The sequence below is a fragment of the Cannabis sativa genome, chromosome 4, assembly GCF_029168945.1.
Source record: "Cannabis sativa cultivar Pink pepper isolate KNU-18-1 chromosome 4, ASM2916894v1, whole genome shotgun sequence".
Classification (NCBI taxonomy): Eukaryota; Viridiplantae; Streptophyta; class Magnoliopsida; order Rosales; family Cannabaceae; genus Cannabis; species Cannabis sativa.
Window position 1 is genome coordinate 72,631,681 of NC_083604.1, and position 70,910 is coordinate 72,702,590.

The window sequence follows — 70,910 nt, forward strand, 5'->3', positions numbered from 1 at the left end:
AACTGTTCAACTTTTCTTAATTTAATATTTTCCCTGATATGTAGATTAATGAACTACGGTTGAGCAACCAGGGTGCAGTGTCAGATGAGTTGTATGCTATCGCTAACCCAGCGAATACAGCAATTTATTTTTATCCAGGGTGCATAGTGAACGGTATTAAATTTTTGGTCAAGGAGAGGGATGATAACCGCAAAACACAGAATAGCGGTGTCATGGTCCCCGGTGAAGATGGCCAAAATTTTTACGGCACACTTGAAAAAATTATGGAGTTCACTTATTTGAAAGATTGCAGTGTTCTCTTATTTTTTTGTAAGTGGTTTGACACTAATGGGAGTAGAATGGATAGTGACGGTGTTATTACTAGCATCTGCGTCAACCGACAGTGGTACCAAAATGAACCGTTCATACTTGCATCTCAAGCAAAATTGATCTACTACATTCCTGATTTAAAGAACGGTAAAGACTGGCTGATTGTAAATGAGTACATACCGCGCAATGTTTGGGACTTCCCGGACACGGATGGGGAGACACCCTTTGTACAGGAAAACAATTCAGCTGAAACCAAGTTCGTTGTTCAACTTCCACAGTTGGATGATGTTGACTATGTTCGCCATGATGTCGACCCAACTGAAGTTGCAAACATCCATCGTGTGAATTCACAGCCTCAACAATTAGATGATTTCATTGTCGATGATGACAACGAGGGTCTAAATACCGAAGAAGACAACTCCTTAGAATTAGAGAGTGACAGTGATGATAATGCTGTATATGTAACTGATGATGAGGATGATGAATTGTAATTGACATAGTGTTTTAAATAAAATAAAAATTACAACCCTTCTTCTTTAATATGTTTGCAATATGTTAGTTTATTTTAAATAAACAATATGTGTTGTATATGTAGTATGTCTACACCAGGTGGCAGCAGTTCGAAAAAGAAAGGCGTCAGAGGTAAATACAAGGGCAAGAATGTTGAGGAGGAGCTCTCCAAAACACAATCTGCCAAGTTACCGATTGAGGTGCACGCAGAGACTGGCACCCCCGTAGGCAAGAACGGAAAAAAATTCAACAATATTGCCAAATGGATGACTCGGATGTCTATCCCCATTAATAAATTCAAATGGGAAGATGTCAGTAGAGCTGACATCAACGCACTGTGGGATAGACTTGAGGTATGCCTTACTAATTTTTTTAATTTCTAAATTACTATACTCTTATTAAATTGTAATTAATGTATTAATGTGTAACTTTTTGCAGACCAAGTTTATCCTCCCACGAGATAACCCTACATTCGTAGACTACGGTGAGTACGAGATGTCAAAGGGTTTACGTGACTGGAGGGCAGACTGCAAGAAGAAGTGGATACAAAACATTGAGGAGCTTGGACAGGAGAGGGCCGACATGTCACCTCCTGAGGGAGTAACTCAAGAGGTGTGGAGTGACTGCATCGCTTATTGGAGCACAGACAAACAAAAGGTACATTTTTTAAAATTTTAAATTTTGGTAATGTTTAATTTATATAGTCAATAATAAATAATTAATTGTTAGAAAAATTATTAATTTCAGGCGAGAGCAGCGAAAAATAAAGAAAGTCGGGGTAAGATGAAATTTTTAGGAGAATTTTGGGGCTCCAAGCCCATTGTTTCACATGTTGTCGAAGGGGTAAGTTTATATTTAACTATCATTCATTTAACTTTTTCTATTAAAATAACAGTACTAATATATTTTCTCTTGAAAATAGGCTAACCCCGACACAGGAGAACTGCCAACTGCGGTGGAAACTTTTCAAAAGTTTCACCATAAAGGCAACGATTGGCGCAACGAGTTCGCGCAACAAGCTTACGTAAGTTTACGTTTTAATTCAATTTTTATTTATTTCTTTCAATTTATTTTGTGTTAAAATTAACCATTTAACTTACTTGTTTAATTGTTTTAGGAGCAAATGGTTGAAATAGCGGCAACTCAACCAGCGCCCACTGCAGATGAGCCGAAGAGCTGCTCGTCGATCCTACACAGTACCCCCGAGACTTACCTGTTATGACGCAAGTACTCGGGGAACGATCTCGGCATCTTAGAGGCTTTGGTCATCTCCCCGGGCCGAAGGGAGTTGGGGCCAAAAGAGCACCTGCCACGCATCCTTCAGCCCAACCGACTGTTACAATGGAACAGTACGAGGCTTTACAGAAAAAAGTGGAGGAAGCGGAGCAGACAACTCAACATACGAGGCAGCAGTATGAGACACAACAACTCTACCTCAGACGATTCCAAGATCAGTTTGAGTATCTTTCTCGAGCTGTGCCGGGTTTCAACTTGCCTCCCATGGATCTTCCACCATTGCCCACTCCTGGTGCTGGATCATCGGCCGTCGTCGGCGGGCCGGATCGTCATCGCAGCCTCCCGAGACTCAGAGAAACAACGATGACGACATTACCCGCCTATAGAACTGTACTTTTTTTATTATCCAGTTCGAACATTTAACATTTTGTTTATATACTGATTTTAGTAGTAATTAATGTTGGTTTATCTTGTAATGTAAATTATGTTGGTTTATTTTGTTAATATAATATTATAATTATTTAAAAAAATATAATTAATTATATTTAATTAATTAATATTAAAATTAATTAAATATAATTAATTAAATTTTTTTAAAAATAAAATTTAATACTTTTTATGACACGTGATGAGTGCGCCGGTAAAAAGTGGCAAAAACAATTGGCGCCAACGGTCAGATTGGCGCCAATAGTTTTGCCGGCGCACTATTGCGCCGGCAAAACCTAATCATAGCAGGTTCAAGGCGGATAAGGGCATTTTTTAACACCGGCGCTTATTTTTTGCCGGCGTTATTCCTCGCCGGTAAAAGGACGTTTTACCGGCGCAGTTAATGTACGCGCCGGTAAAAAGTCCTTTACCGACCAAGCTTCCCAGATAAGCTTTGCCGGCGCACAACTGCGCCGGCAAAGCTTTACCGGCGCAGTCAGTGTACTTTTGCCGGCGCAACAATGCGCCGGTAAAAGCTGGATTTCTTGTAGTGAATTGGTGGTTGAGGCAGCTATATGTGTAGTTCCAAGAACAGGGATTGAAGCCAAGCTAACTCAAGAACAACATTTGCAAGACTTCTGTATTCAACTTCTGTGCTTGAGCGAGAAATGGTGTGCTGTTTTTGAGACTTCCAGGCAATTAGATTCGAGCTAAAAAAATATTGCAAAGCCAGAGGTAGACCTTCGATCATATATATAAATATATCAGTGGTCCAATCAACATTACAGAATGCCTCTAATTACTTCAAAACTGAGAGACTTAGTGAGATGTAAGCCACAGTGGACAGTTCCAGCAACATATCGAAGGATCCTTTTACTGTGACAGTCAGTAGTCCCGTGATCCGTAAGGGGAAATACCGGGTAAGCTGTGCAATCCCACACCGCCTGGAGAAGGTCAAGTGGGATGATTCTGAGACTGTGTAGGTATGTGATTGCACAGTTGAAGAGAGCTTAAATGGATTGATTTGTACTACCTATAGCAACAAGGTGCATCTTGTTTTTCGGTAGCCCATCACGATAGAACTCCACGGTTAAGCGTGCTTGGCCTGGGGCAATTTTAGGATGGGTGACATCCTAGGAAGTTTTCCCAAGAAGCGTGTGAGTGAGGACAAAGCATGTTGGAAACACTCGTATTGGTCTGTAGGGCCAGTCATCAATCCACGAAGCAGCCAGAGTGGCGTACTCGTGTATAAGAGCCATTATTTCGTGGGTGTAAGGGCCCAATGGAGGCTTGAAGTGGGGACGTTACATTTACTGCAAGCCAATTAATTTGAAGAGGTTTTTGCATGTTATGACATACCTTATTGGCACTGTATGTCATCTCAGGTCTTATGATTGTAAGGTATTGTAGTGCCCCCACTATGGACCTATACGTTTGAGGATTGTCAAAGACTTCACTACCATATGTAGAGAGCTTTTGACCACTGACCATGGGAGTGCTGATTGGCTTTGCATCCTACATATGAGCTCGAGAGAGTAAATCTTGAGCATATTTACTTTGGGACAGTAGCAGACCATTGGTTGTGGAAGTGACTTCAATGCCAAGGGAATATTTGAGGGTACCAAGGTGTTTGATGTAGGGATTTGATTAGAGATGACACAGCTTAAGGATCACTGCCTGTAATCAAAATATCATCAACATACACTAAAACAAGAGTAATAGATGTTGTAGTGTGATGAACAAATAGTGAGTGATCAGACTTGGATGAATAAAAGTGACCTTAAAGAATCATTTCAAGAGAAAAATACACAATAGTAATATTTTATATACACTTTATGCTAGAAATGTGGGGGTGAGCCACAAATTTAATCAAAGTATGTTGAGATATTGTTGATTCATTTATTTGATTTTGAATTAACATTCTAAATCAAGTTTGGCTATGTGCATATGTGAAAATTTTGATGAAGAATAATTTCAAGGAGGTTAAATTTTAGAAAAATTATAGAGACAAAGTGGCCTTCTATATTTTAAAATCAAGATATTGTCTTGATAATGAAATGTGAAGTTGTGGGGTTAATACCCTAACGTGAAAAGTTTAAGACATGTTGGGTGTCTTAAATCGTCTTAAAATAAAGTGTCATTTAGACATGTTTTTGGTGTCTAAATTAGTGTATAATTTTGATATGCTTGGTATCAAAATTATTGAGAATTTGAGTTGTGTGAAAATTAATCATTTATGATTGAATTTTCAAAGCTTAAGTATTTAAGGAAAAAAGTTGTCACAAAGTGATGAACACTATATTTTTGGCATGCATGATTCACATGGAATCAATAGTGAGAGGTTATAACAAATCGCTTAATCTCCGTACAAGATTAAAACATGAATTTTTTAGGGATAGGACCTAAACTCCCTTAGTATATTTCTCATTGATGGTAACCTATCTTAACACTAGTAGAAATCTAGTCTTAAGTTCAATAGGTAATAACAAGTCAATAGAGTGAATGTGGTACTCAATTGTCCCATCTATGGATGAGTACATATGTGGTGAAATTTGAGGGTTAAAACTGAAAAGTTTTTTAATGGAACTTAAGCTTAAGAAGTGTTTAAAGAGTGGTGAGACACTAAAACTCCACCTATATGGACTAGAGGTGGTGCTGCCATTGGAATTTTGTACATGGCCATTAACGATATGCAAGAACGAGGAATGCGGTCTCAAGTGAGCATTAGCAAGGATGTGTGTGTTATCACCGGTTTGTACTAAAAGAATAGCGGTTCAATGTTACGACAACTAAAATTTTATCAAACTTTGTAGTAACTACACTAAGGTAAAGTCGACAAACATTTTACCTAATGCACCTAAGCAAGACTTTTTGAAAGTGTGTATTAATTTATTCAATCACAGTACGAGAATATTATATTTTGATATAATATTTTGATTGATTAAATAAATATTACAAGTGTGTCACACATTTTAATCTAGTGGAGGATTGTTATATTATTTATAAATATAATAATATTTAGATTAAAATGTGGTAATATGTGTTATTATGTGAATAATATATATTAAGTGTTTGGTAAATAAATTGTGTAACATATGATTTATTTAACCTAAAATTGTAATCTACACTTTGTAACATGGAGAAGAGTTACAAAATTAATTGCTTTTGTAACTTTTTTGGCTGATCATATTTTTGTGTAATAAAAGAGATGTTACACAAAATTAATTATAGGATTCAAATATTATGAAATATAGTTGTTACAATTATATTAATGCTCATTCCATGAGAGAAATGAGATGATGTGTTTGAATATTTCTAAGTGTAATCACCTAAACACTATATAAAAGAGTCTAATGTGCTCATTTGGGAGATCAAATTTTATATCAAGAAAGCACTTTGTTAGAAAATCTTAAAAGGCTTGATAATTTTCAAAACTATTTTCATTCCCTTAGTGCTTAGAGATGGGGAGAAATAAACTTTTGGGTATATGTGTAATACCTTGTTCAAGTCATGATGATCCCTACTATTCTACAACTTAAAGTTATGAGTGGTTTTATACATATATATTTATATATATTTTCTTCTACTTTTTTATATATAATATATATAAGTGTATATATATATTGTATATTATATTTATTGTAATATTCATTTAATCTCTTTGTTTATTTTTGTATTATATTGTAATATAATTGTATATAATATTTTAATTTTCTTCTATTGTAATAATATCTCAGACATGCATGTGAGTGGAGAGTTGCATATTATTATTGACTTAGTTATCATGTGAAATTGTAACCCCTTTCTTTTTAGGAGAAATTAATGAAGATATATATTATTAGAAGAATTTTTTTAAAAAAAGAAAGTCTTGGGTCTTCTTTTTCTTGGATTGTTTTGTAAGGATCGATCCTCTTTTTTCTAATAGCAATGCTTTTTTCTAATTCGTAGGTAGAAATAAAACAAATAAAATAGAATGATAGTCAAAAGAATCCTTTTGTTCTCCCATTTATTATTGGTGCGAATAGCATATAGCTCTCCCCACCTGTCCTTCTTAATTGATAATAACATTATAACAACGACTCACTCTCTGTGTGTGCTCCAATTCCAAAAATTATGCTTGAAAGTGCAATATTTATGAGTACAACAAGTACACATATAAATTTGAATAGTATTGATTAATTAGGTTAGATTTAATTGTGTTTTTTTTTTTTGAAAGGAAATTTAATTGATATTACATAAGTGATGAACCTACTAGTTGAATATATTTAATTTTCACACTCAATAAATATACAATTGTGCTCGAAATATTTGATTCCACATTTAAACGTGTAACATTAACTCCTTCAGGAAGAAAAAAAAATTAACCATGTAACATTATTGAAAGCTGAGAACACACAACAACTACTTAAAAGAATACATATTACACACCAATATTATACTATTCTATTATTTGTTATAAAATATTATTAATGAATGTCTTAATCACCAAATTAATTATCATAATAAATATTTAATTATATTTTTCTTTATTTTATTGATTTAGTTTCTCATTATTCTAGTCATATTTTTGTATAAATAGAAGTTCAACCTATTGGAATAAACTACTAAGAAAAATCTCATTCACTCTCTCATTCTGTTTTTCTCTTTGTGTCACTATAAAAAATAACTACCTTTAGTTAGGGGTGTTCATTGTATCACATTCAATGGATTTAGATCCAACCGATTTAATCTAATTATTTATTGGATATTAAATTTTGTCATCCAATCCAATCGAATTTGAGTCACCCGATCCGATCCTATCCAATGGATAAATTAGATTGGATCGGTTCCAACCATTAGATGCATTAACTGGTTTTTTATTAGATTGAATTGGATCCATCCAATTCATTTTAGTTACCATTTAAGTTGATTTCATTAAAGAGAAAAATATATATATATATATATATATAATAAAACTTATTAAATACGCATTAACAATTTTATTAATGTTTAAGAAGATGAGAATTAATATTTTAGATCTAAATTTTTTTTTCTTTAATCTCATGTGTTAAATGTATATTAAATCAATTAATATATATTTTTTAAATTTAATATATTAAATATATAAAATTATAAATGTATTTGAAAAATGTATAAATATAATTGGATGACCATTGGATGATAATTGGATCGGTTTGGTCGGTTATCCATTAGATGAAAGTGTAGATAATCTGACATTGTAGGATGAGGATGCACATGGCATCATTGATTCGAATTCATCAATGATATTGACTTATATACCACCAATGGATCTCTATTTTTCATCAACACCATTCCCACCATATTATATCCTCTACGAGCTACGACATGCTTCTTCCTAAGCTCATCATCCAAAGTCTTGTGTTGTTAGCGCTGCTTTTGGTTCAAACTCGTCGCATGCCAAGCTTATTATGGGTATCAATCGCTTGTTGATGTGGCGCTCAGGTAAGTTCCCATTTCTTTCTTTTTAGTGTCACATTAGGGACAATGTGTCACTTTATTAGTTTGGGGGTGAACTTAAATATTTAATTTTAATTGGTTTTTAAATTTTTAGTTTTTGGTTGTTTCTTTGTTTTGAGTCAATTTACTAAATGTGAGTCAATTTGAAAGTAAGTAGATAACATGATTTGAAAATTTCATTTATTTTTCAAAAAATTCGTGTGCTTTGTGATATTACATTCTTGAGCTAGTTTTAATTTTGTGCTTTAAAAGAACACGGAATCATAATAAGTAAATTTTCTAGCAATTGAATTGGTTTATGTATGCTAATTGTGAAATGTGAAAAGTTATTTAAAAAATTCTAGAACTTACTTGCTTGCTTACTATTTGAGTCGAAATAATAAGTTATGCATGACTAAGAAAGTAATTTAGACATTCTTTGGATCGATTGTGCCTTTCAAGTCATCCCTATAATTTTATCCTAGTTACCTTTTTGAGCCTTAACCTATTCTTTGTTTCTACACATTTTGAGCCTAAATAAGATAAACCCATTAATATTGAGCCTAAATAAGATAAACCCATTAATATTGAGCCTAAATAAGATAAACCCATTAATATCAAAAATTTAACCATAATTATACCATATGGGAATCTTTAATTTGAGGAAATTTGGATAGAAAGTTTGTTATATGTATGTGGAAAAAGGTAAAAATTGAGAGAATATGAAAAAAAAAATTGATTGGCAACAACTTGAAATAGAAAAAAAAAATCTGACAATAAGTGTCAAATTTGAAGAAAAAAATTCATAGAAAAAAAAAGAGGAAAAAAATAAATAAAAATCAAGTTGTTGTAATATTGTTAAAAAAAAATCTCATGTAATTAGAAAAAAAAGGGATACCGGGTGCATTTGTGAAAGTTATGGGGTGAATTGATTGGATTATGGTATATGTGAGCCTAAATGACCATTCTGTCTACACGTACCTAAGCCTAGAAAGACCTTTTGACACTTGGTTGTGCATTAATTTATATTAGCGGAGAATAGTAAGTATTGCAAGCTTATAAAATATTTTGGCTTAGTGGATTGATGGTTGTAATTGACATGCATAAATTGTTTCAACTATTAGTTAAGTGTTAATAATGGTTTCATGAACTGAATAAAAGATTGAGGTGGATCAAGAGTGTGATTGAAATGAAATTCTAGATTATTATAGGTAAAATTTTTGTTCATAACCATGTTATTTATCTTACTCGAAAATTGCTCATATTTCAGTTGTTTCATTTAGGTTGTGTTATTTTTAGTTGTTAGTTACTCGAGGGCGAGTAAGGATTTAGTTTTAGGGAATTTTTTAGGATATTTTTAGCCTATTATTTATGTTATTTTTAGAGTTAACTTTCTTCTTTATTATCACTTTTTGGAATAGAATTGCGCTTTCGTTAATTTCAGGTTTCGACACTTGGAATGGATAAATTGGTCAAATCTCACAAAAAGATGATCTAAAAAATAGAGAAAATTGTGCAAGGAAATAAAGCTAAAACTTCAAGCCTGAATTAAACTATTTTTTGATCAGATTTTAGAATAAGTCAAAACATAAAACTTTTAGATCTCTCTTTTATCTTTCCGGAACATCTTGAATCGTCTAATTTTGAGCAATATCGAGAGAGTTATGGCCAAAATACTATCAGTTGATGCAATAGAAAACTCACTGCCCAAATAAAGGGGGTCATGCCTAGGCATGGAAATCCCATACTGCGGCCTGCCCCTCCTAATCTTGGAAAAAAATAATTTTTCAGCGTCTTTTATTTTTTTTATCATTTTTTGGCTATAAAAGAAGTGGACTTTAATAGTTTTTAATAGGCAATCAAGGAGTACGAATTTTGGAGAGCAAAATTGATATTGAAGGCTTTCTCGTGAGAGTATTCAACATTCTTTTCTTTTCTATTTTTTTTGTTCTATTCTAAATTAATATGTGTGAAATTACTACGATGAGCATGAGTAGCTAAACAGCTCATTAGGCCGGGTTTAGATGGATATTGTTTTACATTGATTTTTGGTTTTAATATGATTTAATTTCCCCTCAATTTCTATATGTTCAATTTCATTCGTACTTAATTTGTTTTAATTGTCTCACCATCAATTAATTATTTATGATTTTGATACAAAATCTGATAAGTGAGTGTCAATTATTCTTTAGTTAAATAGAACCAAATTTTGATATAGGACGAGAGTACCTATATGATTTGGATAGCTTATAAGATTTTTATGTTTAATGCCTTTTACATGTTTAATTTATCACGAAATTAGAAATTTTGCATGTAATTGAGCTTTATATATTTAAGAAGACTATAAATTACCTTAGTAAACCTACTATTGCATAGAATTTGGTAATAGGAATATAATCATATTAAACCATAATCAATATATACAATCGAAATTGAAAGTCCTAACTTTTATTCATCGTTAATTTTCTTATTAATTTACCTGCTTCTTATTTTTACTGTTTTTATTATTTTCTAGTTTTAATTTTCTCTTAAAATTTTATATAATCAAATAGAAGTAAATGTTTAATTTTAAAGTACTTAACTACAATCCTTGTGGGATCGACCTCACTCTTTGTGAGTCTATAACTTGTTAATGATATGTATACTTGCGTGTTGAAAATACCACAGCACGTACCTATAAAATGGACACACTTATAGTCAAGGTAAAATTATATTTGACTATTGAATAGAATATTGTGAATTGTACACATATTTTAATTGTAAATTTATTGTATATTTAGAATATTCAAATATCATTTCCTGAAGAGAATGAATAGACATGAAATTCTATTTCAAAAAATATAGATTTTACATATATTAGTAATATCATAAGAAAATTTTATTATTTCTTGAAATTTATAATTTTAAACTATTGTTGGTATAAGATATGTATATATATTTACTATTATAATTTTTATATATATACAAAAGTATTGATTATTTTTTATTTTTTAAATGACTAATTAATTATACTATCGAGTGTATGTGTAGTTGGCTAAAATATTTTACATAAAATTTCTCATTTGGTTGTTCTTGAGAGTTTGAGTTCCCATGGTAACATTTATCTTGGACCTTAAAAATTGTGCTATTTTAGTAATAAGAAATGTGATGTTGATTGTTGTTGTGTTGCTGACTATGTTCATACACAAAGAATAACTTGTGAAGTAAGGTTCTTTTAATTTTAGTTGTATTTAGAAGAATAAGCTTGGATCGTCATTTATCCTTAACGATTTGTGTCCTTCTTTCACTTGGTATTTCAATTACAGTTGAGTACTTGTTTTAGTTGCATTCCAACACCTATTTCAGCATGTGTACTAGTTCTTCATATTTACACTCTATTGAAATGTATTGGCCAGTAGCTTCATAATTTACATAATTTATTCCTTGATCAAACTATCCATTGCCAAATATGAGAAAGGGAATTGTGTCTTTTTCTTGACAGTATAAAAATTTAAGCAATGTAAGTCAACTATGAGATAACTGTTATGAAATTGTAATGCAACAGTTATATTTACTGTGAGACAACTAATATTAAATCTTAAAACAGCTAATAATAATGCCCCCATGTAATACAAACAAAATTTACCACAATTGAGTTTTCTCTAGAACGAGTCATGTATTGCCAATTTTGAGCCCTCACTACTACAATGTTAGCCTTTAGAGGCAGTTTTTTCAACCCCATTTATAAAAAGGGAAGCTAAAGGGTGTGAAAATACCCGGTATGTTCGAAATTGACATTTAGAGGCGGTTTTTTGATAAAAACCGTAGGTATAAAATTGCATTATACCATTTAGAGGCGGTTGGAAATTAATTTTTATTTTTTTTTTCTGAAATACCCTATGCCGTCGGTTCCTTCATAGGAACCGACGGCATAGGGTACACGAAAACCTGACACGTGTACCCTATGCCGTCGGTTCCTATGAAGGAACCGACGCCATAGGGTCGATCAGGGTATATCCCTTTGCTCGACCTTCCTTCTTCCTCCCCACTTCACTCATCAACCCAGAAAAACCAGAGACCCTATTTCTCAGCCAAAACCCTCGCCTCCACCACCTTCTCCCCACCCTATCTCCCTCATTTCTCAACCATTTCAGCCCATTTTTTTTTAAAATCCTCCATTTTCGATACTTAATAACATACACCTAAAAAGTTCTGATTTTTTAGCCTCTAAAAGCTTCATCCGAACCCAAATAGTAAATTTTGGGTGTGAAATCCGGCCACCCATTTTTGTTGAGAAATTGTTCAATCTCAACCTCGTTTAAGGTATAAATATTGCTTCTATTCTTATTGTATTATGTATATTGTTTTATTTTTTGTTTTTGTAAATTATTATTTGAGTTTTTTTATTTTATTAGTAATATTATTGTGTTTTATGTGTATAGTGTCGGGATTTTTTACGGTGGTCGTCGGATTGCGGTTATTAGGTAATAATTTATACCTAGTATATATATGTATTTGTATATTTTATTGAATATTTGTATATAATGTGTGTATATATTGTGTGTGTGTATATAGTGTGTGTATATTTTTTATGAAAATAAATTTTGTAATTGTATTTTATATATTTTTTGCAATATATATTTATTGTGAATAAAATGACATTGGAGGGATTTCATTAGTTTAGAAATAAAAATTTTAAAATGGAATTAGTGTGTGATATAATTTTATTTTTTTGAGATAATAGTGTGAGATATAATTGATTATATATATGTATGTATAATTTAGTAACTAAGTAACTTGTTACAATTTTTTATAACTAGTTATAAGTTATGAAATAATTAATTTTGTAATTTCGTTGTATTTCTTTATATTATAGGGGTTCGGCATAATTTTGTGTGTAGCGTATTTGGGCTTGCAATTATAGGTATATACTTTTACTAACTTTTTCTTAATATATAATTAATTATCAATGCATGTTAGTTGAGTTTGAATATCTTAAATATTCATCCGTAGTGAAGTAGGTTCTGCGAATACATGTACTGCGGTCGGATGGGTGGATTAATTTTGTATTGTTTATCTGTTTTGTTTGTTATTTTAGGCACTTGTAAAATTTTTGGGAACGTCCAATTACAGCCGTTATGCTGCCGAAATTTCGGTAGAATTAGGATAAATCTTACTAAAACCATTCATAATATAGTTAATTATAACATAGTAATAAGAAGTTAGGTCACATAAAAAATAATAATATTCACATTTATGAAAACTTTTTAATTTTACCAACATTATAATCAACTAAACAACCTAATAACATGAACTAATGTAAAACGAAAATTTGAGTAATTTTTAGATTAATATGAATAAATTGTGTGAGAGACTTAGTTAGTTACATTGTGTAATTAGTAACTAGATATAATTAGTTACTAAATAAATTAACAAAATAAACATATAAAATCCTTCTTTTTTTATTTTTTTCTTTCATTTGAGAGGTTCAATGTGGATTTTTATTTTTCAAAGAAAATAAAGAGCAAAAGTTAATTAAAAGGGGAAAATATTAGTTAATACCTTTATTGCTTTACCAAAAATTTTTCCCCTCAATTTTATTTATTAAAAATATTTAACATTTTAATAACATTCTAATCAACAAAACAACCTAATAATATGAACTAATCTAAAACGAGAATTTGAGTAATTTATAAATTAATATGAATAAATTGTGAGAAACTTAGTTAGTTACATTGTGTAATTAGTAACTAGCTATAAGTAGTTACTAAATACTGAATTTTTTTGGATAGGATTTTTGTTATGGATAAATCATGGATGCGTGAGGAGAGAGACACACTGCGATTTCAAGTAGGGTTCGATGCATTTTTAGAGTTTGCCTTAAAGAATTCTACAAATCACGATCGTATTCATTGTCCGTGTGTAGATTGTTGTAATGTATCTAAAGGGAATATTACAATGATTAAGGACCATGTGTATTTACGAGGTTTCAATAGAAGTTATACTAATTGGTATTACCATGGCGAACATTTACCTAATGATCCATATCCATTAGGAAAGCGGGGGTAGATGATATCGAGGGTAATGATTTCGATGATTATCCATTGGACTTGCTTAACGAAGCACAGGAGGAATTTCTTAATGATCCTGAGAAATTCGATAATTTTCTTAGTGATGTTGATAAACCTCTGTTCGATGGTTGTAAAAAACTAAGATTACCAACAATGGTAAAGTTTTACAACATAAAAGCAGAAAATGGAGTGAGCGATAAATGTTTTACTCAATTTTTAGCTGCTTTTAAAGATATCTTACCATTTGCCAACTGCTTTCCGGAATCTACTTATGAAGTGAAAAAAACGTTAAATTCTATAGGATTGAAGTATGAAAAAATTCATGCATGTCCGAACGATTGCATTTTATATCGTAAGGAATATGCATACATGAATTATTGCCCGACTTGCGGTTTATCCCGCCATAAAGTAAACAAGAGTAAGGAGAATAGGAAACTTATCCCCCAAAAAGTGATGTGGTACATGCCTTTGATTCCGCGACTGAAACGATTATATCGTAGTGCAGAACATTCTGAAAATTTGATTTGGCATGAGACCAAGAGAGTGAAAGATGGAAAACTTAGACATCCTGCAGATTCCCAAGCTTGGAAAAAAGTAAACTACATAAATCCTGAATTCAAATCTGAACCAAGACACATTCGTCTCGGTCTGTCTGCGGATGGAGTAAATCCACATAGATCTCTAAGTAGTCGTCATAGTTCATGGCCTGTCTTCCTAGTTATGTACAATCTTCCTCCCTGGTTAGTGATGAAGAGGAAATTTAACATGCTTTCTTTAATGATATCAGGCCCGCAACAACCTGGACATAATATCGATGTATATTTGGAACCATTGATTGACGATTTAATAGAATTGTATGAGAACGGGGTTCAGGTCTATGATGGTTTTAAAAAAGAATTTTTTAATCTGAAAGCTGTGTTGTTGTGGACTGTCAGTGATTTCCCTGCTTATAGTAATTTATCAGGCTTAAGCACAAAAGGTTACGAAGGTTGTCCGATTTGTTGCACTAACACATCGGCTCGTCGCTTGGAAAATGGACACAAGATGTGTTATATGGGTCACAGACGGTACTTGCCTGCAAATCATCCTGATAGACGGAAGAAGAAAGCATTCGATGGTACTGAAGAGGGTGATATGGCTCCTTTGCCACTGTCTGGGGAACAAATTCTCCAACAAGTTCAACTTGTAGATTTTAAGTATGGAAAGACGCAAAAAAATAAAAAAACTAATGGTTGTTTTCAAAGAAAGTCAATCTTCTTTCGTCTTCCATATTGGAAAAGTCTACTAGTTCGACATTGTTTGGATGTCATGCATATTGAAAAAAATGTGTGTGAGAGTATTATTGGTACCTTACTTGATATTCCCGGTAAAACTAAGGACGGTCTAAATAGTCGTTTAGATCTCGTTGAAATGGGTATACGACAATCTACGGCACGCTTTGAGAAGAAAGGTGAACGTTTATATTTGCCTCACTGCTTGTTTCACTTTATCCAAAAAGAGAAACAAACAGTTTGCAAATCACTTGCAAATATGAAAGTACCCGATGGTTACTCGTCTAACATCAAAAACTTGGTGAATGAGACTGAATTGAAACTAATGGGTCTGAAATCACATGATTGTCATGCGTTAATGCAACATCTACTTCCAATTGCCATTAGATCAGTCTTGCCAAAAAATGTTCGAGAGTGTTTGACACATGTTTGCATTTTCTTTAATAAGTTGTGCGGGAAGGAATTAGAATTGGATAAGTTAGATGCATTACATGAACATGTAGTCAAAACATTGTGCAACCTGGAAAAGTTTTTTCCGCCATCTTTTTTCGACATCATGATCCATTTAATGGTTCATCTAGTGAGAGAAGCAAGGCTGTGTGGGCGGTGTGGGCGAGATGGATGTATCCATTTGAAAGAAATATGAAGGTACTTAAAAGTTATGTGCGTAACCACTATCGGCCAGAAGCATGTATGGTTGAGTGCTACATATCTGAAGAGGCTGTGGAATTTTGTTCAGAGTACATGGCTGGAGTTGAGGCAATAGGAATTAGCAAACCAAGAACTGACCCAGATGATGTTGATAGAGGATTAAGGGGCAAAGGGACAATGGTCACAGTGTCCAAGCTTGAACTAGATCAAGCTCAATTAGTCGTGATGAACAATAACGCAGAGGTTCAACCATATATAACGTAAGTACCTTTTGTTTGATTAACATTACTTAAGTCACGATGAACAACAACTTGATTTATCTTACTTGTTTTACAGTGACCATATGGAGCTGTTACAATCAATGGTTCCAAGAAATCAAAAAAATAAACAAAAATGGGTTGCAGACCAACATCGTCAAACTTTCATTGGGTGGTTAAGGAATACCATTATAGCAAAGTTGAACGAACCGAATCATGGAGTATCTGATGTGTTGAGTCGTATTGCCCTTGGACCAACTTTTGCGGTTGCAAAGCATGAAGCGTACATTGTAAGGGGTAAACGTTTTCATACAAAGTCAAGAGATGATGCTCGAGAGGTTCAAAATAGTGGTATACGTATCGTCGCAGAAACTATGCACTTTGCAAGTGCAAAAGATAGAAACCCTGTTTTAGGTACTATGACGTATTACGGGGTCATTGAAGAAATATGGGAGCTCAATTATTTTGCGTTCCGAATTCCACTTTTTAAGTGTTCTTGGGTTGACAACAACGTTGGAGTAAAAACCGACGAGCTTGGTTTTACTTTGGTTGATTTAAGTAAGAGAGGAAGCAAGAATGATCCATTCATCATGGCTAGCCAAGCAGCTCAAGTTTTTTACATTTCTGATCCGGCTAATGATAAATGGTCTATTGTTTTATCGACACCAGAGAGGAGGTTCTTAGAGACTGAAGAGGATGAGGAGAATGCTGACTTATGTTACGATGACTTCATTGTTGGACAACCAATTCATGAGCAACTCATGGGAATTGATCGTAACATTGAGGAAGACGACGCTGAATACATTAGAAACGATATCAATGAGGGAATATGGGTCAATTGTGATTCAGGCAAACATAAACAAAAAAAGAAAAGAAAACGTGTCTAATTGGTAACTTGATATCTTCATTACTTTATATTGTGGTTGTGAATGGTCCTGAATACTTAACAATTTGTTTATGCTTTTAATATTTCATATACACTACTTGTTATATATGTAGCTAACTTTGATGTTTGTTTGTTAATGGTGTAGACATGGCGAACTCAGAATCAGGATCTGATTCGGGAGCAGAAAATGAGTGTCCAACCACAATACCTACACGAGGGCCGACGCAAATGAATGAAATATCCAAACTAATGGATCAGGGCAAAAGAGTGGCCCTCGAAGTTAATGATAAAGGTCAATACTGTGGAAAAAGCTACGCGAAGCTCGTATCCACTCTGGGAGTCAGATGTCGGCAGACAATAGGGTTGGCTTATAAAAATTGGAAAGAAGTCAACCAGACTCTGAAAAATAAAGTTTGGAAAGACATTCAGGTAAGCTATTATTTGTTAGAATTTTGATTTGTTTTTCTATTACTCCAAATGTTGACTCTAACCGTGTTTGTTTTCCTTCAAAATAGACGGGGTTCATTGTGTCGGACACCTTCAAACATGATTGTCTCATCCTAGCTGGGAAGTTAATGAAAGACTTCAAGAATAGGATGACAAAAGACATCATAATGCCCGCGTTGAAAGAGAATGATGCGGGACGACCGGCACAAGTCCCCGAAAAGCACCGGAGATCGACGCCGCCGATTGGTGCAAATTTGTTGAAAGTAGACTAACTCCTGAATTTCTGGTACGCTAATTATATTAACACTAAGATAAACTCTTAAATACAAGTACATGTATCTAATGTATTTTTTTGGCATTGTAGGAATTGAGTAAGGTGCAACGTGAACGTTCCTCAAAAATTCAATCCAGACATCGAAGTGGTCGGAGTGGAATGGTGAACGTACGGGAAGCTGTGGTAAGTAATACTAAAAATTTAATGTGCTATAATGTGCTATACAATTTAATTGGTACTCATTTCATTGTTATAACGTTATGTAGAAAAAGGACCTCGAAGTTGCAGATCCTCCCCGCCACCGTGTTTGGATTAAATCTCGTACCAAGAGTAGAAAACTTGTCACTGATTACGACAAGGAAATTGCCGAGAAGATAGTAAGTATATATTAATCCTTAATTGAGTTCTACTCATGAGTTAGTGTATATAATTCATATACTAATTGCTTGAATATATGCGTGCATTAGGCTCAATTAGAGGAGAAGCTTAGTCAGGGACAAATTCAGGTCCAGGGCCAAAACGATATCCTCATGCAGGCGCTCGGGACACCGCAGCATCTGGACGTGTCAGGGCTGCTGGGTATGCTATTACTTCAAATGTTATTTATTTAGTTACACAAATGAAATCGTTGCTAATTTGCATTTTATGATTTGTAGGTTCCTGACCAGGGCATCTCAACTGTTCGGCAGGAAGAAAAGGGAAGTGTCTGATGTTGTGGCTCGGCAAGCGAAGGAGATTGAACAATTAAAAGCCGAAGTCCAATCCCTTAAGCGAGCAGAGGAACGCCGCCGAACAAGAGAGGAAGAAGGAGAGGTGGCTGGTGAGGCGTATGTTCCACAACCATACGCTCCTCAGGATGAGGTACAACCACAAATTTATGCTGAGGAGTTCATTTCCCTCAACGACCAAGGTATCCTATACAATTTTGATGACCATGCGGCCCTTAATCAGCAAGTACATCTCTGCTCTGACAACATCGACAATATTGTGGCCCGAGGGTATTTGTACGAGCATGTGGGTAAGATCAAAGTTCACTGCCAGGATTACGATGATTCACATGCTCGGATCATGGTTTCGGAAATCCTGCAAGAGGACGGCGAAATCCCAGTCCCACTTGAAGAGTTCAGATATGTTAGGGACGTGTACCAGATGTTCCTTCCTTGGCCTAAACACTTAATTTTAACAACCCAGGTAACTTCTCAACTGAAATTAATTATTAATGATTAGTGGAGTTTGAATATCTTCAATATTCATCCGTAGTGAAGTAGGTTCTGCGAATATATGTCTTTGCGGTGGGATGGATGAACAAACTACTGTTATATATGTGTTATTTGTCGTTATACAGCCATGTTCAAAATTTTTGGGGTCATTCAATTACAACCGTTATGCTGCCGAAATTTCGGTAGAATTTAGATAAAATTTGATATATATATATATTATGTTCTGTTTTGTTTAGGGTCCACTCGCTCAACCGCCCTCAAGACGTGATGCGTCAAAGGGGAAAGCTCCGATGCTTTCTCCACAAAGCCGTGGTGCACGGGAAGATGAGTTGTTCACGGAAGAGAAGATGGCGTTGATCCCTAATTCGCTAAAATGGATGATTCATGAATTCCTAAGGCTAAAAGATAAACGTGATATAATCACAATTTCTGTCCCCCGAGGATTCATTGCACCGCGTACCCAGATCATTTTATCTGGAGAGGATTTGCAGCAGGTTGCTACGTGTAACTACATCGGCAACCAGGGAATGCTGTTTGGAATGATGTATACTCTTCTTTAATCTAATTAACCTTATATCAAATTATAGTTAAATTATTATAAGGCACTAACACTTTTTTTTGGCAGGCACATATGGGAGAGCATCAACGGTCTGAGAAAAATTTTCAAGTTTTACGACCCAGAGCTTCTCACAGTGCATGGGATCAGCGATGAAGAACAGAGTCAGTCTTTTGACGATGCGGCAAGACGATTGGCTAATTGGTTATCATTAATGAACAGCAACCACCAAATGTTCTTTATTCCTTGGAATATCGGGTAAACTTTATTAAATTCTTTAGTGCTAATTGTTCATTTCTATATTATGTCTTCAAATTATTTTTATACTATCTTACTTATATTCCAATATAATTTTCTAGGATGCATTGGACGCTAGTGGTGGTTGCGCCAAAGAAAATTATCCATTTAAACCCTCTAAAAGGCCGCCCAATTCCCGAAGAAATAGAACAAATGATCGGAAGGTAATTATTTAATGACTTCTTATGTAACGAATTTAAATTAACTAACGAATTGAAATGCTAATATAATTTTTCCAAACAGGGCATTCATGTATATAGGGGACGCACATCAGTATCTTGGCCCGTGGCAAGGAATTTCACAAGCAAACTGTCCAAGACAACCTACAAGCCAAGAATGCGGTTTTTATGTTTTGAAATATATCACTGACATCGTCGCACGTGCCAACCCCAACCGTTACATAGAAGATCAAAAGTTTGTAAGTTTTAATTATTGATCATAGTATATAAATTTTATAATAACAAATATATAATATACATATACATAAACTAATATAAATTTTTAATTTTTTTAACAGTTTGGGGGTAAGAAGCAATACGATCCAAAAACAGAAATTTTACCACTACAGCGAAAGTGGATCGAACAATTGATGGCGGTGATTCACGGTGACGATTGAGGTTCAAAGGTCGAAGAATTTTTCTTCATTATGTAATTTTTATAGATTAACTTGTAATTAGATTTATTAACTTATTAATATTTTTAACTAATTTTACATGTTTGTGTAATATTTAATTATTTTTATGAAATCAAATTATGTTTTTACCCAAATTTAATTACTATTTAATTTAAAATGTAATTAATATATAATTAAATTAAATAAATATGTAATTTAAAATTTAAATAAATATGTAATTTAAATTAAATAAAATAATATATAAATTAATAAATATAAAATTCAAATAATATAATTAAATTAAAAAAAAATGAAAAAAACTAAAATCTGAGGAGTTTTGGCGTCGGTTCCTACGCCACATATGGCGTCGGTTATTGGCTAGGAACCGACGCCATATATACCCCTATGGCGTCGGTTCCTAGCTAATAACCGACGCCATAGGGGTATATATGGCGTCGGTTCAAATAAACCCTTTAGCGTCGCCCTGATAGGCGTCGGTAGCGAATTTCGCGAAAACCGACGCCTAAAGGGCTTAAAAACCGCCTCTAAAGGGTGTTTTTGTAGTAGTGCCTATTTTTTTAATGTATAATAATATTATAGTAGCACAACTATTATTCAACTAATGTACAACTTAAATGCAACTATAAATAAAAACATTGAATGTGCATCGTCATGAAAATATTTGCAGTATTTTTTGTCACTGATTAACAATCAATTGTACTTTAATAATATTATGTGGAGAAACAACTGTTAGAATTCTGCAAACTAACTTTATAACAACCAAATGAATATATTAATAAAAATAACCATGCTATATATTACTTTTTTAAAGAGTTTTGTTTTAGATTGTCGATATGAAACACTTGCAAATATCATAAAAACTATTGTATCGTTATCAGTTTATAATTATTGATATATCTAGTTTCAAAGCATTTGTAAAATGTTATGCAACCGCAATGCAACAACATAGAAACATAAAAAGTAGAACAATATTTTTATGTACATGGCTCTAAATAAATTCAAATTTTCTATGTTATTCGTAATTTGGTATGAATAAATCTACTATTAAAAATTTGAAAAACAACGTTAATGCAATGAGAAATACATTAGCTAGTATTAGTTTATACTTGATTTGGATATTGATCATGAACTCTAGATCTATTTTAGACAAATATAAATTTTATGAATCTAAAAATTGATATTAGAAGAATTAGTTTTCTTCGATTTAATCGTAATTCAGGATTAAATTTTAGTTTTGAACCAGTTTTTATGTCTGATTTTGCATAAATCCAAATTTTATGTGTTTGGATTTCTTACGGTCTTTTTCTCAGGTGAAGTCGTCAGAGTTTATGGTGATTCTCCGTCTGGTTTAGTTTCCTTTCAGTTGACCTACTGGTTTGGTTGCTGAAAGCTATTGTTGTTGAAGAAGGTGGTTTGTGCGACTGAATGGTTAGTGCAAGAGATATTTTTATAAATTATTTTGTTATTGGGCTATATAAATATTTATAGGGTCGATCCAATATATTTGTGTCATTTTAATAGGGAAACTTATAAGAAATACTGGAATTTTGGTTAATTTTTACAAAAATATTATCACACGAATTTTTTTTTTCCAAAAATATTGTGTTTTTATAAAAACACAAGTAGAACACAAAACATAACAACTCAAAACAAAAGTAGAACAACTAAAAAATACCAGTAGAACACCAGTGAAAACTTAACACAGTATACTGCAGTATGAAACTTATAAAAAAATACAGTAAAAAAAATAAAAAATACCATCTGACAGTATTTTTGTAAAAAAATAACAAAAATTAGTATACTATGTAAATTTCTCTTTTAATATATACATAAAAAACAAAAAAACCGTAGTATATATATAATATAATAGTACACCAAAATATTAGAATATTATAGGGTAATTATTGAGTACTATAAAATTATTAAATAGCAAATTATTTAGCAATGCTCAATAGTACTATATATTTGCAATTGTTACTTATATTAAGGACTGAGTAGTGGGCGGTCATTATCTTAATTATCATGCATATATATATATAAATATATATATATATATAAAAATAGGAGTATTGTTATTGGTATTAATAGTGGTTAATACTTTTAGATATCTGGCCCTGTGATTAGTTAATGATATAATCTAAAATTTATTATATTAAATTATATAAAATTTAATATTTAATTAAATTAATAGTGATATAAAAATACTAAGTAGTAAGTAACACTATAACCTTGAAGTATTTCTCATATATAAATAGCGCCTAAGCCTCTAATTATATAATAATTGAATAAAAGGAATAATAAGTAGTAATGAACAGCACAAAAAATAACAATAAAATATTTAGGTAAATTAGAAAAACAAAATACATAATTTACTTGTACTCTTCATGCATGTGAACACAAATCATTGCATATCGATCTGCCGGTTCCTCATATTTCCAAGTTGTCATTACTTTTGTGTGAATTTCTTTAGCTACCACATATTATAATATTATAATCACGAGTTGGTCTAGTCAACGGAATATTATTATTATTATTACATAAAAAAATATAATTAAAAGAAGAAGAAGAAGACTCTGATGAAATAATTCTCCAACGCCATACAAGCGCTAGATCAATTTATATTAATCTGACTTTCATATAAACTTTCTAAGCGGTGTTGAAACTATATATAGCTTGAGACACGAAGTTTCTGCGCTACAATATACACATGCATGAAATTGAAAGGTTCAATATAAATATATATAATAATAGACTAATGGAAAATTTTACTATTGCATGTACACTTTTAAAAGTAGATGTCTTTCTATCATTTGTGGTAATTTATGAAAAGATTTAGTCTAATTTTTTTTATAATAATGTACATTGTAATTATTTAAAATTTTAAAAAAATGAAAAAAATTTAATATGTTGAAAATAAATTTTAAATAATATGTTGTTGATTTTTTTATTTTTTACTTAAACTATTTAAATATTATTTTATTTTGTATTATAAATTATTTTTAACTTTTTAAAATTTTATAAAATATTTTTAAATATATATACGACTATAAAAAAAAAAAGTAAATATTTTTTTCCAAGTATATCAAAAATCAAAATTGATTGAAAGTTGATTGGTGAGGAAGTGTACTGTAAGAATACCCTAAAATGAGAGGAAAATTTGATTTTCTATACTTACATATACTTAATATTTTTTTTTAAAACACATAACATTTAATATTTGTGGGATATGACACATTTTAGAATATCCCTAAAATACCCCCATTTACATTACCGCCTCCCCACTCTCTTCTTCTCTCTTTGTTATAAAATAAAAAAAAAATTAAAAAAAAAAATTAAAGTGGGCATCGGGCCCTACATCGGGCCCTACATCGGGCCCATCGGGCCCTACATCGGGCCCATCGGGCCAGTCATCTGACCATCGGGCCCATCGGGCCAGTCCTATAAAATGAAAAAAAATTAAAAAAAATAAAGTGGGCATCTGACCATCGGGCCGACCATCGGGCCCATCGGACCAGTCCTATAAATAGAAAAAAAATTTTAAAAATCCAAAATGGGCATCTGACCATCGGGCCAACCATCGGGCCCTACATCGGGCCCATCGGGCCAGTCCTATAAATAGAAAAAAAAATTTAAAAAATCCAAAATGGCATCAGACCATCGGGCCCTACATCGGGCCATGCATCGGACCATCGGGCCCTACATCGGGCCCATCGGGCCAGTCCTATAAATAGAAAAAAAAATTAAAAAATCCAAAATGGCATCAGACCATCGGGCCATGCATCGGACCATCGGGCCATGCATCGGGCCTTCATCTTCAAGCTCATATCAAACTAGAAAATCGAATTTTCTTGCCCAGAAAGATCACAGACCCTAGATCTACTCCATCTAACCCTAGATCTAATCAAGAATGCACATATCCAACCTAAATCTATCAACTAACAACATTTTCACCATAATCAATAAGAAAAAAAAAATTAAAAAACCGAAAGGGGAAAGGCTTGTCGCGTGCTCAGTGGATGGGTTCCCTCCGTGGGGTGGTGGGTTCGGTGGGTTCTTCGTTCGAGTGGGGAATCGTGGTGGTGCAATTTCAAACGCTAGAGAGAGAGAGAGAGAGAGAGAGAGAGAGAGAGAGAGAGAGAGAGAGTTTAGAAATGAGGGGGGTAAAATTGGGTTTAAGTAAAAGTTATCCCATTTTACAAATTATGTATAGTTTTAGATTAGGATACCAATTTTAATCCCTAATATGCATATAATTTCAAATTTCCCAAATGAGAAGAGTGGCGAGTCAACAAAAGTCGATATGAATTAAATAATTATATACATATATATTAATTTATTCCTTTCTTCATATTTGACTACTACTACATGTAGTGGCTCTGGCTCCCTCTCTATCGTTTAGTTGTGGAAACATATATTGCGGCCTAAAAGTATATAATAACTAATATCACTATGTGCATGAATAATGTTCATTATATATAAGATTGAATATATAAGCATAAATCGTGAAAAGCCTTTCCATAGCTTTAGATTAGAAGATAGGTATAGTAGTGTGTAGCTTATGCCAATTAATTAGTGATCATATTCTCATATACCAAATATGGCTTTCACTACTACTACTCCTACACTTCTCATATCTCTTCTTCTTCTTCTTCAATTTTTATCAGGTATATATATACATATAGATATATATATATAGTTTTAAATAGTATATGATCAATAAATTGTGTAGTTTCTTTTTAAACTTATTAATTTTTACATGCATGAAGGGACTCATTCTGCCACGTTCACAATCACAAACAATTGTAACTACAACGTATGGCCGGCCATTCTATCAAACTCCGGTTCCCCTCTGATTACTCCGACCGGCTTCGCCCTCGGCCCCACCGATTCCGAGGCCATCCCGGTACCGCCTAATTGGTCGGGCCGCTTATGGGGGCGAACCCACTGCGCCGCCGATATCAACGGAAAATTCACATGCCTCACCGGAGACTGCGCCACATCCTCCGTGGAGTGCGGCGGCGGAAACTTATCTCCCCCGGCAACCACAGTGGAGTTCGCTTTAACCGACAGCGCCGGACCCGCTAAGTATCTTATAAGCCTGGCCGACGGTTACAACCTGCCGTTGATGGTGGTGCCCCAAAGTGGGGCCGCCGGGACCGGAAATTGCGGGACAGTTGGATGCGTCATGGACTCGAATTCGGAGTATTTTCCGAAGGAGCTCCGAGTTACGTCGTCAAGTACAGGTACCGGTAACGGTAACGATACTACTACGTTGGCTATTAAGAGCGCGTGCGGCGGCGCGTCGGGAGCGGGGAATTGTAATTCTAATAGTAACTCGGAATTGTTCAAGAAATGGTGCCCTCAAGCTCAAGCTTCTGTTTATGATAAGAGTAGCGGAAGCACATGTCAGTCTTCTGATTTCGTCATCCATTTCTGCCCTTCTGGTTTTCCTGCCACTCGCAACAACGGGTAATATTATAAATATAATAATCTTGCTTTTAATTAATACGCACAATAAATTAATTAACTACATGGATAATTTTATTACAAAAAATAAATAAATGGGATAATTTTGTAAATATATCTGAAAATAACAAAAGAATTACGGATTTATAAATTTTTTTATAAAAATATAGACGGTTTTTGTTCATTGTATCTGTAAAAGATATATGTGAGAAAAAAAAATACAATTTTAAGTGTTTTATGTAGAACTTCCAAACTAAATTTAATTAGGGGAATTATTTTATATATATATATTTTTTAAATTTATAATTTGGGTTTTTAAAATGGTTGTAGGGCTAGTTGCGATGTTTCTATATGATTTTTTGTTGCAATTTAAGTTGCAGCGCTAGTTGCAATATGAACGTTTTTGTGTAGAATTCCGTAAAAATAAAAATAAAAAAAAAAAAAAAAAAACCGTTTTCAAATGTAAAAATAAAAAAACTCAATTTAATTATTATGACTTTTTCTTTTTCTTTTTTACAATACATACCGAATTGGTTGTATATAATCAACATATTTCTAAGTTTATCTTGAATACCCGTCATGAGTTATGTAAAGTGTATATTTCAAAAAATGATTAATTAAAATATATAAATAAATAAATAAATGATTCAATTGGAAAAGAATCAATCGCAAAAGTTAAACTAAATAATATATAAATAAGTAAATAGCTTTTAAAAGAGGAAAACTGTTTTTTTTTTAGATTTTCTTTTTGGACATATTTTTTAGATTTTAATTACACATAGCATGTAGCTATGAAAAAGCAAAAATGTCTTAATTAATACTTTTCAAGCCCAAAAAGTTTCTTCACTTACAATTATGTGTATTTGTTTTTCAAGCGCAAAAAGTTTTCTTCACTTACAATTATGTGTATTTTTTTTTTATAAATATTGTATTAAATATATAGTCTAGATAATAGTAAATGAATGAGCCTCTTACATATAAATATCGTTATTAGTGAAATTAAGTATCCGATCTTATATAATTTAATATAATAATTTTTATAGAGTATCGCTAACCAATCGTAAAACGATACGCCTAAAAAGTACTACGCACCACTGATACACAATAACAATAATTTAAATCAATTAGATAATCTACCCATTTGAATATACACAATTAATGATTTATATCATCCTTATGTTTCTATTTGATTTATACCACTTTTACAGTATTTTAGTACATAGTAAACAAATACCATACAATATTTTTATATATATATACTATTGGTGTGGTTACAACTTACCAATCCTTAATTATTAATCGTCTAAAATTTGTATGGATTTGCAAAACTTTAATTAGCCAGCTTTATTAATAATGGAGGAACTTATTTCATTTCAGAATTTCTTTAAATAATCCTAATGAGTGATAAATGATTCCTATTAAAGATTTAATTATGTGCATCATGATGTTGTTAAGTAGGACAAGTTCATAGTATTAAAAATGAAGTAATATTTTAATTTGTGTCAAGAAAATAATAATAATAAAAAAAAATGTGTTTGCCGCCTACTCCGTATATTTTGTCTGTGTATGAGAACTGGTAATTAAATGTTAAAAAGTGAGACATTATAATTATTGGTAGGTATATATAGTACATTTGAAAACACACAAGATCTCAATTAATATAAATATATTTATATATATAATTAAAGCAGAGGCTGACTCTGATGAGCTACCTACCATATTCTGATTATATTAATATATGATGAACAGTGATAATATTGGAGGAGAAGGGGCATCGTCGTCATCGGATGATCTTGGAAAAGACACAAATAAAACATTTGGAATAGTAATTGGTGTGGTGGCTGGAGTAATAGGGCTTGTGTTGATAATTTGGCTATGCCGTAAATACATAAAGAAATCTTGCACATGTACTTGTTGTGGCTTATTCTCTTGTACCATTTGTGGTGATCGTGATTGAAATGTAATATTTGGCCTCTATATTTATATTTATATATGTTGATTCAAGGTAAAATCTTAATTTGGAAGATTTTGTATTGATAATTCTCTTCAACGGGTTTCACCTAATATTGAAAGAGAGAGAGAGAGAGAGTTCAATCTAGTTTTCCTCTGCTTTTCCAATGATAACCAATAAATATCATTTAATTTTAATGTTTAAAGTTCTCAACACATAGGCTGCTTATTCACAACACAAATAATTAAAAAAAGTTGTTTATTTTATGATCAAAGACCATATGTGTGATCAATTGATAGGCTTTCTCAGAGGGATGGTAACTGTCCCAAAATAGGTATGTGGAAGCATCATTGCAACTCTGTTTAGTGAAAGGGTTGCATAGAATGCTCACCTCTATATTCCCTGTCCCACAACACCCCTTATTCGCCACTTCAAGTCCTGAAATTAATTAAACACTTTAAGTAATTAATAATGTCATAATTACTGTTAATATTCTAACAATACATACATTAATATTAGCAAAGGGCGTACCATAAGTAGCAGGGTTTTGGATGAGAGTAAGCAATGGATTATAAATATCAAGGTAGAGAAGTGTTGCTTGTGGAAGTTTGTTATTGAGTGAAGTCAATAAGGAAGAGAGCTTGGAGTTGAAGAGAATTGCTGCTTGGTTGCCTTGCTCATTACATCCTCTTGATATGTCTCCACTCAGTGTTCTCTGGGATGGCACACACCCGATTGGAGGTATACTCACTACTCCTATTCTTCTTGCTCCTTCCTTGTACAGATCCTATACATATAATTAAAGTCTTACTTTCAATATTGTTATTTATTTTTTTTTAAAAAAAAAACAAACAAAATTAACTCTATAATCTGTATTAGTACTTAATTATAGATAGTTGTTGCTGTTATAATATTTTTTAAAAAAATAATGCAATAGCGAATTTGCAGCAAAATCTACAATTGTATCCCTTTAAAAAGGATACACGGATGCACTCTTTACCTGTTTTAACATCTAGAAGAATTTTTTAATCTAATTTTCTTTCATATTCGTGTACGTTATAATTATTGTTATTGTTGAATTTAAGAATTTTTGTCCAATTTTATTAATTTGGTAATTGTTTATGTAAAGACTCAGTTTTGACTCAGAAATAAAAAAAATGTATATATATAATAATAAGTAAGAAACTGACCTTCCTCTCTCTCTCTCTCTCTCTCTCTCTCTCTCTCTCTCTCTCTCTCTCTCTCTCTCTCTCTCTCTCTCTCTCTCTCTCTCTCTCTCTCTCTCTCTCTCTCTCTCTCTCTCTCTCTCTTCAAACCACAAAAGAAAAACTCACAAACACAATTGCCAATGTAACTCCGGTGACCACTCTTTGGCCACCGCCCGTCCCCACGCGTCAGACCATTCAAATTTCCAAGCGCCGACGAGCTCAACTCCCAAGTGGCGCCGCCCCTTTCGCCACCGTTAGCCCCAGATCCCAAGTTAAAATTTGTAGGTTCAAATTTTGACAGGATTTTTCGGCCACCTCTGGTGTCCGTTTGATGAGTCATTGTCACCACTAGAATTAGCTTGTCTAGAACAATCTACATTAAGCTATTTTACTCAGCCCACTACTTTTTTCGGTGGCGTTTTTGTAGCTCTGCTCTTTTTTAGCGATATCGTGTATCATTTCGATAAATGGTTAGCATGAGTGTGATCTACTCGTCGAGGGTGGTCGTTTTGATATATACTACCTCTGTTTTTGGTAACATTTTCGGTACACCGATTTCTTCCGCCACTGATAGTTAATGTGCACTGTTTAGGTGATGTTTCAAAACTCTAAACTTTAAATATAGTCATATTATATGTCGTTGGACTCGATTTTGAATGTAGAATACAATGATCATAATTATTTAGCCATTTGATGGTATAGGTGAGAGTGATATTTAAGATTGGACTAAACAATTGGAGCTGGGGACTTGAGAGCTTAGGATCGTCTTTTTGGATAAAGTTTAACGACTTGGGTGTTAGGTTTTATGCCCTAAATAAAACTCTTTACAATCTGATTAGTTATCAATATAAGAAATTTGAAGTGATTGATGTTTGCATGAATTTTACATGCTAATGGTTTAATATGTTTAATATGTTTATTACATTCATACACACAAGATCAGTTAAATCCAGATCATATGTTTATTCACAATTACAGTATCGTCAACACAGTGGAATGTGTTTGTGATCATATGAATCAAAAGTTTTGGTCCCTGTTTCATCAGTGTTATTGGATTTACACTAATGTGATAATCAGCGATGATGTGTACTTACACTTGGAGTAAGTGTTATGTTCTTTCCAGGACATTAGTAAAGTATACTAGTTTCGAATGTATGGAGTATACATTGAATTTGGACCGATATTGCAACTAAGTTAAGATATTACAAACTTACCGTTATACATATCTTTCCAAGTCAATATCGATTAGTTGATCTTAAGATTGAAAAGAATCTAAATCCCGATATGCTTGGGCTCGACTCAGAGTGCTATTCATGTTCTTTGATTTATTAGTTAAGCCTACTTGGGTCGGGGTGATTCGTATATTTTGGGAACATGATAGTATGATTGAGTGGGAGTGCTGACCATAAATATGGAATCTATAGCCTATTTGGTGTATAGAAGTTAAGTGATGATTCCCTTCGAGCTTAGCAAATAGAAGTAAATGGATGAGCTCTTGTTTAACTGACTAATTATTAGATCATTAAACACCATTTACAGGTAGCTAAGTGTTTTAAGGGGCAAAATACATTGAGGGGTGAGAACGGTAAAGAAATCCCATCTCGATGTAAATCATCTATATAGAGGATCTTTAAATCACAATAAGATTATAACAATGGTTAAATGAGATAGTATATTGGTATCGTGAAACATACAATATGCTCTATATAAGTACGAGAGTGCAATTCTAAGTTCTAAGAGTGGATTCAACGAAGAATTAATAAGTAGGAATTTACTTGGTAAATTTGGTTCACTTATTGGAAGCTCAGCATATAGATCCATGGTCCCCATTCTAGTTGAGAACATTCTGCTTATAAGACTCATTAATTGATTCGTGATTGATCAATTATAATTCTAAAGTTAGACTATGTCGATTTTATGAATTTTCACTATTCGGGGGTGAAATTGTAAGAAAAGAGTTTTACGGGTTTATTTATTTATTAATGGACTTTATATGTCTAATTAATAATTAAATTAAATGACAATATTATTTAATAATGTATTTTAATTATTAAATAATTAGTTTTGGCATTTTAAAGGTTAGAATTGGAAAATTGGCATTTTTGAGAAAATAGAGATAAAATTTGATAAAATTGCAAAATTAAGTGGGGCCCATTACAACACCTATGGCCGGCCACTTATAAGGCTTTTTCAAATTATTATTTTATTATTTTAATGCCAAATAATTCTAAACCTAAACCTAGTAAGTTGCCTATAAATAGAAAGTGATGGCTCAGTCAAATCATAAGTTTTCATAAGCCTTTACGACGAAATTTCTCTCTTCAGAAAAAACTGAGCCTTCCCTCACTCTCTACCTTGGCCGAAACCTCTCTCCCTCTTTTCCTTCATCTTTTTTGTGACCCTAGTGAAAGAGTAAGTGCCCACACACAGTAAGCAGTAACTCAATCATAGATTGGAAGACGCGAAGGATCAAAGCTTGAAGAAGAAGGAGATTCGGGCTCAGATCTTGATTATACTCTGCTACGAAAAGGAATCAAGGGTTAGAGATCCGAGTGGAAGGAGACATTTATTCAGCTGCATCAATGTAAGGTTTTCTTAACTTTATATGTGTTTATTTTATCGTTTTAGAAAGTTCATATTTAGGGTGTTAATAAACATACTTGTGAGTAGATCTAAGATCTGGTAAAATAATTCCCAACAAGCTGGCCTCGAGCCATGGTAATTGATTTACTTGCATGTAATTTGGACTTTAAAACGATTGTTTGTATGTTCTTTGGATGGTATTATGTTGTATTGAGTGTTATTTGATGATTGATTGATGATTATGAAATTTTCGTGAAAAATAATTGTTATTTCGGTTCTGGAATTATTTTTATTGGATAGTATGGAAAAAATTAAGCAAGTTAGCCTTTTACAGAACTCAATTTGGATTTTATTTGAATTAGTTATGATTTTTGGAAGATTTGACAAAATCGGTTTGTCTTGATAGTTTCATGATCGCAGAGCTGTCCGTACAGTTTCGAATTTTTTCAATTTTCTTCAATTTTTCATACCTTTTCATGGAATTAACTTCCAATTTTTTGTATGGTTTTATATATATACTATTACTATTCCTAATTCAATTCTAATTATCATTTTGAATTAATTTAATATTTTTTTTTAATTTAATTCAAGATATTAGTGTAATTTGAATTTGAATAACTAAGATTTATCTTTTTGCTTAAAAATCTATCTTATTTTTAAATTTGATTATATTTTTTTTAAATTTAAGGTCAGATATTTTTTGATATTTAAAATATCTTTTAAGATATTTATAATATCTTTTAAGATATTTAAAAATATCTTATCTTTTAAGATATTTATAATATCTTTTAAAGATATTTATAATATCTTTTAATATATTTAAAAATATCCTATCTTTTAAGATATTTTAAAAATATCTTATCTATTAAGATTTTTTAAATCTTTTTGATATTTTGACATTATTTAAATTTAAAATAAGATATTTATAATCATGTAATTTTAAATAGATATAAGATATTTTGCTAACTTTTAAATTTTGTTATTTTATTTATTTAAATTAAATTTAAAAATGCGAAAAAGATATTTTATTTATCTTTTCTAATTTTTATTTAATTTTTATTTTTAAAATAACATTTAATTTTTAAAAAGTAGTTAGCAAATTTTGAAATGATATTTAGGTTGGTTGAAACCTAATTTTTCAAATAGTAGGTTTAATTTTAAATTTTTTTTTAAAATAATTTCGAAATTTTAAATATTTTTTTTTTTCGAAATTAATTAATTTTTTTTCGAAATTAATTAAAATATTTTATTTAATTATTTATTTTTCGAAATTATTTATTTAAAATTAAATAAATCCTACTTCCAACTATCCAGCTAACCTTGTTGCGGTGAGTATGTGTTTTTAGCTTGTATGTAAGTTTTAAAAACCTATTATTACTTGATCGCAAATAGCCATGGTTACTTTTTGCCGCATCTAATGATCTGATGGCTCCCTTGGTCAAGTAAATAATTTGTAACAGGTAAATTTTACAATATTCTTTCATCTGTGTATGACCTAGCAACATGATAGGATCCATCCAAAGTGTGCAATGTGAGCCTATATGTTTATTTTATTATATAGATGCATATAGGTTGTTGCTAAATAAAATGTCACACCATGATAGATTTTATTTAGGTCCATTTAGTTATTGGACCTATTCAATTAATAACAGTTATTCATTTTAAGGTTAAATTCCTCTCTTTTGGGCCTTGTGTGAGAGTTGGGTGCCATAGAAGTGGGTACGACATCTTGAACCCGGCACCCCCTCACATGAACTACCCCAATTGTGAAGGCCCATTTGCACGATTTGAATAGCATCGTACTAGGTTAATTATAATAGTTTGACCTAATAAAATTGAATTAGCAACATAATTAACTTTTAAAATATATGAAATTTATTTTCATTTTAATATTTTAAAGTTAATTTTAAGAAAACACTTTTAGTTTAGATATTATTTCTAGATAAACTATTTGTATTTTTCTTGTATTTAATTAAATATAGAATTTTAACTAACTAAGATTCTTTCTGGAGCTTATTTAATTAAATATTCCTATTTAAGTTATAAATTAGTTGTATCAGCGATTTTTCTTAACTAACTTAAATTTGAATATTTGATTTAAATTTTAAATCAAGTTGAGGAATCTTAGGCATTAGTTATTAAAGATTCTTAAGATATTTTTTTAAGTTAATATCTTTTCAAATATTAACTTGAAATGGAATATCTTAGATATTTTTTTTGTTAATATCTTTTCAAATATTAACTTTAAAAGATATCTTCAAATTAAGTGGTTACAACTTAATTTGTGATATTTAATTAAATCTAGATTTGAAATTATTTAAGTTTAAGATTTTTTCTATATAACTTAAATTAGATATTTTTCAAATTTTTGAAAAGATACTTAGTCAAATAAGATATTTTCTAGATAGTAATTTCTAGACTACTTATTATTTCTAATACTTATATAGGAAAATATTATACTTTTGTGAAATTAATTATTTAAATAATTAATTTTGGTACAATTTTATTAAGTATATTTTTCCTAGTATTAAATAGAAATTAATAATTAAGGCTTCTCTACACTTAATTATTTATTTCTTGAATTTAATACAATTAATTAAGTTGAAAAATCTAAATATCTAAGTTGATTTTCATCATGATACTTAAATATTTATTGATTTTTCATGACACTTAATTAAATAGAAAATTAATTTTAGGTTGAAATTTAATTTTTCAACTTAAATTTAAATAATTTTCAAAATATATATTTTTCTTTATTTTATTAATCAATTTCGAAATTGCATTTTAATTATGCAATATTTTCGAATTTTTTTTGAAAAATAGATTGAGTTGTAAATTAATTATTTATTTTAATTAATTCTTGGACCAACTCAAGTCAATGATTTTTTCATTTAATAGATTAATTTAAAATAAGTGAATTTAAAATATATATATTATTAGAAATTGAATTAACTAGTCAAAAGAATATCTAGATAGGTGATATTTTTGCTTGAAGTATTGCTTTTCTATTTTTATTATTTTCGAAAATTGTATAATTTTTTTTATACTTAATTTTCGAACCCAATAAATATATTCTCAAAGGAAATTTTTAAGTTGTTAATTATTTATTTAATTCATCTTAAATTAATTTCCTTAATATTTATATTTAAGATTATTACTAAGATGGAAATAATTAATTTTATTTCAATCACCATCTAGTATAATTTTATAAATATTATATTAAATTCTTATTTTTGAATTTTAATTCTTAAATAGAATTTAATGAGATTTATTTATTAGAATAATAAGAAAATACATTTTAAACAATGAGCTTTATTATTATTAAGATATTCGATCTCCATTGTGGGTTTTACACCGCGTTTGTTTTAGTGAGTAATCCTCCTTTAATGGAGGAACGTTCATTAGCAATTTCGCACCGTTTAATCTCGCATGATAAGTGGTTTGTAAAGTGTTTTATATGGTATAGATCACCCTAATGGTGGCGACCATATTTGACTTGCAAATTGCGAAACAATGGTAGAAGCTCATGAGATAGAATAGCCTTGACTCTCGCCAAACGGACAACGCCGGATTCGATCTTGATCGAATAAAAGGTTGCTAGAATGTTTAACATTTTAGATGAGCTGACAACTCTATTCAATGGATGGTAGCTTTGACTCTCGCCTAAACGGGACACTGATATCAGTTTGTTGAAAACCTTGGAAATTATTTAGGATTGAATTTTTAAGTATTTTCTCATATCATTCCTACTTGCTATGTGCTTATAATTTCTGAATTGATTTTGTGTGTTAAACCATTATTAATTTCTATTTGTTGATTTCTATTATTTTGTAGTATCCCGTTTGTCAAAATGAATCCCATGTTATCACTTTGTTGATGAAAATAAGCCGAATGGATCTAACTTTAATAAATGGAATGAGAACATTAATATTGCTCTCATAGGAGAAAGTGCCTTGTTTGTTTTAGCGAGCCGTCACTGAAGTGCACAGGGATAATGCATCCAAAGTGTTGTGAAAGAAAAGTATGAGCGTTGGCGGAAGGCAAATGACAAAGCTCTATACTTTATGCTTTCTAGCATGGTTGACACCCTCAAAACTCGGTTTTTCTAAAACGAGAGAAGGTCGCCGAAGTTATGACGAAGTTAAATGAGCTATTCGGTAAGGCATCACTTCGGTCACGCTTTTGACGCGACTAAGAAGTACATTAACGCACGGATGGAACCTCATCAAAACGTGCGTGATCATGTTCTCCTCATGTCCAGATTATTTCCAAGAAGCCCGGGATCATGGTCTTGAAATGGACGGTGCTACTCAAGTAAGTCTTATCTTGAACGAATTGACTCAAACATTTCTACCATACACATCAAATTATGTCATGAATAAGAAGGAAATTGACTTTCATGAATTAGTCAATGACCTTCAAACTTATGAAAATTTGATTGGAGGACCCAAGAAGAAAGGGAGTAAACCTCATCCCGGTAATGGTAATGGGACGATGAAACACGAAGCAAATGTCGCCTGCAGCTTCAAAGCCCAAATCGAAGAAGAAGTGGAAGAACACCAAGAAGCGAACAAAAGTCATGAAAAAGACTCGCTCCTTCGGTGATGCTACACTTAAAGGAAAGTGTTTCCACTGCAATGAAAAAGGCCATTGGAAACCCCAATGTCCTAAACTTCTTGCAAAGAAACAAGGTATTTCCTTTCATAAACTTTAAGAGTTTTAGTGAATTATTATCCAATTGGATTTATAATTACGGACTAACTTTGTTTATTTGTTTTCTTCTTCTTATAAAGGCCAAGCTTACTTGAACTCAATTGAGTTGGATCGACAAGTATTTGGACCAAGGGTGAAATCGCTCCAGATGAAGATGAAGCTCTTCAATTTATTTTTTGAATTAATTGTTTTAGTTTAAAGACAATTTGGATTTCAAATTTTAGTTAGGATATTTATCCTCGTTTCTCTCATATTGTTGCAATATTTTTTTTATCATTAATAAAGTTTTATTTTTTTTTTCGAAATTCCCTATTGCAATTTATGAGATTGAGCTTCATTTAATTCTATCTTCATCAATTATTACCACATTATATTTATATGTTTGTATGTGTAAGTGTTTTTATTATTGATGCAAATTCTATAATATTTACAACTCTTCATAGAGTTATATTATATAAACACTAGAAATTATTTCTATGTTTATCAATAATTGTTCATTCTCATACAATTATTAAGAATTTGTTTAATAAAAGGATCTTATGATACGATAGGGGTGGAGAAAAGTTAAGAAAACTATGCGGTTCAACGATCTTTTATATCTAATGAACTCGGATAGTATTCAACTCCACATAAACTCTATCACACGAGAGAATCATGATCTTTACAACCTTTAGGGGTGGATCATAATCTCTATATACTTAGGGGTGGAGATTTTCCATAGTACCCTAAATGTATATTCTTAGGGGTGGAGTCTATTCCACAATTCCCTATGAAACACATATCTTGTTTAAACATAGAAGTAATATAATGAGTCAGCTATTGTCAATATAAATTCTTGATCTTGATTGTATGTTCCATTTCGTTTTTTTTACTGTTGTAAGTAAAAGCATGATACCTTTGAAAGTTCTTTGTTAAAGTTTCACACTACCTTAATTGAGTGGGAGAATTTTAAAGTTCTATACCCATCTTCATTAGGTTGATAATTGTGATAGGTACTTAAGAACACTACTGAAAAGCAAATCTAACCATTCACATGGATAGGTATAGCTTATCAGAATTATGAGAATAAGATAAAGAACTCTAGTTCAGTCCATTCGAATGACTTGAGCCAAGAATTCTTAATCCTCATAAAATTTGATGGTATCTTAATTTTGATTACTTTATCTCTGGCATGAATTTTTCACTTCAAATACTAGTCTGCCATGTTGATGACTTAGTCTTAACTTAAAGTTTCAGACTAATACAAAAGTCACAACTAGGTAACTCTCCAAACAATCAGAGGTTAAAAGTATTATTTAACCAGACATATCCGTTTATTGAGTGGGAGCTATCTGAGATGTAATCAAATAGGGAACATTAGAAGATATTCAAGAAGGATTTATGAAAGTGATCTATATGTCGTATATTAAGGAAGCGTGTATCGTTGTCTTTGTATCACACCATCTAATTTCGAAATTCTTAAGATGGTGCTTACTTTGGGGGTGGAGGAATTATTGTATAATAATTCAAGCTCTACCAGAGAAGAACTATAACTTGGTCTATTCGAAAATACCAGAAAGTTATATCACTGAAGAAAAGTCTACACCGTATTATCTCGATTACATATTTTAAAATATGAGAGATATGTCCTTCCGTTAATTCGTATGTACTTTTAAAACGGTAAAGATCTCGGTATCCCTTGACGAGTAAAGCATATAGTAAAGGATGTTTCATAAGAGTATTTATGAACTAGTTTCCGGAAGTTTGGGTGGATTCAAATATACTACACTTGATCCGAAGATCAAGACATCGTATTGACCTATTTGCTAGCTTGTTTTATATTAGTGCAAGTGGGAGTTTGTTAGGTTTTATGCCCTAAATAAAACTCTTTACAATCTGATTAGTTATCAATATAAGAAATTTGAAGTGATTGATGTTTGCATGAATTTTACATGCTAATGGTTTAATATGTTTAACATGTTTATTACATTCATACACACAAAATCAATTAAATCCAGATCATATGTTTATTCACAATTACAGTATCGTCAACACGATGGAATGTGTTTGTGATCATATGAATCAAAAGTTTTGGTCCTGTTTCATCAGTGTTATTGGATTTACACTAATGTGATAATCAGCGATGATGTGTACTTACACTTGGAGTAAGTGTTATGTTCTTTCCAGGACATTAGTAAAGTATACTAGTTTCGAATGTATGGAGTATACACCGATATTGCAACTAAGTTAAGATATTTCCAACTTGCCGTTATACATATCTTTCCAAGTCAATATCAGTAGTTGATCTTAAGATTGAACAGAATCTAAATCTTGATATGCTTGGGCTCAACTCAGGAGTGTTATTCATGTTCTTTGATTTATTAGTTAAGCCTACTTTTGGGTCAGGGTGATACGTATATTTTGGGAACATGATAGTATGATTGAGTGGGAGTGCTGAACATAAATATGGAATCTATAGCTTCTACTGGTGTATAGAAGTTAAGTGATGATTCCCTTCGAGCTTAGCAAATAGAAGTAAATGGATGAGCTCTTGTTTAACTGACTAATTATTAGATCACTAAACACCATTTACAGGTAGCTAAGTGTTTTAAGGGGCAAAATACATTGAGGGGTGAGAACGGTAAAGAAATCCCATCTCGATGTAAATCATCTATATAGAGGATCTTTAAATCACAATAAGATTATAACAATGGTTAAATGAGATAGTATATTGGTATCGTGAAACATACAATATGCTCTATATAAGTCTGAGAGTGCAATTCTAAGTTCTAAGAGTGGATTCAACGAAGAATTAATAAGTAGGAATTTACTTGGTAAATTTGGTTCACTTATTGGAAGCTCAGCATATAGATCCATGGTCCCCATTCTAGTTGAGAACATTCTGCTTATAAGACTCATTAATTGATTCGTGATTGATCAATTATAATTCTAAAGTTAGACTATGTCTGATTTTATGAATTTTCACTATTCAGGGGTGAAATTGTAAGGAAAAGAGTTTTCTGGGTTTATTTATTTATTAATGGACTTTATATGTCTAATTAATAATTAAATTAAATGACAATATTATTTAATAATGTATTTTAATTATTAAATAATTAGTTTTGGCATTTTAAAGGTTAGAATTGGAAAATTGGCATTTTTGAGAAAATAGAGATAAAATTTGATAAAATTGCAAAATTAAGTGGGGCCCATTACAACACCTATGGCCGGCCACTTATAAGGCTTTTTCAAATTATTATTTTATTATTTTAATGCCAAATAATTCTAAACCTAAACCTAGTAAGTTGCCTATAAATAGAAAGTGATGGCTCAGTCAAATCATAAGTTTTCATAAGCCTTTCTGACAGAAATTTCTCTCTTCAGAAAAACTGAGCCTTCCCTCACTCTCTACCTTGGCCGAAACCTCTCTCCCTCTTTTCCTTCATCTTTTTCGTGACCCTAGTGAAAGAGTAAAGTGCTCACACACAAGAAGCGCAACTCAATCATAGATTGGAAGACTGTGAAGGATCAAAGCTTGAAGAAGAAGGAGATTCGGGCTCAGATCTTGATTATACTCTGCTACAGAAAGGAATCAAGGGTTAGAGATCTGAGTGGAAGGAGACATTTATTCCGCTGCATCAATGTAAGGTTTTCTTAACTTTATATGTGTTTATTTTATCGTTTTAGAAAGTTCATATTTAGGATGTTAATAAACATACTTGTGAGTAGATCTAAGATCCTGGTAAAATAATTCCCAACATTGGGAGAGGTAGGGACTTAACTTGAATATTGGACTTGATTTTATATGTGTTGAATAACATTAGATATATTCTAATTTTTATGATTTGCAAATTGTTTGAAAAATTAAATACTTAATCTGTGTATTTTTCTGGTCTGTCCTGGAGCATTGAGTGCCAAATATTTTTTTGTACAAATATTTAAGCATGTTTTAATTTTTGGATTTATTCAAAATACAACCGTTGGCTATCGAATTTTGTAGAAAATAAAAAGTAATATGTTCTTTTGTTATTCTTATTATTTGCCTATTTTTAGTTATACTGATGAGAGCCATGTTGATCGTGATTTGTGCATATTGTTGTTTCACGACCTAGTCTCTGTGTCATCATAGGTAGATCAGCGGTGCACTCACCTATAGTTGAAAGACCTAGAATCTGTACAGTGAGTGAATTGAATTTGAGCCATAGTATTATAGTGGTTATCAGGTGCGACTACCCCAATTTTTGGATGTTATTTTCTATGATTGGTATTGAGAGCTAGGAGTCTAGTAGACGGTGTGATATGTATTTGAAGCTTGATTTTATGATTATTTGTGGTCCCTCTATCTTATTTATGTATTTTGACAATAGTGATGAGATGTTTTATTTTTAAAAGCTAATCATGCAGGAATTTTTATTAAGCCGAGGGTCCTTTGATATTAGTTGTTTTTCTACTGGGCTTTATAAGCTCACCTCCTATTTCTCCTATTCCAGGAACTCTATTTGATGATATTGGATGAGGATGGTACCGTTGAGGAAAAAAAATTGTTATTATTTTGGTCTTATTCTATTTATCAAACTTTTCAATGAAACTGATTTTGTATTTAAGCTTGAATGGATGGTCTGGATGACTTAAATTAGCTATGTAGTAGTTAGAAATGAGAAATAATAGATGTTAGATATTATTTTGGTATTTTATTGACTTATTAAATATATATATTTAGTGACTACATAATTGTGAGGATATTATTGTCCTTTTATATTAATGAGTGGTCCTGATTTTGTCACTAATATTTTCTTATCAATATATAGGAGTTAATCCATTATTTTTAAATAAGTATAATTAAAGGGTCATTTATAAGCATTATCTTCCTACAATGGTCAAAGTGTGCCCTTTGACCACCCAAGTTATGGATATTACATATCTGCCACAGTTTAGGGCTCGGGTTGTGACATTTTATATACTAAATCATGCTCCCTAGACTTTGATATCTACCAAATTATGTCCCTCAAAATTTGATGTGTATCAAATTATTAATGTCTTAAATGTTCAGGGGACATGATTTGGTACATGTCAAAGTTCGGGAGCAAAAATCCTAATTAGCTTAATTTGTAACACTTAACCTTTGAAATCTACTTTTTGTGGTAAACCCTCCAAACTATCATTCCATTTTAGCTTTTACACTTATATCAAAAAAAAATATCTTAAGTGTCAAGTAAACTGCATAAGTATTCACAAAATCACAAGTGTATACGTGGTAAAGTGCACGTAAGTTTAATTGTTTAATTATTATAAAAAAATATTTAAAAATTATAAATAAAACAATAATTAAATAAATAAATTTGTGCTTAAGAAAAATAAATAAATAAATTTTATTTTTTTCCTTTTCTTTTCTTCTTCTTCTTCAACCATCAGACTGTTCCTTCTGCGAGACCCAAAACCTAGGCGATCATGGTCTTCTTCTTTTTCTGTCACACTCTCTTCATTTCCCTTTTCCTTTCTGTGCAACCACTGCACAGCCATGGCAAGGCCACCTCCGACCATTTACAACCCAAACAAACCCCAAAACCTGGTTCTCGATCCTTCAAAACCAAAACCCTAAAATTTTGCTTCCTCTCTCAGTCACTTTCTCGCGCTCGCTCTCCTCTCTCGTCTATCTCTCTCTTTGACGAAAAGGGCAACGAGCCACAAGGCTCCATCTCTGAATCAATTTTGACTCTCAAAGATGGCTTCCTTGCTCGTCACTTCACATTAATTCATCCTTCTGCGATCGCTATCAACCTTAGTTCTTCTGGGTTCATGGCTTACTCTCTTGATAAACAAAACTCTCTTATACCAAGGTATAGGTTTTATTGCATATGACCATTTCTCACATTTTGGCCTTGGGAAACCTTTGATACTATTTTCCTTCCATATTTTTGGTAATGGTGGAACCCTAACGGGTTCGAATTGGATTTCTCGGCTCTTAAATCGGGGGTTTTAAGAGCAAAAAATGTGTTGTAAGGTATTGGTATTGTTGTATTGAAATGGTCCTTAAAATCTAAATAATTAGCACAATTTTCTCTATTTTTTAGATCTGCATATGTATTTTTTTGTTTGATTTAGGGAAAATATTGGTGGTCGTGGTGGTAATGATAGTGTGGTTGTGATAATGGTAGTAGTTGTGGTGTGACGATGGTGATGATTGCACCATGAAGGTGCGGCGTTAATGGAGGTGGTGTGACGGTGGTGGTGTTAACGGAGGTGGTGTGACGGTGGTGGTGTGGTGGTTGTTGTGGGGTGAGTGTTGAATGTCTTTGAAGGTTGAAGAAGGAAGAAGAAAAAAAAATTACTATTTTTTATTTATTTTAAATTTTAATTTTATTTTTTTAAAAATTTTTAAATAATTTTTATGATATTTAAATAATTAATATTGTGGACCACTAAATTTCCAAGAGATTTGGCATGCATTTAAATTTTAAATGAGATATGAAAAAAAAAAAAACCATATTGAAGTTGGTTAGTTTATAGATGATAAAATATATAGGACCTGTATGAAACTTGAGGCTGATTCAGCCATGAGATCGGTATATGCAGGAATATCATAATGAGGCTGTCTGAATGGGGTAGTGAGATAAGTATTGGCAATGTCATCACTCCCTAAACAAATTAAGAATATGCTTTTCGATACTATCATCCCTGCTCTGCTTTCTCCAACTCCTGCCTTTATCTTTCTTATCACATCTTTAAACATCTCTAATTGATCTGATAATGATAACACAGACTAATAACAATATATATATATAAAGAAAATGTAATTAGTATCTGATTTTTCTACACCTAAATTAAAAATAAAATAAAATAATAAGTGGATAATATAGAGACATGTATGTATATATATACCACTACTTGAGATGTGAGAGGATCATATCCTGAACCACCTGAGGCAAAACTCACTCCAGTAAGAAGGTCTTTAAGTTGAAGACTTGGATCCAGGTAAGCAGGCAAAAGCTTCTTGATATTAAGTATTTCATCAGCTACATACACAATAATTAGCTATTTATCAATTCACATTCTTTTTATATCTGTATTTATTTAGCTGTCTATAGATAATTTCACATTGGTTAGTAATAAATACTCGATCCAATCATTCCCTAACTAGTTAGTTTTATTAGATTGAGTTAGCCCCAATAACTTTGATGGACATGCAATCTAAGCTAGAATATGTATTAACAAAGAGAAAGGGTATGTACATTTAGCTGTAAATTAGATAATTAGTACACAATTTATATGTATATATGTACCTAAAATATCTGTGGGAATCCTTCCATTGCTAAACCTTCCAGTAGGGATGCCTCCAATGAAGTTTCTCCCATAAGGTGGGAAATTGCATTTAACAATGGTTTTGAGGTAGTTATTGTTGCCTGGATCTATAATGGAATCTCCAAAAGCAAACAATGCAGGAACTACTGTTTGGTTCAAGGTCATTACTTTTGTTGCACCAATAACGCCCATATTATTATTATTGTTATTGTTATGACCATATAGTATGGAAATAATAACAAAGAAAAATACTTTGATCAACCCAATACAAACAGAAGGAGCAGAGTTTGCTGCTGGGGAGATCAGAAACTCATTCATTGTTGTGCTTAATTGTAAAAACTTTCTTTTCTTTTTTGGTGATGAAAGTTGAATAATGCTGCCAAGCTTTATTATTTATTGGACTCACAACGTACTGGTTATTTATTGGACTCACAAAGCTTTATTATTTCTTTTTCTTTTTTGTTAGGTATTGGTCCATTTATGTATGTGGCGAAGGTGAATCTTACATTCAATGGTATATATATAAATATAAATAAAATATTAAGTAGAAGTTTAGGTGGTGGAAGAAATTTTGGGCGCTGAATATCCCATCAAAAGTCAAAAATTTTCTTTAGAGAGCCATTCATGACTGCTTGCCTGTGGCTGATATTTTACATATAAGACACATTGCGGATTCCCCTATCTATTCTTTGTGCCACCGTGATAAAGAAACGATTCCACACGCTCTATTTTTTTGTATCCGTCCCAAACGTCTTTGGAAAGACTCTGATTTTGATCTCAGTAATCACATAACTTGGCATATGACTCTTAACAAACAGCTACAACATGTCTCTGCATCATGGACTCTCCTTTACCTTGAGCAATTTGCAACAATACTATGGAGTATTTGGAGTGAGAGGAATAAAGAAAAACATAACAAAAACCAAGGCCGCATGATGTTCTTCTCTACTTCGCTTTTGCATATCTTGAAGAGTTCCAATCAGCCAGGCAATCCATGAAACTGAACACAGCTGGTTCCTCTTCCTCAATACATGTTGTCAACAAAGATTCACCTTGGATAAATCCACCATCAGGTAGGCTGAAATTGAACATTGATGATGCGGTAAACAGCATGAATAACTCCTCTGGTTTTGGTGCAGTTCTTCGTAACAGCAGTGGCAATATTGTTGCTGCTATGTCGATGCCTTTCCCAGGTACCTTTAAACTGGAAGTTATGGAAGCAATGGCTTTAATGTATGGCTTGCAATAGCTTAAAGATCTTCATTTACCAACTCACTTTATTGAGACCAACTCTCTTTTGGTGGTTAAAGGATTACAATCCTCTCACGCTTCCAACTCTGAATTTCATTATCTGTTAGCTAATATTTCTCTCTTAGTGTCCAATTTTTCTGGAGTGCAGATTTCTCATGTATATAGATATGCTAATACTGCTACTCACTTATAGCAAAGTATGCTCTCTTGGTGGACTCTATTTGTACTTGGCTGGAGGTTCTACCGCCACCTCTAAATGCTTGTTGTATTATAAATTCTTGATTCAACATAATATGCATTTTATCTCAAAAAAAAAAAAGTTTATGTGGTATTTGGTAATACTTTTATTTTTAAATTTTTTAATTACAAAAATAAAAATAAAATTTTGTTTTTAAAATTTTATTTTTTAAAAATAAAAATGTGTTCTATAACCACTTTTGAATTTTATATTTTTGACATTTTTATTACAAAGAAGCTTTATATATCCCAACCATGTGCTAATCATTATGAATATTGAACAAATAAAATCAAATCCCTTTGATTATTTAGGATAAAATACAATAAACAACTTTCACATTGAATTGGACCTTGCTTATTTTATTGTTATGTTAGAAAGGGTTGCTATGTCTCATTGAACTTCACTTATTTTGTTGTTGGCCATTTAATTTCTGAATGTTTGTTCTGTTGGGTTTTATGCCCTAAATAAAACTCTTTACAATCTGATTAGTTATCAATATAAGAAATTTGAAGTGATTGATGTTTGCATGAATTTTACATGCTAATGATTTAATATGTTTATTACATTTACACACAGAATCAGTTAAATCCAGATCATATGTTTATTCACAATTATAGTATCGTCAACACAGTGGAATGTGATTGTGATCATATGAATCAAAAGAATTGGTCCCTGTTTCATCAGTGTTATTGGATTTACACTAATGTGATAATCAGCGATGATGTGTACTTACACTTGGAGTAAGTGTTATGTTCTTTCCTGGACATTAGTAAAGTATACTAGTTTTCGAATGTATGGAGTATACATTGGACTGGACCGATATTGCAACTAAGTTAAGATATTACAAACTTACCGTTATATATATCTTTCCAAGTCAATATCAGTAGTTGATTTGCTTAAGATTAAAAGAATCTAAATCCTGATATGCTTAGGCTCAACTCATGAGTACTATTCATGTTCTTTGATTTATTAGTTAAGCCTACTTTTAGGTCAGGGTGATACGTATATTTTGGGAACATGATAGTATGATTGAGTGGGAGTACTGAACATAAATATGGAATCTATAGCTTCTACTAGTGTATAGAAGTCAAGTGATGATTTTCTTCGAGCTTAGCAAATAGAAGTAAATGGATGAGCTCTTGTTTAACTGACTAATTATTAGATCACTAAATACCATTTGCTATGTTGTGTTTGTTTCTCTAATAAACTAATTTAGTTTTTGCATGGCTTTCTAGGCTATGGCCAAGAGTTCTTGTAGATGTTAACAGAATAGACATGTCCACAACTTTGATCACATATTTGATCAGCCAAACTCTTAGCTCACCCATTCCAAAGCTCTGATTTGATTGCTGCCTATGCATGCAATTAGATACAGGAATACTTTTTTTTTTTGGGAATAAAGGAAGTTAAGAAAAAGTTGTTTGTAGTATATATATATATATATATCGGTGTTTATATAAGAACATATGTACCACCATTTCAAAATACCTAATTGCGATCACTCATTCATTGTGAACTAGCTACATATTCATCCACTCTAGCTAATATAGCTTTTTTTTTATTCTATTATTTATTTATATGAACAACAGATTGCTGAACTAAAATATCGTAGGCTAGCTATCTTATTTGTTATCCATGTGGACACTTGATATATATATTTTTAACATGCTATCTCGGATGGTATAATTTCACTATCGAACATGAATTTGATTTATGTATATTGATCCTATTTGTCATTTGTGATATTGATTTGCCTTTTTAGCTTATCGAAATTTGTATTGGATTTGGTCCTTCAGTCACTAATAAAAATTTCACTTTGTAGTTTGTATACCCAAAAATAAATAAAAATCTCAGCATCTATATTGATTGCTCCCACTGCTATGCACCAGTTAATTAGCTCACCCAGAAGGTCTAAATCTACTGATCTCATCGATCACATATTTAATCAACCAAACTCTTAGCTTTTCACAAACATAATGTGTAAAATCTTTTTCTACCAAACTCTCATCACATATAGTATAACACATTCAATAATTTAAAATTGAAAGTCAAAATTATTAACAAGATAAAAACCCTAATTTTGGATTAAAGAGAGAATCAGGCTAATCGAAGCTAAATCTCTCAATCTAAATTTCTAACATTCGAATCGAAAACCCCCATTTCGAAAAAATTAACATACTAACTGTTAATGATAAATTATCCATTCATGATGAAAATAGAGCATATATACCAACTGTTATAACACAAGAGAGAACGCAAGAGAGAAAGAGAGGGAAAGAGAGAGACTTACAGAGGTGGATGAGACCGGATGAGACCTTCAGAGCTGAGGACGAGAGGGAAATCGCATCCCTGTTTGAGACCTTCAGAGCTAACTGAGGACGAGAGAGACTTACGGAGGTGGGAGACCTTCGGGCGAGGAGGAGGAGAGGAAATCGCATCCCTGTTGGGAGACCTTCAGAGAAAGAGAGGGAAAGAGAGGCGCTACTGTTCGAAAATGAAAATGATAGAGAGGGAAAAAATTTGGGAGACCGCCTATTTGTCATTTGGGGGTAAGTGAATAATAAGAGAATTTGCGTCGTTTTCTAACACTCGCAAAATCTTTACCGTCGGTTTTAAAACGCCACACAAAGTATTCGTGAGGCTTTTAAAAAGACGCTAATAATCAACGAATTTTTTTTAGTTTTTTGACTTTTACCGTCAGTTGGGTAATTAGTGAGGGATTATAACCGACGCAATTTATTTATTTTTTGTGACATTTTACAAATGACGAATATATTGATTATGGTACTATTCACGTCGGTCAACGCGATGAACGATCCCGCGTTCGACGTGTGAATAGTGAATTTTGTAGTAGTGTGTAGATCATCTATATAGAGAATCTTTAAATCACAATAAGATTATAACAATGGTTAAATGAGATAGCATATTGATATCGTGGAACATATAATATGCTCTATATAAGTCTGAGAGTGCAATTCTAAGTTCTAAGAGTGGATTCAACGAAGAATTAATAAGTAGAAATTTACTTGGTAAATTTGGTTCACTTATTGGAAGCTCAGCATGTAGATCTATGGTCTCCATTCTAGTTGAGAACATTCTGCTTGTAAGACTCATTAATTGATTCGTGATTGATCAATTATAATTCTAAAGTTAGACTATGTCTAATTTTATGAATTTTCACTAAGCAGGGGTGAAATTGTAAAGAAAAGAGATTCTAGGTTTATTTATTTATTAATGGACTTTATATGTCTAGTTAATAATTAAATTAAATGACAATATTATTTAATAATCTATTTTAGTTATTAAATAATTAGTTTTGGCATTTAAAAGGTTAGAATTGGAAAATTGGCGTTTTTGAGAAAATAGAAATAAAATTTGATAAAACTGCAAAATCAAGTGGGGCCCATAATTACACCATGGCCGGCCACTATTTGTGGAATTTCAAATTAATTTTTTTATTATTTTAATGCCAAATAATTCCTAACCTAAACCTAGTAGTTGCTTATAAATAGAAAGTGATGGCTCAGTCAAATCACAAGTTTCCAACATCTTTGAATAACATCTTCTGACAGAAATTTCTCTCTTCAGAAAAACTGAGCCTTCCCTACTTTCTATACCTGGCCGAAATCATCCTTCTCTTTTCTCTCTTCATTAAATTTCGACCCTAGTGAAAGAGTAAGTGCCCACACACAGCAAGCAGTAACTCAATCATAGATTGGAAGACTGTGAAGGATCAAACTTAAAGAAGAAGGACATTCGGGCTCAGATCTTGATTATACTCTGCTACAGAAAGGATACAAGGGTTAGAGATCTGAGTGGAAGGAGACATTAATTCTGCTGCATCAATGTAAGGTTTTCTTAACTTTATGTGTGTTTAATTTATCGTTTTAGAAAGTTCATATTTAAGGTGTTTAAACAACATACTTGTGAGTAGATCTAAGATCCTGGTAAAATAAATATCCAACATGTTCTTTTAATATATAAGTAATTTATTCAAAAAAAAAAAACAGTCAAATGTTAAAGGTCTGTTCTACAGTCAAATGTTAAAGGTGTGTTTTATAATATTTTGTTTAGGGATATTGGCAGCTACACTACTTGAATTTTAAATTTTTTAACACTTAACCACAAAAATTAATTTTTTAGGGGCAAAACTACCTAAACTCCCATTCTGTTTTGCTATGTACCCCTCCGTCCAAAAATCATTGTTAAGTGCCATAGTAGACTGCCCACGTGTACACGTTTGTACACGTGGCAAATTTTTAGTGGTCCATGTAATATTAATTATTAAAATATTATAAAAAAGTTTAATATTATAAAAATAAATAAATAATAAAAATATATTTTATACTATTAAAAATTTTAAAAATTAAAAAAAAAATTATTTTAAAAAATATATTTTTTTACTATGCTTTTTTTTTTCTATTTCTTCTTCTTCTTTCTTCTTAGAAAACCCTAAATCTCTCTCTTCTTGTTTCTCTTTGCTTGTGCAGCGTCGGAGCCACCAACAGACTAGGGGACCTCCCTCCTCTCCCCAAGCCCTGAAACCCCGACCTCCCTCCTCTCCCCACTCTCTCGAGCTCACCTTCCCTCTCTCTCTTGTTTTCTCTCTTTTTCGTCGAATAATCACGGCAAGGCTCGACGCCGACCGTTCTTAGTCGTCCAAGATCGAACCGAACCACAGAAAGAAAAAACCTAAACCTCTCTTCTCTGCCCGATCTCTCTTGCTCCATCTCGTTTCTCCCCCCTCTCTCTCTCTCTCTCTCTCTCTCTCCCTCTCTCTCTCGTGACCTACACCAGACGATCATAGGTCCGGTGGGGTGTGGTGGTTGTATCTGTTGGGTTTTGTGCCCTAAATAAAACCCATTTCAATATAATTAGATTTACTTATTAATAAAGATCAGAAATAACATTTAATGTTGCATGGTTCACATGATTTATTTCATGATTATATATACATAATGTATGAATTCTATTTAAGACCATAACATATGAATTTGTTAATGATTATAGTGTTGTCAGCACAGTGGAATATAATCTTAATTATATGTTCGAAAGTTTATTCCATGATTTGTCAGAACACTGGATTTAGACTGGCATGGTATAATCAGCGATAGGTATTCTTACACCTTGGATAAGTGGTATGTCCTTTCCAGGACATTGGCAAAGTTTACCAGTATCGGATGTATGGAGTATACATCGGAAGGGACCGATATTGAACTTTGATTAGATATATGAAAATTTACCGTAATATCTATTCAATTCAATATCACTTGTTGATCCTAGGTCAAATGATCATAATCCTAATATGGTTAGGTTCGATCTCAAGAGTATTATACATGTTCTTTGATTTGTTAGTTAAGCCTACTTTTGGGTCAGGGTGATACGTACATTTTGGGAACATGATAGTATAATTGAGTGGGAGCGCTAACATAAATATGGAGTCTATAACTTCTATAGGAATTTAGAAGTGAAACGATGATATCCTTCGAGCTTCGCTAAACAGAGATAAATGGTGGAGATCTCATTTCACTTCGTTGAAATATCATTTATACGGAGCTAAGTGTTTTAAGGATAAAATACATTGAAGGTGTAGCGGTAATTTAGTGCGTATTCAATGTAGATCATCTATTAGAGGGTCATTGATCAAATTAGGATTATAACAATGGATAACTAATGACGTATCTATATCGTGGAATATATAGAGCATTCTATATGACTGAGAGTCCAATTCCAAGTTCTAAGTGTGGATTTAATAAGGAATTAATAAGTTAGGGAAATTTACTTGGTAAATTCGGTTCGACTTATTGAAAGCTCGGAAATATAGGCCCATGGTCCCCATACTAGTTGAGACCATACTGCTTGTAAGACTCAGTTAATTGATTTTAATTAATCAATTATAATTCTAAAATTAGACTATGTCTACTTTATGAATTTTCACTAAGCAAGGGCAAAATTGTAAAGAAAAGAGATTCTAGGTTTATTTATTAATTAAGAGACTTTATATGTCTAATTAATAAATATATTAAATGACAATATTATTTAATAATTAATTTTTAGTTATTAAATAATAAGAATTGGCATTTAAATGGTTGAATTAGAATATTAGCGTTTTTGAGAAAATGAGATGCAAAAATGATAAAACAGCAAAATTGCAAAGTGAGGCCCATTATCCAAAGCCCATGGCCGGCCACAGTTAATGGATTTTATCATTTATTTTTTCATTATTTTAATGCCAAATAATATTAACTTAAACCTAGGTGGTTACCTATAAATAGATAGTGATGACTCACATTCACACTTAACTTTTGTTAACTTTGTCAGATGAAAAGTTGAGCCTCCTATTCTTTTCTCTATAGCCGAAACCACTTCCCTTCTCTTTTCCTCTTCAATTTCGAACCTTGAGTGAATGAGTGAGTGCCCACACACATCAAGTGGTATCTCAATCATAGTGTGTAAGACTATAGGAGATTCCAAACAACAAGAAGGAGAATCAGTATCAAAGGAAGGAGAGAAAGAGATACAGGTTCAGATCTTGGTGATGCTCTGCTACAGAAAGGAATCAAGGGCTAGAGATCTGAACGGAAGGAGTCATTATCTTCCGCTGCACCCAATGTAAGGTTTTCTAAACTTTATATGTGTTTATTTCATTATTTTAGAATTCATATTAGGATGTTAATGAAACATACATGGTAGTAAATCTAGATCCTGGTAAAATAATTTCAACAATTGGCCTGAGAGCCATGGTAATGATTTACTTTCATGAAATATGAATTAAAATAATGTTATGTGTTGATTTGGATGGTTTCATGTGGTTTATGTGCTTATTTGATGATAGTTTAGAAATTGCAATATATGTTACTAAAATATTTTTTATTTCGAGCTGGAATTATTTTTTTCTGGAAAGTAGACAAAAAAATAATAAATTTAGGCTTTTACAGAACATAATTTGGATTTTTTATGAATTAGATATGATTTTTTGAAGTTGAACGAAAATATCTAAAATCGGGTTGTACACACGCGCCCGCACGAAGGGAATTCTCGGCATTTCCACGCGGTTTCAGACAGCTTGACCGAGGAAACTCGAACACGGGCTGTTTGAAGACGCATCCTGCCGAGCTCCCTCGGTCATGAAGGCTGCATGCAGCCTCATTGCTCGGTTGTCCCCTTGGTTCCGCGCGCGCAGGGGTATGTAGTGCATACTCTTGTGCACCAATTTTATTTTCGTCATAACTTTTGATTCAAAAATCATTTTTTATTGAAACAAAAGCCAATTTTTGGTAGAATTTTGTGTAGAATCTGAATTTTCAATCAAAAATCTAATTGTCAGAATAAAATTAATTTTTATTATTTTTTAATTAATTAAAATTAGTTTATGATATTAGTAGGCTTTGAATTTTGAAAATTTGATTTCTCACAAAGGAGCCTTATAGTTAATTTTGAAATTTTAGATTATTTTATTTATTTTAATTATAAGATCAGATATTATTTTTTATTAAATTTGAATGATCTTACTTTGATATTAAAATATTATTTTTTAAAATAATCTTGTTGAAATTTCAAAGTTTGCTAACCATATCATATTTTTTTTTTCAAATTTGTTATTTTTGAAATATATTTTATTAATTAAAATTATAAGATTAGGAATATGTTAGGTTTAAAATTTTATCTTATTAGATATTTTTTTTATTAAAATTATATTTTGGCAAAAATAACATGAAGATTTGAAAAATTTGTTAGTTTAGTTTGAATAGATATTTTAGGGTTTCAAACCTTAAATTTTTCAAACCTATTATTTTATTTTTTTTAAAAATATTCTAACCATATAAAATATCTTATTTTTTCAATTAGTTTATTTATGTAATATTTAAATTTATTAAATGATAAGACTTGAATATAATAATGCAATATCTAAATATAAAATTCAATATATTTTATTATATTATCTTATTAGAAATTTTAAATAAATTTAAATTTTGAATAAACTTGATATTTGAAAAATTGGTTAGATATTTTTGATTTTTTTGTTAGAATTTAGAAAATTTAGGAGTTTGTTGAATTTTGATTTTTTTTTTTTTCAAATATTCTCTAACAACCTAAATTTGAATTCTAGTTAAGATATTTATTTTAAAATTTAATTTTATTTTAAATTTTAAAATTGAGATATTTTAGCTTACTTTCCAGATATTCCAGATCAGTTATTTGTTTGTATTGTTTGTTTATATATTAATATACAATTTTTTTTTTACAAACCTATTATTTATTTGATCTAAATTGCTATGATTAACTTGTTGACAGATCCAATGATTTGATTTTAATCATAATCCAATTGTCAATAGATCTTATGAATAATTTGTAACAGGTAAATTTTTGCAATTTCTTTCATCTGTGTAAACCTAGTAACATGATAGGGTCCATCCAAATCATTTTGACCTATGTGAGCCTATATGTTTGCTATTGGGCTTAGATGCATATAGGAAGCCCATTTAAGTTTTACTAAGTAAATGGACTAGGTTGCTAAAATAAATTTTGACATAAGTAAATTTATTTAGGCCCAATTAGATTTGGGCTTATTCAACGAATAACAATTGTTTATTTAAAGGTTAAATTCCTCTCTTTTGGGCCTTGTGTGAGAGTTGGGGGCCAATAGAAGTGGGTACGACATACTGAACCCAGCTCCCCCTCACATGAACTACCCCAATTGTGAAGGCCTATTTGCCTTATTTAAATAATTGTATTATGTTAATTATATTAGTCTAACCTAATTAAAATTGAATTAGCAACATAATTAACTTTTAAAATATATGAAATTTATTTTTCATTTAATATTTTAAAGCTAATTTTAGAAAAACACTTAGTAAATGAAATATATTCTAGATAGTTATTTCTAAAACTAGTTATTTTTTCTATTATTTAATTAGGAAAATATCATAGATTGTGAAATTAATTGTTTAATAATTAATTTTGGTACAATCTAAGTTAAGTATATTTTTCCTAGCAATAAACTAGAATTAATAATTAAGTCTCCTCTATACTTAATTATTTATTTCTGGAACTTAATACATTTAATTAAATTGAAAATTAAAATATCTAAGTTGATTTTCATAATGATACTTAAATATTATTATTTTCATGTTATTTAATTAAAATTAAAAATTATTTAAAGTTTGAAATCTTATTTCAGAATAACTTACATTTGAATAATTTTTAAAATATATTTTATTTTATTTTATTTTATTAATCTTTTTCCGACAATTTCGAAATTGCATTTATTTAATGCGGAAATTTTGAATTTTATTTGAAAAATAGATTAAAGTTGAAAATTATTTATTTTAATTTTGGACCAACTTAAATCAATGATTTTTTCATTTAATGATTAATTAAAATAAATGAAGTAAAATATATTTAATTAGAAAATGAATTAATTAGTTAATGAAAGTCTAGATAGATATTATCTGTTTTGCTTGAACTATTTTTCTAGTGTATTTAATTAAATAGAAAATTAATATTTAAGTTGATTTTCATCATGATACTTAAATATTTGAAATTTTTCTTTAATATTTAATTAAATAGGAAAATTATATTTTTTGTTGTAAATTAATTTTATTAATTAATTTTGGGCCAACATAAAATTAGAATAATTTTTTTTAGGATTTATTTTTATTTTATTTTAACAAGCAATTTCGAAAATTGTATTCTTAAATACTTCATTTTTCGAAATGCAATATATATGTATAGAAAATTAAATTTTGAGTTGTAAATTAATTTAAATAAATATATATTTAAAATAAATTGATTAAAATAAATATTAGAAGAAAATACACTTTAAATAATGAGCTTTATTATTAGGACATTCGATCTCCATTGTTGGTTTTACATAGCTTTTGTTTTAGTGAGTAATCCTCCCTAATGGAGGAACGTTCATTAACAAGTTAGTACCGTTTAATCTCAAAAGATAAGTATATTTGTAAGTGTTTTATATAGTATTGATCACCCTAATGGTGGCGACTATATTTGACTTACAAAATATGAAACAATGGTGGAAGCTCATAAGATAGAATAGCCTTGACTCTCGCCTAAACGGGACAACGCTGGATTCCAATCTTGATCGAATAAAAGGTTGCTAGAATGTTTATCATTTTAGATGAGCTGACAACTCTATTCAATGGATGGTATCACTGACTCTCGCCTAAACGGGACACTGATATCAGTTTGTTGAAGACCTTGAAAATTATTTAGGATTGTATGTTTTAGTATTTTCACTTGTCATTCCTACTTGCTATGTGTTTAATAATTTCTGAATTGTGTATGAATTTATATTGAACCATGTTATTTTCTGTTATTAAATTGTAGTTTAATTTCGAATCTTCATTGTTGGTCTAACTTGGTTTGTTGTTCTAATAAGATAAATCCTTAATGGATTGTTACCATTAGACAAACAGAATAGTGTTAGATCTCGAATGATAAATATTGTAAATGCAACATCTAGTTGTTCATCAATTGATGACACCTTAGACTAGTATTTACAATATGAAACAAGAAGATTGTATAAATAAGATTACTTTGACTCTCGCTAATCGGAGCATCGTTGGATTCTTATTTAAATACGAAATTATCCTAATTCCTCTTAGCTTATTCATTTGGAATTAGCTCAATAACATATCATTGGATGAATGGTCTATAAATCATTTCATGTCATTCTATATTTTCTCTTAAGAAATTAAAATGACACTTATGATTATATTCCCAAAATTCTATCCCAAAATGATATAAATCCTCAATCTAAGAAATCTCCTACTTGTATGGGCAAATCAGACTTAGAGTTAGATTAGTAGTGGTGGTCCAAGAAAGAATTACTCATTATACAGTTACACTTTCACAAGTGTTTAATAACCATTTTCTATCAATGGATTCAAACTGTATGTTAGTATGAATATGAGTTTAGTATTCTGTGACCAGGATCCAATTACACTATTCTAAGAACTCTTTGATGTAACTAAACCTAAGTCATCAAAAGATACAACCACATTTTTTTTAAATCCATGGCATTTGTATCTTGTTCATAGTGGTTTTGACAAGATCAACCTCTGCAAAGAGTTAATATGCCTATATCCACTGAAAATAAGTTCATCTCATTCGCAGATGGATGTACATTCAGGGGTGGATATGAGTTTTTCGTTGTATTCTTAAAACGATCACTCTAGATTATACCTTATGCAAAGAAATTTGAAATGTTTGAAAAATTTCATGAATTTCTAGCAATGGTGAAAAACCATCAAGGTAAGTGGTTAAAGATCTTACGAACTGATAGGGGTGGAGAAATAGTTAGTAGATATGCAGTTCAAAGATCATTAAATTGATTTTTGAATTATATCTAAACTTACCTCCCCAGAAATTCGATTTGCACATTGATGATTAGTTACTAGTCGTTGCCTAAATCCTTCTATGGTAATACAATTTCAGAATGAGGCAATGGTTGTGTACTTAGTGTAAACCATTACTAGATTCATGGATGACCTAATCGAAATCTTAAGAAAAGCTAGAACTGTTAACCATGGTTTGCATGTTTGTTAGCTATTCTAAGTGATTAGGGGTGGAACATCCCATAGTCAATAGATAAGAAAGTGTTTGTTTAAACGAAGACTAATTTTCTAAGAAAATGACTAAGTCTGAAAATAAAGTAACAAATAAAGGAGATAATTTTTTTTTTGATTCAATAAGTGTTCTATCATCTTATTCGATACAAGATGATCCCACTGCCTCTGTTGTTTTGACACAACCGAAGAGGTCAATACCATTTAGTTTTCTTATACATAACTCATAGTACCTTGTCATAGTGGGAGGGTTTCTAGGAACTCACCTTCTTATGACTTGGAAGACACTAGTGATTAAAATCCATTGTGAGTTTAAACAAGTAATGGATAGTCAAGATAAGAAACTAAGAAGAAAAGCCAAGAGAACTATGGTTTGATCCATTCACATGGAGTGTGACAGTCAGTAGTCTCGTGATACGTAAGGGGAAATACCGGGTAAGCTGTACAATCTCACACCGCCTGGGGAAGGTCAAGTGGGATGATTCTGAGACTGTGTAGGTATGGGACTACACAGTTGAATAGAGCTTAAATGGATTGATTGGTACTACCTATATCAACAAGGTGCATCTTGTTTTTCGGTAGCCCATCTTGAAAGAACTCCACAGTTAAGCGTGCTTGGCCTGGAGCAATTTCAAGGATGGGTGACCTCCTGGGAAGTTTTCCCAGGATGCGTGTGAGTGAGGACAAAGCACGCTGGAAACACTTGTGTTGGTCTGTAGGGTCAGTCATCAATTCAGGAAGCAGCCAGAGTGGCGTACTCGTGTATAAGAGCCATTAGTCTGTGGGTGTAAGGACCTAATGGAGGCTTGAAGCGGGGACGTTACATGGAGTAACCTAAAGTTTTCTATTACAAGGACATAAAAGGAAATTTTCGTTAATAAGTCTATTCAATGGACTTAACAAAACTTCCTGTTCCTAGTTTTGAGTTTATCTAAACCTATGGCTTGTGGTACACCTGGTAATTACTTACTCTAATGCAAGCAACTTACTTTAGTAAGATGCTGAAGCATTTTCTTTCTAATGGCAATCTATAGAAGCTTCTCGACTTCTTGGCATAGATTTTATTTATCTAAGGAAAAGTCTCAACTATTCCAGAAAAGATAAAAGCCATGAAAGAATTTCTTAAATCAACAGTGAGAGGTCTTAGATATGCTTTAGTATGCCTTAGACCAGACACCTGCTGTTGAGTGGGAGTAATGAGTAGGTATCAGATTAATCCAGGAGAGGAACATTGGAAGACAATCAAGTAAATCTTAAAATTAAGAAGAGGAACTATATGTTAGTCGATAAGGGTGAGTTTAAAACTCTTAGACTACACCACATCAGATTTCGAGACTTGCCTTTGTGCTAGAAAGTCTGCTGATAAAATGGTGATTACTCTGGGGGTGGAGTAGTGATTTTGGAGAAGTGTAAAATCCTATCTGAAGTCTCTTAGTCTACCAGAGAGAGACTGAATGTTAAAGTTGCAGGAAAGGTACTTATTCAGTCTAAGGAAAGTTCTATACATTTGTGGCACCGTTCCACCTTGTCTTAACTACTAGTGTTGTTTCCTGATTAACCAAAAAGTAGTTGCCAAAAGTATAGAATCAAGTATCCCAAGAGAGTAGACATATAGAGAGGAATTTCACAATATCAAGGATTTTGTGATTAAGGAAGAGTAATGGTGGAGGAAAGGTTGTGGTTAATTCAACCTGTCAGATCCTATTACGAGGAGTATACTACTACTACTACACTTGATTTGTATATCAAGGTGTTGAGATTATTTGAAATGCACATTTTGTTTTATATTAGTGCAAGTGGGAGTTTGTTGGGTTTTGTGCCCTAAATAAAACACATTTCAATATAATCAGATTTACTTATTAATAAAGATCAGAAATAACATTTAATGTTGCATGGTTCACATGATTTATTTCATGATTATATATACATAATATATGAATTCTATTTAAGTCCAGAACATATGAATTTGTTAATGATTATAGTGTTGTTAGCAGAGTGGAATATAATCTTAATTATATGTTCGAAAGTTTATTCCCTTATTTGTCAGAACACTGGATTTAGACTGGCATGGTATAATCAGCGATATGTATTCTTACACCTTGGATAAGTGGTATGTCCTTTCCTGGACATCGGCAAAGTTTACTAGTATCGGATGTATGGAGTATACATCGGAAGGGACCAATATTGAACTTTGATCAGATATATTAAAATTTACTGTAATATCTATTCAATTCAATATCACCCGTTGATCCTAGATCAAATGATCTTAATCCTGATATGGTTAGGTTTGATCTCAAGAGTATTATACATGTTCTTTGATTTGTTAGTTAAGCCTACTTTTGGGTCAGGGTGATACGTACATTTCGAGAACATGATAGTATAATAGAGTGGGAGCGCTAACATACATATGGAGTCTATAACTTCTATAGGAATTTAGAAGTGAAACGATGATATCCTTCGAGCTTCGCTAAACAGAGATAAATGGTTCAGATCTCATTTCACTTCGCTGAAATATCATTTATACGGAGCTAAGTGTTTTAAGGATAAAATACATTGAAGGTGTAGCGGTAATTTAGTGCGTATTCAATGTAGATCATCTATTAGAGGGTCATTGATCAAATTAGGATTATAACAATGGATAACTAATCACGTATCTATATCGTGGAACATATAGAGCGTTCTATATGACTGAGAGTGCGATTCCAAGTTCTAAGTGTGGATTCAATAAAGAATTAATAAGTTAGGGAATTTACTTGGTAAATTCGGTTCGACTTATTGGAAGCTCGGAAATATAGGCCCATGGTCCACATACTAGTTGAGACCATACTGCTTGTAAGACTCAGTTAATTGATTTTAATTAATCAATTATAATTCTAAAATTAGACTATGTCTACTTTATGAATTTTCACTAAGCAAGGGCAAAATTGTAAAGAAAAGAGATTCTAGGTTTATTTATTAATTAAGAGACTTTATATGTCTAATTAATAAATATATTAAATGACAATATTATTTAATAATTAATTTTTAGTTATTAAATAATAAGAATTGGTATTTAAATGGTTGAATTAGAATATTAGCGTTTTTGAGAAAATGAGATGCAAAAATGATAAAACAGCAAAATTGCAAAGTGAGGCCCATTATCCAAAGCCCATGGCCGGCCACAGTTAATGGATTTTATCATTTATTTTTTCATTATTTTAATGCCAAATAATTCTAACTTAAACCTAGGTGGTTACCTATAAATAGATAGTGATGGCTCACATTCACACTTAACTTTTGTTAACTTTGTCACATGAAAAGTTGAGCCTCCTATTCTTTTCTCTATAGCCGAAACCACTTCCCTTCTCTTTTCCTCTTCAATTTCCTCTTCAATTTCGAACCTTAAGTGAATGAGTGAGTGCCCACACACATCAAGTGGTATCTCAATCATAGTGTGTAAGACTGTAGGAGATTCCAAACAACCAGAAGGAGAATCAGTATCAAAGGAAGGAGAGAAAGAGATCCAGGTTCAGATCTTGGTGATGCTCTGCTACAGAAAGGAATCAAGGGCTAGAGATCTGAACGGAAGGAATCATTATATTCTGCTGCACCCAATGTAAGGTTTTCTAAACTTTATATGTGTTTATTTCATTGTTTTAGAATTCATATTAGGATGTTAATGAAACATACATGGTAGTAAATCTAGATCCTGGTAAAATATTTCCAACAGTATCTTGTGACGACGAGTGGGCTGTGCTCGAGATAGTGCAACCCAGTGGTGGTGTGGCGATTGAATCTGGTTTGGTTCATCATCTATGGTAGATCTGGGTGGTGGTTGATAAGGGTGGATGTGGTGCTTGGGTATTTGAGAGAGGAAGAAAGGAGATGGAATTAGGGTTAGTGTTAAAAAAAGAAAAATAAATAAAATTTAATTTTTTTTATAATTTATTTATTTTTATATATTTTCAATTATTTTTTATAATATTTTAATAATTAATATTGCGTGGACTACTAAAAATTTCCTACGTGTACAAGTATGTACACGTGGGCAGTCCACTGTGGCACTTAACTGTGATTTTCGGACGAAGGGGTACACGGAATGGGAGTTTAGGTAGTTTTGCCCCCCAAAAAATAAATTTTTGTGGTTAAATGTTAAAAAATTTAAAGTTCAGATGGTTTAGCTGTCAATATCTTTTTTTTTTAATATTTTCAGAAAGTACGTTTTATAAAACTGTTTTTACTTTTTTATTTTTTTTTAAAAAAAAAAAAACAAAATTTTGAAAACCCAAAAAAAAGTCACTCTCAAAAAACTTTTAAACATTTTTTTCTAATTATAATCTATTTATATTTACTTTTATCAATATTTTGGACCTCGACCCCAACCTTGGACCTTGCCCCGAGCTCGAACCTTGACCCCGACCTCAGACTAAGACTCAGACCCAGACTCGAACTCGAGCCCCAGCCCCGGACCCCGACCAAGACCCAACCACGAACACTGACCTAAACCCGGCCCCGACCCTGACCCCAACCCTAGACTCGAATTTGACGCAAACCCATACCTGAAACACAAACCTAGGCCCAAAGACAGACCCTTGCCCTAACCCCAAACCCAGACTCGAGCCTTGACCCCGAACTCACACCCAGACCTAGACCCAGACTCGGACTTCAGACGTTGGACCTGCACCTACACCACGAAGTCGGAGCTGGACTCGGACCCCTACCCCAAACCCCAACTCAGACCCCGCCTTAGACCCTGAATCGCAGATCTGAACCCGGACCACAGACCTGACTTAAATAAAAATAAAAAACAATAATAAAAAATTAAATTTACAGAACACAGTTTTTGTTTTTAAACTTACAAAACAAAAATAGGTACAAAACACATTTTTATTTTTCATAAACAAATTAAAAAAAAAAAACAAAAATTCTACTTGTTATCTCAATTTTTGTCCACATGATGTGGCATGTCCACGTGGGTAAGATCATTGCCACATGGAGTACAACTTGTCAGCAAGAAGGCCAATATTGTGGCGGACACTTTGAACAGAAAAAGTCTCGGGCAGATCTTTAATGCTGTAACGGTAGCTCCTCTGCTAGCTTCAGAAATGGTTAAGGCTAAAATTGAATTTGTGGTTGGAAAGTTACTTAACTTAACACTTGAGTCAGATTTGTTGGAAAGGGTCAGAAAGACACAATTGGAAGATGCTGATATAGTTAAAATTTGAGATGAGATATTGGCCGGTCGGCCTAAGGAATCTTCGATCTCGAATAATGGAATGCTACTCTACAAAGCTCAGGTTTGTGTTCCAAACTGTGATGAACTCAGAAAATAAATACTTGACGAAGCTCATACTACACCTTATCTATTGCACCTGGGAACCACAAAAATGTATCAGGATTTGAAACCCTATTATTGGTGGTGTGGAATGAAGAAAGATGTAGTAGATTACGTGTCTAAATGTCTAACATGTCAATAAATTAAAGCTGAACACCAGAGGCCGGTAGGGTTACCGAAACCATTAGCATTTCCTAAATGGAAGTGGAAGGATATTATAATGGACTTCGTGGTTGGTTTTCCCAAAACCACAAGAATGTATGACTTAGTATGGGTCATAGTGGACCGCTTCACGAAGTCAACACATTTTTAGCCGGTAAAAACAACCTATACGGTGGATCAATTTGCAGAGTTGTACGTGAAGGAGATAGTTCATCTCCATGGAGTTCCAGAATTCATTATTTTAGATAGGAATCTAAAGTTTACATCAAAATTCTGGGTAAGTCTTCAGAGAGTTATGGGTACAAAACTGAAGTTCGGTATAGCTTTTCACCTTCAGACTGATGGGAAATCAGAGAGAACAATTCAAATATTAGAAGACTTACTGCAAGCTTGTGTCATGGACTTTGAGGGTTCGTGGAGTAAATACTTACCTTTGATAGAATTTCCCTACAACAACAGCTACCAAAGTACATAGGAATGGCTCCCTATGAAATGATGTACACTAGGAAGTGTCATTCTCCAATTCATTGGGACGAAATCGGGGAAAAGAAGTATTTAGGTCCTGAGTTAGTTCAAAGGACCAATGAAGCAATAGACAAGATCAAGGCTCGGATGCTTGCTTCGCAAAGCAGGCAGAAAAGTTACGCTGATCCGAAGCATAGAGACATTGCATTTCAGGCAGGAGAACATGTTTTCCTGAGAGTTTCACCAATGAAAGGTATCAGGCGCTTTGGAAAGAGGGGCAAGTTGAGCCCTAGGTTTATAAGGCCATTTGAGATACTCGAGAAGGTCGGGTAGGTAGCGTATCGGCTAGCCTTACCACCAGCGTTATTGACTGTTCACAATGTATTTCATATTTCGATGCTGAGGAAATATGTTTCAGACCTGACTCATGTCTTGAGTTACAAAAACCTGGAATTATAATCAAATTTATCCTATGAGGAATAGCCAATTCAAATTCTCAATAGGAAAGAAAAAGTTCTTTGAAACAAGACCATAGCTTTGGTCAAGGTACTCTGGAAGAACAGTAAGGTGGAAGAAGCCATCTGGGAGCTAGAATCCGGTATGAGGGCTCAATATCCAGAGTTATTCAGGTTAGATTTCGAGGACAAAATCCTTTTAACAGGTGATAATTGTAATGACCGCATGTTAAATTATGGATTAGTAAAGGCAATTAGTATTAATTATTGACATTTATAATTATATATGATTTTATATGTTGTGGGCTCCATTTTTAGAACTGGGCATTAGAGTTGTAATTTCTTAATTTTGGACTCTAAGAGTATTATTTATACTAAATATGAATTCTAAAATTTTTATGATTTTTGCTTGGCGATGATGGAAAATACGATGGATGGCTGTTAGAGTCATATGGGTAAGTTTAGAACCTAATTATTAGCGGGAAAAACATTTGAGATATTTAGAATACCAGGTTTAGGCAGGGCCATGGTTTTGAACCATTTTGCCCCTAAGCCTATAGGTTACTGAAAATGTAAGTAAGGGCATTTTAGGTATTTTACCTTGAATGTGGTGTTTGGTTTTTACATTGACAGATGGCCACAAATTAACTCAGTTTTGACTTATTGATTTTTAAAGTTAATTAATTAAGAAAAAAATCAAAAATCAAGAAACAATTGGAACCTCCCTTTCTCTCTCTCTTTCTTGCTCGGCTCCCACACAAACCAGAGAAAACCCCAACTCCAAACCTCCATTTTTCTAGAAATTGAGCAAGGAATTAAGTGTTTCCAATTGAAGGTAAACCCTAGCACTTTAATCTTTTAGTTATTTAAGCTTTAAGTTTAGTTCTAGCATGCAATCTTGGGAGTTTGTGGCTGTTAGGGTTAAAAATGATTGTGGTTCAGTTTTTGAGTTCATTTTAAGTTAAAACTGATTTCTTGTAGTTGGCTTTAATGATTTTTGTGGAGATTGAGCAAGTTTGAGTTTGAAAACTCAAACTTGAGTCATTAATGGCACTTTTGGATTCTGAGTATTTTTCTTGTTGTTATTGCTTGAAAAATGTTGTTTGAGGTTGGTACGGGTGATCTCAAAGTTTTGGTGAGGTTTGGGTACGAATTGAGGTTGTTGTGGCATTTTTGGGGGTTTCTGGTGCAAACCAGTTAACCGGTTCTATAGGACTTGTAGAACCGGTTAACCGGATCAATGGTAGGATTTCTAAAAAATCTATTTTGTCGATTCGTGTTATTTTTAGAGCCTTAGTTTGTTGTTTCCTCGATCATTAAGATATTATCATGTTAATTATCGATAGCAATACTTGTAGTTGTGAGTTTAGATTCTCAGATTAGGTTTTGACGTGTTATTTACTCATGTACGTAAATGTGACATAGGGCATCCATCCAGCACGCGATTTTCTATTCAGGTCGGCCAGCACACTTGAATTCAAAAATGAGGTAAGATGTAATGCCCTAATCTATAGGGACGCCACATGTGTGATTTTATAAACTAGTTTAATACTAATAGATTAATTAATTATTAAAAACCGTGATAATATAAAAAACTTAACTAAAATAAAACATTAAAAACGGACCTTATAACGACACAAAAAATGTGTTCCGGGAATCCCTGTTATAAAAAGTTTTGCTAAAGAAATATATACAATAACTATTTCAACACAAAATCAAAATACACAGCAAATACAGCCAGCCCAAAACGACTCCTGACAACTCGGCACGCAGGCCGGTGAGGTCAATATGTACATTATTGGAGAAGACTGCCACCTCATTGATCTAGCTTTTCTTTGCCTTTACCTGCACCACATACCACCCGTGAGTCACAAGGACTCAGCAAGAAAAGTAATAATAACAATCATATAGTTTATTATTTGAATATTGTTATTCATACACAATAAGAATCAAACCATCACACATTGTTCATAAGATGAAATTCAAATCACTACTGGCATCTGCCACGAATAAACATCAGTATACAGATATTTGGTAATACAAAACTATTATACCAATAATAGAATTCATATTCATTTAATCATATAAATAATATATATGTTACCTCATAAAGCAACCATCTTCATAACATCACGTTGCCTAATCAGGCAAGTCGATGCTTTAATCTGATAATCTTGTATTGCGTCACCTAATCAGGCAAGCCCGTGCCATAGCCTGGCACTTATATGTCGCATAACTGCATCACCTAATCAGGTGAGCCTGTGCCAAAAACCTGCACCCATATATCATATAATTGCATCACCTAATCAGGTGAGCCCGTGCCGCAATCTGGCACCAATATATCGCATCGTCTAATCAGACGAGCCCGTACCTACGCGCGGTACTTATCATATGTCACTGACGCTCGTACTTACACCCAGTATGTCGCCAGGAAAATCGTATCACCTAATCAGGTGAGCCCGAACCTACACTCGGTACTCATCATATAACACTGACGCCCGTACTAACGCCTAGTACGTCGCCAAGAAAATTGCATCACCTAATCAGGTGAGCCCGTACCTACACTCGGTACTCATCATATATCACTGACGCCTGTACTTACGACCAGTACGTTGCCAGAAAAATCGCATCACCTAATCAGGTGAGCCCATATATCACATGCATAATATTATCACATTATCATTACTTAACCAATTAGTCTTTTCATTATATAACAATATTAACTATATCTCAATATTAATCAATTCATAATAATATTAATTGTATTACATACAACGTACTATGCAGTACAATATACTTTTCTTACCTTTAATCCAGGTTTATATATTTCGGCTAACTCAAGTGGAGAACTATCCCCAATGATCTCGGCCCTATGTCACAACAACGATAAACCAATAAGTGTTTATCCCAAAACACTGCTTATATTCACATAAGACAATCTAGGGTTTTCTACAGAACTCCGCGGTATAAATACACTAAAATAAAACTTATATTTTGGCTCTAAAACATACACCATATTGTAGATCTCATCGCAAGCTTCGAAATGGTACATAGAATTTCCAAAACGGACACCCGAGTCAAAAGTTATGACTAAAATACGATTTCTAATATCCTAGGAATTTCTAAAAACTATGAAATTCGAAAATCTCAATTTTCGCACTCACCGAAACACTATCAAAACTTATCCAAATCACTCCAAACTTCACAGGGCGCATATATACCATAAATATTACCATTCTTACGTAAGAGAAATAAAAATCGGGCCTTTAAATGAAAAACGTCATTAACGTTCGGACTAAGCTTTGAAAAGTTCCAAACTCGATTTCTAACCCAAAATCACCTCAAATTCAACAAGTAAATATCGATACTAGTCACATAGGTACCAAAGAACAATTCTACAAAGTCGAAATCTCCATAACTATTCTAATTCACAAAACCCCTATACGAAACCAATTGTTTTTAAACTTAAAACGAAATAAATCATACCTTAAGCTTTCTCTCTTCAAGAATTTTCTATCCTGCTACTACCGGAGCTTAGATCGCTAAGTTTGGAATTGAGAATAAAAAAAAATGGATATAAGGGGAGAAAGTTTTGTCGAAAGAGGGAGAACGAGTGTTTCGTTCGTCGTCGTTCTTCTCTAATGTTATATATCTTAAAACTTAATATATATATATATATAAACTTTCAAACGGTGAAAGTTTTAATATTAATAATAATATTAATAAAAACTTTATCATTAATAGTTATCTTATTATTTCTTAGCCATTAAGAAATTTCTATTTTTAGGGTATTTGGCCAACTTCGAATACCCTAAAATACCCTGATATTTCGAAAATCAACTTATCCCAATAATCTCATCAATATTTCTAACTAACACTATTGTGGCATTTTTGGCCTCCGATTGGGTCTCCAAGATCGCCAAACTTGAAAATATTTTTATTTCACAAATAACTCATATTATATCCACGTATTTCAAATAAATCTCCATAATTAACAAATTACGCTTATATATTCACTTATCGAGTCTTCAGGGTCCCCGAACCTGAAAATATTTTTATTTCACATATAGCTCATATTACATTCACACATGCTATATAAATCTCCGTAATTAACAGATTACGCTTATTTACTCACTTATAACAAAAATTTAAATTTTATGCTGAAATAAATTAGTAGGATCATAATCCCACTTATTACCTGATTAACCCATAATATAAATGTAAACCTTAATTATTTACCATTAGGCTTATCGGGATATTACATAAGAATAGCATAGAACATGTTATATGTGTGATTATGTGTATGTGTGATATATGCATGCTATATTGTGATTTGTACACTACTAACATTAGTACGATAGTGGTACTGAGTGCATTGGTATAGTGTACAATGTTTAAAGAGTCCATTATGGTGTTACCAACACTAGTACGAATAGGTACGGAGTGTGTGTGGTACAACACTTAGGGGTACTCGAGGTACGAGGCAAATCCTACCAATACTCGTACAATAGCGGTACGTAGTGAATATGGTACAATGGTCGTACCTTAGTAAAGAACGTTCTTACTTATCTGATAAGCCTTGTGGATAGGTGTATAGGCGCCTAGATACAAGTCGGTATTATATTGTATGTTATGTGCTTTTTTACTGAATCCGTTGACTCACAGATATTATTTCCGCGTGTAGGTAAAAGAAAGGAGAAAGATGAACAAGAGTGAGTTTCGAGCTCGAGTGATGATTGTACATGTCGAGACGACGCGACCTGGAGTGTTCGGTCACAGGACGACTTGGGCTATATTTTGTAGTTGTTGTGCGACATGTTTGTAAAAGTTTAATCATGGGATTCCAGTTTATGTAAATATATATATGTTATAAAGTTTAGTAGTTTAAATCAAAAATTTATTTTGGGACGATTTTCAAGGAAACCCCTTTGATTAGTAAAGGTGACACGTTAATTAAAAAATCACTGTAGCGCCTAAGTATCACGGCGTTACACAAGGGGTCATGTCCTATAGGCTCGGTCTGGCTCTTGGGTTGGTTGTGTTGATACAGGTTTTGTCGAGATTCTAGGCGTGAAGGATGTCCTTAGCTGGATCAAGATGTCAAATGTCTTTAATGTAATTGTTAAAACGAATAGTCTCATCACTGTTCAAGTTGTTAGAAGCTCGGTGACTATGATCTTCCCTTTTGGCAGTTGTATTAAAGATTGCAAGTCTCTTTTCTATGGTTTAGGGCCCATTTGTTTGGTCTTAATAGACCCCTTGATCTGATTCGGTCAGATCTGGTATCATTAAGTGGTTTTGTTTTTTTATTTTTTTAATCACTTTTTGCCACTTAATACCTCTTACCGAAATAGATGTGTAATGGGCTCTTAAAATTTTTAATATATATCTCTCTCCTTCTTTTTCTTTTCCACTTTACACATTAGGTATTACACTCTTTTTTTCCTCTGCCATCTCTGCCGCAATATTACTATCCAGGTCAATTTTTTTTATCTTTCTCATTTTTCATTTTTTTCTCTGCCAGCAACATCACCATCAACATCACAATCATCTTTTCTCTTTTATATTATATACATGTAACGTTTATACCATTGTTTATTTATATATATATATGATCATAATCATGATCACTATCACCATCACATCATATTTAATATATTGTTTTATTTATTTATTTTTTTTAAATGAACTCATAAATAAATAGTTGAAAGAAAGTCAAATCAAATTTTATTTATACTATATATTGTATATGATTATTATTTTATTTCTTTTTTTTTTAAAAAAAAGAATTATATACATAGATAGAAGATGACAAATCATAGTGTGTAGTATTGTCTACATTATACTACATATCTATTGTTTAATTTCATTTTATTTTAGAGTATTGTGGTTTCTTTTTAGTTAAATGTACAGAAAAAAAATATTGATGTAACTATATGCCATTCACATATTCTATATATTTTTTGCAAACTTTTTTTTCGTATATAAATATTTTCCAATATATATCATTTGTATGCTATTAGATGGAACAATCTAGTGAACAATCTAGTGGACAATCTAGTGTAAATCAAAGAGTAAGTTGGAGGAATATGGATGTGGTAAAAATATTTTTGGAGACTTGTATTCAAGAAGTAGCTCTACATGGAAGACTTGGAAGTAGTTTAAAGCCAGATTCGTAGAATAAAGTTAGACAAGTTTTAGAGACTACTCATTCTTTCTTTGCAACACAAAAGCAATTGAAGAATCATTTTGATTATCTAAAGGATAAATATCAAACATGGTTGCCAATAAATATGAAAATAGAAAATGTTTATGATCCTACAACTAATACCATTCTTATGTCTAATGTCGAGTGGGATGAGTACATTAAGGTTATTTCTCTATATCACTATTTTATAATTTAGATATTTAAGTTGCACATATTAAAATGCATTGTGTTTTGGTACTGGATATAGGCTCACCCGAAGGCAAAACCATTGAAAATTGCTCCTTTACCCTTTTCGGATCTTTGTAAAGCGCTCTTTGATGGTACAAATGCAATTGGATTTTATGGTTGGAGTCCTAGTTGTACAATTTCTCGACCTATTAACTCATCTACATCTCCTAATATTGAGACGGATGCTTATGCTGAAGAAAATGCACCTAGTAACCAAAATGATGAAGCTGATAACACTTCTCTATCTCAATATTCAACTCCTTTAGGAGGACAAAAGAAGAAAAGAAAGCTTTCATCTCAACATGATATTGATGATAAGATGTCTGTTGCATTGGAGTTGTTAATAAAAAAGAATAGTGGTCCTGAAGTTGAGGATTGCATGGAAAAATTGGATGGACTTGGATGGGAGGAGCCTTTGTATAGTGCAACTATTGGCGTACTTTGTGAAGGCGATAGCTATAGAAAAGTATGGATGAACATGAAAGACGTCAACATAATGGAGAATTGGGTTAAGGCCATGGGACAAAAATTTGGGATATTTTTTATTTAGTTAATTAAGATATAATTATATATGCTTAGATAACTTTTATTTGTTACATCATGTCATGAACATATTTTTCTTTTTGTGTATCGAACTTTATTGATCTATTATAGTTATTTATGAATGTTTCATTTTAAACCCTAGTATTGTCCTTCTAAAGTGGCTATATTTTTTTTTAATAGATTTAATATGGAATTTGAGGATCAACTTTTACTCTTAATGATTTTCTATTGGTATGTACGTCGTAAACGCAACTATTTACCTAGAGTTAAAGATAATACAGCAACTCTATCCAGTGCAAGATACACTTTGGAGTTGTTATATGGCTCAAATCAACAATACATAGAGTTGATGCAGATGTCTCGTGATGCATTTGTTCATTTGTGCAATCATTTTAGACAGATAGAATGGATTAAAGATAGTAAGCATGTATCAGTTGAAGAAAAGATAGCAATGTTTTTAACTATCATAGCACATAATGAGCGATTTGTTGTCATGAAGCGAAGATTTCAACACTCTTCACAAACTGTTCACAAATATTTTCATGAGGTTCTTGAAGCAATGATGCATTTTGCAAAAGAGATGATAGTACCCACAGTTGATCTTGATTCTAATATTCCAGCTACTTAAAAAAATATTAGAAAAATTTTCAAGGTATTGTATTTTTAAATCATGATTGTATAAGTAAAATATGTGTCATAAAATATTTTAACTTATAAATTTATTGCAGGGGCAATTGGTGCACTTGATGGAACACTAGTGCATGCTGTAATCCCA

At 32.1% G+C, this 70,910-nt stretch overlaps 3 protein-coding genes across 4 annotated transcripts in view; 2 read left to right on the forward strand and 1 right to left on the reverse strand.

Moving 5' to 3' along the window:
- The window catches only part of LOC133037368 (uncharacterized), a 2,201-nt gene extending 604 nt beyond the window's left edge, over positions 1-1,597 (forward strand). For both annotated transcript variants that reach the window (XR_009687465.1, XM_061114446.1), the window contains exons 1-2: positions 1-1,172; positions 1,258-1,597. The exon at positions 1-1,172 is cut by the window's left edge and continues 604 nt beyond it. Coding sequence is in view for 1 of the 2 variants with exons in the window: in XM_061114446.1 (XP_060970429.1) it covers positions 888-1,172; positions 1,258-1,497 (525 nt within the window). In the remaining variant the exon portion in view is untranslated. The remainder of the gene's footprint in view (positions 1,173-1,257) is intronic.
- Positions 1,598-24,831: 23,234 nt separating this feature from the next.
- On the forward strand, positions 24,832-27,997 carry LOC115712048 (thaumatin-like protein 1a). The gene is made up of 3 exons (XM_030640256.2): positions 24,832-25,145; positions 25,248-25,950; positions 27,697-27,997. The coding sequence occupies exons 1-3, from the start codon at positions 25,079-25,081 to the stop codon at positions 27,902-27,904; spliced, it is 978 nt and encodes a 325-aa protein (XP_030496116.2). The 5' UTR covers positions 24,832-25,078; the 3' UTR covers positions 27,905-27,997.
- Positions 27,998-28,057: 60 nt separating this feature from the next.
- LOC115712047 (GDSL esterase/lipase EXL3) lies at positions 28,058-44,084 on the reverse strand. The gene is made up of 5 exons (XM_030640255.2): positions 43,662-44,084; positions 43,261-43,394; positions 42,908-43,141; positions 28,430-28,685; positions 28,058-28,336 (listed from the first exon to the last, which is right to left on the reverse strand). Exons 1-5 carry the CDS (start codon positions 43,996-43,998, stop codon positions 28,143-28,145), a joined length of 1,155 nt encoding a protein of 384 aa, XP_030496115.2. The 5' UTR covers positions 43,999-44,084; the 3' UTR covers positions 28,058-28,142.
- Between the last annotated feature and the right edge of the window lie 26,826 nt (positions 44,085-70,910).

What these genes read in the sequence shown, in the direction of transcription:
- LOC115712048 (XM_030640256.2), top strand. Translation starts at nt 25,079, where the DNA reads ATGGCTTTCACTACTACTACTCCTACACTTCTCATATCTCTTCTTCTT. An exon ending in TCTTCTTCAATTTTTATCAG is followed by an intron (nt 25,146 to 25,247) that starts GTATATATATAC and finishes ACATGCATGAAG; the next exon opens with GGACTCATTCTGCCACGTTC. An exon ending in CCTGCCACTCGCAACAACGG is followed by an intron (nt 25,951 to 27,696) that starts GTAATATTATAA and finishes TATGATGAACAG; the next exon opens with TGATAATATTGGAGGAGAAG.
- LOC115712047 (XM_030640255.2), bottom strand. Translation starts at nt 43,998, where the DNA reads ATGAATGAGTTTCTGATCTCCCCAGCAGCAAACTCTGCTCCTTCTGTT. An exon ending in GATTCCCACAGATATTTTAG is followed by an intron (nt 43,395 to 43,661) that starts GTACATATATAC and finishes TTGTGTATGTAG; the next exon opens with CTGATGAAATACTTAATATC. An exon ending in CCAAAACCCTGCTACTTATG is followed by an intron (nt 28,337 to 28,429) that starts GTACGCCCTTTG and finishes AATTAATTTCAG; the next exon opens with GACTTGAAGTGGCGAATAAG.